This window comes from Eschscholzia californica, unplaced genomic scaffold (genome assembly GCF_041429995.1).
Source record: "Eschscholzia californica isolate CP2 unplaced genomic scaffold, dmEscCali1.0.p SCAF_5, whole genome shotgun sequence".
NCBI classification, from domain to species: domain Eukaryota; kingdom Viridiplantae; phylum Streptophyta; class Magnoliopsida; order Ranunculales; family Papaveraceae; genus Eschscholzia; species Eschscholzia californica.
This window is the reverse complement of record NW_028238472.1, coordinates 794,383-855,242: the sequence shown is the minus strand read 5'-3', so window position 1 is coordinate 855,242 and position 60,860 is coordinate 794,383. Positions and strand designations below refer to the sequence as shown.

The following is a 60,860-nucleotide window of genomic DNA, read 5'->3' as shown; positions in this document are numbered from 1 at the left end:
TTGATTGACCCCAACTTGATTGACTCTTCTCCATGCATTAATCGTATTATTATTATTATTATTGACTCTCCCACCGTCTACGAAGACGGTTAAAACCTCACAAACACGTATAGTATTACCAGAATCATCTTGACCCCACCAGATCCAGACCAATTTGTATTCACTGGTAACAGGATCAAATCCAAATTGAGAGGCTGAGTATTTGAAGCTACCACTTCTTTTGATCTCTTGCTTTAAGAATGGTGATATGAAGAATGGTGTTTCTTCCCCTGTATTAATGTTATATAAACAGGGATTATGGTTTAACTTTCTGTCAATAAAACAAATCAAACCATTAATGCAGTTTGTTATTCTATAAGGACTGAATGATAGTTTGGTCTTTATGGTACTATCAATAATGGAAGCTACTGCCACTTCTTCTTCTTCTACTTCTTCTTCTTCTTCTTCTTCTTCTGTTGTTGTTGTTGTTCTTCTTCTTCTTTTTCTTCCTCCTGGTCTGAAACTTTCGATCTTACCTGTCAATATGAAATAATCTGCCGGTTCGATGTCCCACCGCTGACCCCGTGATCGAAATATTATCAAGAGATTAGGGTTACGTTGCGGAATAACAGAATTCCATTGTTTACAGACGGATTTGAAACGAATAAGTGACTTTACCGGTAATCTGATTAATATCTCATGTACTAATATATCTTCATCAAGAATAATACAACATCCATTACTACTACTACTACTACTCGTCTTCGTCTTCTTTAATTTGTTATGATTTTTATTTTTGACAGTAGTTAACTTGACAGAATCATCAGGTACTATCTCCATCTTCTTGCTAATTAAGAGGAGTAGGTAAGACAAGATCAAGAGCAACCAAAGGATACCAGCTAGCTAGGGTTTGTGTTGACGACAATCTTAGTATATATATAATACCCGGTTAGGGCCTTTTTATAAAGCTAGGGAAACCAAAAATAGATGGGGTTTTATTTTATACTTTAGACCCTCCAATTATGAGTATTTAAGGGTATTTTTTTTTTTTAATAATTAGTTACCAAGTTTACCCCTCTCACCACGATTTCCACTGCTATACTGCTATTCTATTTGGACGGAATTCTTGTGACTAAAATACCCCTTCTTACCCAATATAACTTGAGGGTTGGCGAATTCACCTCTTGTCTCTATCTTTTTGTGCCTCAAAATTTTACTTGCTCATTTTAAGTTTAGTTTATTGTTGTTCGATATTTTGCTGATCAGTTTTTATTAATCGTTATACATCGACACTGTGTTTACAAACGTGATAAAAAGAAAAAGAAAATATGATAAGGGAATCAGTGACTTAACCAAACATGAAAAGAACCATTAAAACGAGAATCGGGAATGCTACCACCTTAGATTTTCCGTCTGCTACCACCTCTCTCTCTCTCTCTCTCTCGAACGTGGGATGAAAGATAATGAAAGGATGACTTGATGTTCTTCTTTAACAAAAATTGAATCTGGGCCCTTCATTTTTAACGGCCAAGATCTAGTCAATTTTTCAAACGTACTATGCCACGTCATTCCGTGAACGAAATTCGTCAAAAAAATTCGGAAACATAGCATTTCCGAACAAGAATATATATATATATGGCACAAATGTAGGGGCCAAATAACATGTTGGTCACAAAATTAGTAGGCCATTTGAGGACTAGTTCTAGAGGGTGCCTTGAGAATTGCCACAAACACAACCTCAGTTGTTTAAGGGGACGTATCCTCACTACGGTTTACTTACCCGCATTGACAAATCTAGGATTTCAATATAGGGGTGCGAAATTAAACCCAAATAATTTTTTTTAAAAATGGAACAGTACAATTTCTGAATATGTTATGACCCATTAACTTGAATGACAAGCAATAATATAACACTTCGCCCGAGTTTTTAAGGATGAGAATGCGGACGAGGGTTGCATCGGAGATGTTCTTAGAACTGACGAATATAACTTCAATTTGATAAATCTCTCACTTTCGAGAAAAATAAAAATCATAAAAATACTACAGAACTTTAGAATAACTGACTTGATTGAAAAACAATTGATTGAATAAAAATGGGAGAGAAACCTCTTGATTGAATAAAAATGGTGGAGATGTTCTTAGAACATTTAGAAGTTTCCTAAACCTAAATGGTTTCTAAATAAAACCATTCTAAAATAATTGAATATAAATCCCACAAAATTTCTTAAGAATATTAAACTATTATAGTATATTATTTAGGTTTAGTTTAGTGGTGTTTGATATTTTGTTGATCAGTTTGGATTTTATTAATTGTTATTGTTTTTTTTTTTTTTTTTTTTTTTGGAAGTCGACTACGATCTACGTATGTCGTTACATTTGGCACTTGATACATCATAGATGTGATAAGCTCGATAACCGCCTACTCAAACACTAACAGAACCGGGCCTATAGCCCAACAAGACATGGCCTAAAGCCCAACAACATTATTTACACCCTTATAATCCCAATTCAAATAACCAAAGATTCCACCTTCTCTGGTGATTCGAACCTGGGACCTCCAGGGATTTCTGGAGTTTATGTCAACACCTTGGAACCACTTGGGCTACCAACTGTTGACAAACATGATATTTATGCAATTTTGGGACTAGGGTCATCCTGAAAGGAAAAAAAAGGTGAAGGGGAGAGAAGAGAAAAAACAGAAGAGCGGGGAAGGAAGATGGAGTGGATGAGGGAGGGAGGGAAGAGAAAGAGAATAAGAGAGATAGAAGGAGAGGAAATGAGAAGGTAGTGGTGTGGTCGGTGGTGGCAGTGAGAATAAGAGAGAGAGAGAGAGAGAGAGAGAGAGAGAGAGAGAGAGAGTGGGAGACACGTAGTAGAAGATGAGTCAAACACATGGAAGGGATGTTTCTGGGGATCTTGTCAATGGCGCAAGCAAATTGCAGTCATACGGAGAAAGAAGGACATTCAGTGTGGTTACCCTCATGCCTCAAATGGTCCGTGACAAGCTGCTGACAGAAGCTTCCTGGACGCGTCTGGGAGACGCGCCCAGAGCACTCGACCACACGCGTTTGGGAGTCCTAAGGGTGTCTCGATATATTCCGAGACACCCCATCTTGGTCCGGTCTTGCACCAGACGCGTCTGGAGCAAGGACCACCATCCTGGCTCGCGTCCAGAACGCGACCTAGCCGAGTGGAGCTTAGACCTGGACATGCCGACCCTATGGGCCATGCCATGTCTGGACTTTGTCCGAGTCCTTAATGGGCTTGGGCTGGGACATGTCTTGGACTTTGTGAAGACTTGTCCCGTGTTTTTTTTAGGTTTTTTCGGACCATAAAAGGGACCATGATTCGAGTGAGAGTTTTTCTCCAAATTTTCTTCCGATTCCACCCAAATTTTGCCAAAATTGTAACGGGCTATCCGAAAGGCCAAAACGGATTTTTCTTAAAATTCATTTGTGAAATCATTAAGAATCAAACCAATTTTTTTCGAAATTGACCCGGGCATTCAATAACCCAAAACGGAGTTTTTCTTAAAGTTGATTTTAGAAATCATAAAAGATAAAACCGGAACGCACCATTAGTCGAGTTCTTCGAATTTAGACTTAAGGTCCGTAATGTGACATGTGATGTCGACAAAAGTATATCCCGGATTATCATGCATATATAATTCTTAGCCTTGATATATTATATGAATGCATGTGATGTGAATGCGGGAAACTAGTATAACCATAGATTTGTTTCTTTATTCTTGTTTTAAGCACGGATGGGTGCATAATTTGTAATTAATTTTAATTTCAAGTATATACGATCTATGAATCGTTAGAGTCTTGTAATTAGATTTTAGGGTCTATGAGTCCATTGAAGAAGCTTGATGATGGAATCCAAAGGCAAGTGGGAGAAATCAATGGAGGTTCAAATATGACGATCTAAGACGAACCAAAAGGCGAAACAAGAAGAAAACCAAAGGAGATTAGATCTTCTAGGTTAGGGACCATACTAGGATCTATGTCTGCTTGATTTACTTTCTCGCGCGCATTTACTTACTTATTTACGCTTTATGTCGTGGATGTTAGTTAGGCTAAATAGTTCACTATAACAAACGTCAGACTAGCGTAAAAATCCCGAAAAGTAATTTTGAGTAAATGCCTACCCAAATTAAGACACTCCTTGCGTCCTTGTTCGAGGAAGGTGGATCGGCCTTCGCAGAGTACCTCCTCTACCTTGGGACATTGCAGGTAGACCTATAGAAGAGGCCTACATGTCTAAATAGTTCCACTCAACGAGATCAGCAAAAGAGTTTTGGATACTCGAGGCAAAAGGGTATATTAGTCATTCATCAATGAAATCTATCAACCAAAAGTCATAAGGGTATGATCAGTGAAGTAATTCACTCACCCAGAACGACGGAGTCAAAAAGTAGGGTCATAATCCGCTTTACTCCGAAGAACTGGGGTCTTGGAATCACTTATTCAATCAGGGACGATTTTATATTGAATAATGTGGGAAAACTAAGGGCGACTCCAATGTGGGGGGGGGGGGGGGGGGTCTGGGGCTCCCAATTTGAATTTGGGAGCCCCAGCCCCACACGTCCAACCCGGGAGCCCCATGCTCCAGGGCTCCCAAATGGGAGCCCGGGCTAGGGGGCTCCCAGCCCCTAATGTGACCGTTGGGGTGTTCCCAACGGTCACATTGGGGTGGATTCCCTAAAATAGGGATCCACCCACTTTATTTTATTACTTTTTTTTTTAAATTGATTTTTTTTTTTAATCTTGTTATTATTTTAAATACTTTTTTTTAGTATTTTTCTCTAATTTTTTTTTTTAATTTTTATGTTTATCTTTTTGAAATTATCTCTCTCGAATAATATTACATTTTAATTCATAATCGAAATCTAATAATTTATAGTCGAAATTTAAAATCAAAATTTTGCACACGTGCTTCGCACACGTATATTATTTTGATTTGGGAGCCCGACGTTGGAATCGAGAAAAGCCTCGGGGCTCCCAAAATTCAAGGGCTCCCAAAATTGGGTGCCTGAGCCCCACATTGGAGTTGCCCTAATGTTTTTCAAAAACGATAACGAGTTTAAAATTTTATAATTCCTTATGTAGTTTTAAAGATGACACAAGAAAACGAGTTCAACTTTAAATCACAGTTAAGGGAGGTGCTGATCAACTTCCTAAAATGGAAGAATGAATCCGAAACTAGTTCTCAGATTCAAAAAGAAAGCGTACTAGAATACACAATCCCAATGTTGACTCATACAAGAGAAGGTCAAAAGCCTTTTTGCAAGCAATCATATAACATTCTCTTGGAAAGAGTATTGGATGCTAGCACGACCATTAAGACAAACTAAGGAAGAGGTTCCTACAGAAGTCATAGATGGAGAGGTATGAGACCTCCAAGGCAATCTGAACGTCATCCTAATGGAAGACAACATAATTCATTTATCGCCAGTTCAATGTCGATTGAACAAAGATAGATAAGACCTTGGATGAGTCACTCAGATTGTTATGAACAACTGAGCAGAACACACGGGAACATCGAATCTAAGAAACAGTTCTTGAGATTCGATGAAAGGAATCTAAGAAAGAGTTCTTGAGATTCAAAAGGGCAAAGGGTCAGTCAAGTGAGAAAGCATTTGATCAAAGAAAAGGCAAGCAATTGCCGAGTACATGATCAAGAGTATTCCTCGTCACTGTGAATGTTTCCAAACAATGGTTGGACCATTTAAGAGGAAACTACCCTTAGCACCCGGAGGACAAAAGGAATGGAATTATGAATTCTGGTTCTAATATCCTTGTTAACAAAGTTAAAAACAAGTATCGTAAAATTCCTTCATCAGGTATTTTAAGACCGGATGTGTGGCTCGATAAAGCTCAAGGGAATCACATACTTGACTAAAAGGAGTAAAGATCCAAGAGGGAGCAGAAGCAGTAATGCTAGGGATGCTGAAAGGGATTGAAGTCTTTTTTTAGACACTGATCTAGCTTAGAACTTAATAATAGTTATTTTGTTCCTCTAGAAACCAGTGGTAAAATTAAGTGAAGGTTAACATTGATAATGGTTGATATCAAGAGATTCAAACTCATTAACTTCAGTATTGTCAATTGGGTCTTAAGGACTAATTGACAAAGTCACCCTTTTCAAAAGGCATAAAGACTAGTAATCCATTAGGACTCATACGGTGTTATGCAGACCTATAAGTTTACTTGCAGAAGCTAATGAGAGAAACTTCAAGACGTACTCTGACAACTTCATGAAGTATGGAAACATACAAATCATAAAGTGTAAGTCGGAATGTTTGAAAGGTTCAAACAAAGTACAAACCGAAGTAAATAATCACTTTGACAAGAGAGTTTAAGCCATCCGATTAGATTGGAGTGGTGAAAACTTGAGTCAAACACTTGATAACCATCAAAGGATTTGAGAAAGCGTTTCACAACTCGCTCCGTGAAACACATCTGAGGGATGGTGGATTCAGTGGGAGTAATCGAACACCGCTATGCATGATTCGATCAATGATGGGTTTAAGCCAAGTCTTCCGAATATTTTGGGATATATTCTAGAAACGATTGTTTTCACACTTAACCTACACAGTCTAAAGCTAAGCTTGTGTAAAAGCGTTTTACGAGGATACAAAAATCAGCTGAAGTCTGACGAAATTTCTTTAGAAGAAATTTGTGTTTTTTTCACAACTGATCAAGAGAACTAAGTGTATGTTGCTCATGATAGTATTCTTATAGTAATTAACATACTTAGTATTCTGGGAGAAAAATACTAATTATTACAAGAATAAGTAGGAGAAAAGTACAAGTCGAATTAATTCGACCATGAGAAAAATCATGAAGAGTCGTGAAGAACAATCATGGAAATTGTAAAGGCCGATTAAATTCGACCAAGAGCAACAAAGCTGTTGAAAGACAGTAAATCACAGTTTTTCAGAAAAGGAAAAGGTAAAAATGTGATCTTAAAAACCTACCGCACAATAGCGAATGTTAATTCACAGGAGAACTCTCAAGCGACTGAGAGTATTCCAAATTGTTGTTCAAAGGCCCTTAAGGTCAAAAGTAATCTCAAAGATTCAGAAGATAAAGGTTATTTCTGAAGAGATAAAAGACCTGCGCAGAGACGGAAACTGACTCTAGATTTTGGCTAGAAGCCAAAATCATCATGGGATCCATATCTCGTCAAGACATGTAGTTTGATAATTTAAGTCAACGGAAGACCTAAATTAGTTTTCCAGAGTAGAAAACTGAGAAGGATGGAAACATTCGAGTTTCCCGAAACTAGACAAGAGGAATGAAATTCTTCCAGTCCAGTTATGTCCATACGCATGCTTTAGGAATCCATCGACGGATTATAGCACGCAAGAGTCGGAATCTTCGAGTCACAGAGGTAATCAAAGTAGTTTTGATTCTTGAGGAATAAAGAAATTCTTGAATCACTAAATTTCAAGAAGGTAAGTGGGAGTAACAAACCTTCCGGGTCCGTATGCAGAGTACATACAAAAGATTGAGTACAACATAAGATGTTGTATAACAGTAACGAACTGACTCAATAAATAAGACCACGCACAAGGATAAAATGTCAGTTTGGGCATCTAAGATCTATAAGCATAGATCAAAAAGATGATAGAATTAGAAAGACTCAGTACGCTGAGACGCTTGAGATCAAAAACCGAAAATCTAAGACTCAGAAAAGTCTAAAAGAATTTCGACCCACAAACTCATGACAGAGAGCGTTGGAAGACTCAGAGTCTAAAAAGACACCGATGAGCAAGCACGCAGGAGAGAGACATTTATGTTCAAAACATAAAGTCAATCATGTTGGACATGATTAGCATTTAAACATCCAAATTCGGTTTGAAAACCGAAACACTACTTAGAAACATCCGAGAAGGCTAAAGGATGAAGTAGTACAAAAGTTGAACATGTCATCGTAGCAAACTTCCAGACATGGAAGGAAAGTAGGCTGAAAGTGTTTCAAGCCGGGAACTGTTGCAAACTCTACATAAGAATTAAAAGCCTTAACTCTAGTAAAGGTTGCAAACTCTACATAAGAATTAAAAGCCGGGAACTGTTCAAATTAATTGATAATTAGCAAAGTTTGAAATGGACTACATCGGTAGTCAAACTAAACTGTCACCTAAGACAAAGTATGAGACTCATACACAAGTTTAAAGGCATGAGGCATATTTTGAATAAACCTCGACAAGTAATAATAAGCGGGTAAAAGGAGTTTTACGGAAGAGACTCAGATTTACAAACTCTCGTATTGGAAATAAGTTAATTATTTCACAGCCGTCTAAATTTGGTTTAGAATTTAAACGACAGTCCACAGATAATAAAACATTCCGAATAGGTAGAAATTGGGAAGTTTGACGCCATGTCACCACAACTCACGTGCTTGATAAGTAAGTGGGAGATCTCCAACGTTAATAGCAAGCTTAAAGTAAGAGAGAGAATATCAAAAAAAAAAAATCAAAAGATTTATTTGAAACCAATCAAAAGGTGCCCATAGAATACTATTACGGGCAGTAAAGAAGTTAACCCTACTTTTTTTTTTGTGGCCCCCATTAGTTGGGGGAGCCAATGCGGGCGCCCAACCTGCACTGGATCAAACACGGGCCTGTGGAAGGGTAATAATGTCATTCTATTTTCTCCAAGATTAGTTATTGTAATTAGTTTCCCACTTTTATCTCATTCTACTTTCGTCACGTTATATCTTTGACCTCTCTCCCTCCTCTCCAACTCTCTCTCTTTTTTATTAATTTTGAAATGTAATTTATCTAGATTACTAGATTATTCAAATGTGGTTGATTTTTAATTATTAAGTGAAGTTAATTATATAGAGTTTAATTTACGTTGAATTATTATTAATTTACACGGAACGATTTGAGAATGTTAGAGGTTAATACTTTATTTTAAATTTATTTTTCACTTTTTTAAAGGCGTTAGCCAAGAGGGGTATGTCGCGTCCGTAGGACGCGGAGGAAACCTAGTATCATAATAAGAGGTAGCCATCAATTAGATGCAAAGATTGGGTCACAAACATCCTTATATTAAGAATCTAGATCTCATCCCACATACAATACCCAGAGAAATCAGATAATATTAAGGCCTTGATTGGCTCAAGAGAATGAAACCTGGTTACCAAGAATCAAATTCCATAATGTGTTTGGTGCATGTGAATGCTTAAGGGATTGTATTCCCATGACGAACACTAGTCCTCTCTGAAGGGAGAATCCCGTCCCAGGGAGTAGGGTGGGTTTGCGACTCCCTTCCCATTGGAATTGTCAATTAATTAATCAACGTGCTAAATCAATCTCTACTAATTTTATTCCTGCTCAAACCAGACAATATAGTGAAATATCACAATTACCAGGATTCAAATTAAGGTATTATGATTCTGGGTAATGACTTCCCTTTTACGCACGCGGTACGCTTATATCAACATCAAACGAAAGATTTTCGCAATTCAACTTCACGTAGTTAATGTTAAATCAACAAATCAATCTAATAGGAGGGATTATGGCTTCTTCATTAGATATTTCTCGCCAACCATTCAACATGACAACAACATCAAAAAGAATTTTGAAACCCACCCAATGCAATAAAGTAACCTAGGGTAATCCGACTTCGAATCTATAGATCTTAATCAAAGATCAAACTTTAAGACTGAAATCCAACTCATAAACAGCGAAAATAAAAAACACAATCAAAATGTTTGTGCTCACCGAGATGAAATTCATGGCCACAGCCCACATTGAAGTATAACTCTAAATCGAGCACCAAAGTTTTGCGAAACCTCTTCTAAGCAGATTGAACACACAACTGGTGAAGTAGTATCCACCACAGGCATACTGCTAACTTCTCCCCTTGGTTCACTGGCCATTATCAGAAAATTATTAAAAGTTTCGCCTGAAATCTAGTATCAAATTTCACTCAGTTCCACTTCTAAAAGGGTAATCAATAGCTATTCAACCCTACATATGTTGGTGTCCCTCCTTATTGAAAAGGATTCCTTGTTAGAATAGGATTTCCCTTATTCCTTATTTAGGGAGAAATAGAAGTTTCTATTTCAAGCCTAAAAAGGAATCCTATTTCTAGTAGAATACCTCTTTATTTATCATTATAAATATGGAATGAAAGGGAAGAAATTATTCATACTTTCAGGTTAGAGAGTATCATACTTTCAGTCAGAGAATATCCTCCCAGTTGGGAGAGTTACAAGAGAATCCTCTCAGATATATCTTCTCGGGTTAGAGTGAGAGATAAGAGAGATGAGACAACAACTTCCAGAACAAAGAGAAGTCAGAGAAAGGGAGATTTCTGAAGTGGTTCTTTCAAGAGAGATTGAAAGAGCAGAATATTGGTTTGAAGAAAATAAGATTATTAATCTTGTGAAGCAATTTAGTTTGTGGTTATCTTCTTCAACCTTTTGGTAATATAGGATTTGTTCAAATCCTAAGGAGTAAGAGATTTCTATTTCTTTGTTTATTTGTTCAGCTTATCCACCATAGTTTTGGTGAAGAGTTGTGTAACCCATTATTATCATTATAGTGGAAGATTTCTGGACTAGGTCCCGTGATTTTTTTACCTTCTATCTTGGAGGGATTTTTGCCACGTTAAATTATCTTGGTGTCTCTACTTTTACTTTCACATCGTTTATCTTCATATTCCTGAACAAGTTAATTAGGTTATTTTTCCTAACAACATACTCCAAAAACAAGAATTCAGATGAGCATCAGAGTGACTAGTCCTACTATATATACATACGTATAAATAGAAGGAAATCACCAAAATATGAGTCCCCAAAAAGGATACCATATATAATTGCCAGATAGGATTCATTAATGTCAGAAATTCAGTTACTTGTTTTGACAGATTCAGTAGTCACATTTATAGAAATGGGTCATTGTCATGTGATCTAAGGGTACATCATAAGTTCTTTCTACTTTTAACAAGTAAAAGTTCAACTCCCTCACAAAGATGGATTCTCTTTATAACTCATTACACCTTCATGATAAATTCATCTCTCGTCAAGTGATACATGTAAAGAATGAATACCTCAGTTGCATCTCAACGCACAGAGCCAACATTCCAGCCTCAACAGAAGCAGCTTTTCGACCAATGAAATAATCAGTTGAACGAGCGAGTTAGGCGGACATTCATTTTTCTGAGTTCATTTCCAAAATCTAACATCGCAAAACGTCAACGTTCATAGATCAACCAACTGAGACAAAGTAATACAAGAAACTAATGAACCATATTACGCGTTAGTGCGTCAACGCTCATAGATCATACAAGGAATGTCAATGTTCATGATTGTTAACTTTGAGAAATACAATTCTGAGAATCAATAACAAAAGAAGTTAATGACAATGATATCAGCATCACCTGAAAAATTAAAGAACTAGTCTCTCCTACACGAAATGGTCTCGCTCACAATATGTATGCGTATATAACTATAGGGACCTTATGAATCCAGTGTTGGGTTGTCTTGGGCCTCTCTCACCCCAAAAGCTAGCTCAAGAGGTAAGGCTTCTGCCACACTTATTAACACACATCTTGCCCCTTCCACAACCAATGTGGGATTAACCTAACAATCTACCCCTCACACATTGGCTCTTAACTTCAATAGTTATTGGAGCTTGAGACTTGTTATTACCCGGGCTCTGATCCCAGTGTTGGGGTGGTCTTGGGCCTCTCTCGCCCAAAAGCTAGCTCAAGAGGTAAGGGTTCTCCCACTTATTAACACACATCCTGCCCCTTCCTCAATCAATGTGGGATAAACCTAACATCCAGCTAGAAGTGTGGTAGGTTTCATCTGGCTTTGGTGATTTAATTATATGTCCTGCTGTGGTGATTGAACTACATGTCGTCGAGATAATACAAAAACATGGTCCATCCAGTCTGATTGATTCCCACAGGTTAAACCCTAGATTCACTATTCTAGATCCAAAAAGAAGTACAAGCAGCAAACTACCCCTTGTTCTACTCAAACACAGTCTCTATCATGAGAACCTTCCCCTCTCCCAGGCTAATTCGTGTCACAGGAAAAGTCTTTTTATTGGCGCCATCAATATGGCTACAGAGACCACTTCGATCAAAGGCGTTGGACTGCAAGTGCCTAGAAACACCACCTATATCTGGACTCAGAAAGCCGTCACTCCAGACAGAGCAATGGCTCCCTCGAAGTGAAGATGGGGTGCAGTCCTTATAGACACCCAAATGTCCGAAGACTTTTGACTTCAGTCTAGTGACACTCACAACCATGTCATATGACCTTTGCTTGACACTAACTGACATAGGTCATTTAACCATTCCTTTCAATGTCTTCAAGATCTGAATTTGGATCGACTATCAGATGATCCTGTGTCAAACAACGTTCGAGAAACTCATCTCTACCTACCAATGGCCAAAACATATATAACAGATGATCCAAATTCTCATACTAATCATGTGAGAAACTCGCCAAGAGCTTTTGCCAAAAACTGCAGCCCTCCCTAGTAATAAATTATAATATCCTATATATAGTTAAGTCACTTAGAGGAGATATAAATCGCAATCAATGATTTCAAAGAAATAAAATTTTAAACAAGAAAGACATCCACGCAGGATTTAAAAGAGTTCACTGAGTTCATTGCATACAATTTGGCCGAGAAAAATCTTGTGTAATTTACAGATCATCACATTTTAGTAGTTCGTACGCGCAAGTCATATCTTAGATTTTTTTTTCAAAGAAGATAATATATTAACCGAGTGCTTAGGAAGCACGAAAAATAAACTATAAAATCATCGAGATTGGGAGACTTTACATATTAGAAAATGGTGGCCTTGATCGACATTATAACTCTATCAGATGAGTTAGCAACATCATGACATAATAACTTAGAAACTATCAGCTAAGAAGGTATCAATTAAACTAGGGTCAAAGAGCAAACTAACTCGAATAGTGGAGACACAGGATGCAGTAGATCAGATGGAGACCACTGGGTTAAAGAGCAAATATTTCCTCAATCTGTGAGGGCATTTATTTCGAACAGAGAGGGCCTCCGTGCGACCTTCTGTAAGCCAAGTTTGGAATCATATGTTTTCGCTCATGATTAGGCATTCATTAAAAGTAAAACAAATGTATGACTAGTGATTCATAGTGTCGTGCATATGGAAGGATAGGAATAATAAGATCTTCAAGGAATCAAATATGGAATGTGCAGTTCAAGTAGAAGATGTCAAGGGATTACTATATCATTGGAGTATGAATATTCAATAACTACATGTTTGCATGTCCTGATGAATCGAGGTAGACGAGTCGGTCTGACGAAAACTAGAATTATTCCTAGTAAAATTGATTTTTAGTCACAGTGTAGATTTTATCATTTGTGTACTAAGAAACAGTAGAAAATGAAAAACAATGTCGTACAAGAACCAGAACAAAATAACAAACATTAAAGATGGATCGAACTTATTGCACTGATAAACCTGGATTTTTACCATCTCAGTGTACGCGTTAGAATATGCTAGCCCTCGTCTAGCTCTACATCATGAACAGGTGGCTGAGAGTGATTGGAAAAACGCCACTCTCCACACTCGGCTTGCGACAATTTGAGCACTCCATGATGCCATTTGTTGTAGTTAAACACCATGACTATTACAGTCTGTAAGAAATCATGATACAAATAATTGTAGTATCCAAAGTTCCACACAATTGTTATCGACATACAAGATTCCTATCTTTTGAAATGGACACAACCACATCTTAATGTGAAAAACTATCGATGAAAATCAAAGTTTAAGACAGAAATCCAACATATAACCTATAAACACAAATCAAACGTTAAGACTGAAATCCAACTAATTGCCTAAAAACACAAATCATACTTCAAGACTGAAATGCAACTCATAACCTATAAATACATCAAAATATATGAAGACTGAAATCCAACTCATATACTAAAAACTCAAATCAAACTTCAAGACTTAAATCCAACTCATAACCTATAAACACATATCAAAATTTTAAGACTGAAATCCAACTCATATCCTGAAAACACAAATCAAACTTCAAGACTGAAAATCTGAAATCCAACTCATAACCTATAAACACATCAAAATTTTGAAGACTGAAATCCAGCTCAGCTTATTAACTCATATCAGAAATCAAGACTAAATCCAACTCATACCCTATAAACACATCAAAATTTGAAGACTGAAATCCCAACCTATAAACACAATTGCGAACAGGAAAAGGATAACCGAAATGATAAACACAAACGAGATAGAATTCAAGACTGCATTGAAGAATTTCTCTTGACCGATCACCGTTTTGAAGAACCTCATCTAGAATTCTAGACACATTGAAAAAATAACTGGTAAAGTAATATCCACAATCCAAGTACTTCCTTCTTCTTTCCTTGGTTCATTAGCCACTATCAGAATAGAAATGAGAGTTTCGCCTCTGCAAATATAATAACAAACTTCACTCAGTTCCAATTCTAACAGAGTAATCGAAAGGAAGTAATCTGTAATCCCTAACAGAACCTAAAAATCGAATGGAATGCTATGAAAAACACAGAGGAAAACAAGTATTCAAATGAGAGTATCAAAGCTTGGTCTACATAGAGGAAAACACCGAAATATGGGTACCCAAAATAAGAAATACCAAATATAATTGACCGTTAGGATTCATTAATGTCAGAAATTCAGTTAGTTGCTTCGAACAAAAACAAGTACTCAAATGAGACTAGAACTGACTAAAGTGTTGCACGATCTACCCAACCCCGCTAAGCTAATATCTTTCTTTCCGGAACGGATTAGGTAGATGCCTCCCAGCCAGGGGGCGGATCGAATCGGAGTTAATTCACCAAAGAAGACTTCCTCAGTTTTGCACTATTTGCTGATGCCACACGTAATACCAGTCCTTTACAATTCATTGGAACCGGATGGAGCTACAGGTGGATCTCCCGCTTCCTCTCTGTCAAAGGTACATCGGGCATAACTGGCTGATGACTCCCGATAGCTTTTATCGACGGAGTCGTTTGGCACCTCGATGTCGACTCAACACATCCTGGAATTCTCAGTATGATCTCTATCATCATCGCTATTCATCATCTCAGTATATTCTCCTATCCCACCTAGTTCTATGAATTTTTAGTACATTTTTTTGTTGAAATGGATTTTTAGTACTTGTTTCTAACATAACCACAGTCCACATATGCAACAATCTGCATGTCCTGATGAATCGTGATAGACGAGTCGGTCTTATGAAATCTAGAATTCCACCAGTAATCAACTGAAATAACTTGTTTTCAATAATTCTAAAAAAGTTAAGTATCATTTCTAGTCATAGGGTAGATCGAATCATTCGTGTACTAAGAAACACTAGAAATGAAAACATTTCGAATACGAACCAGAACAAAATCATCAATATTAAAGACGGACCAAACTTACTTCACAAATAAAACCTATTGTTCTTACCATCTCGCTTGGAGCTAAGAGAGTCTCTGGCCCCTCGGCTATCTCAAAAACAGGTGGCTGAGCGCGATTGGCGAACCGCCACTCCCCTCTTTCGGTTCGTCGGCAATTCGGGCAAGTCATAACCCCATCACGGGAACTCTCCATTGTAAGCCAACCTGAAGAACCATATTAATTATTTGAGAAGTTTGAAGAACAACGTAACATGTCAATTATAGGAAAAAGTAAGTATATAAATTCAAACCACTGACACAATTAACCCAAAAAGAAGACCATTACGGAAAGATGCTGAGATGAATGAGTACAGACACTCGGTACAAAACACTGATAAAAACATTTATTAGTCCTAACTTGTTCGAGAAGATAGATGTGGACAATTAGAGCATTAATAATGATTCATTCGTAATCGAAATATCCTCAACAGCACATCCCTCGGACACATTAGGAAAAGGCTTAAATTAAATAATAACTGAACCATTTGCTTTAGCATCCAAAATTAAGCTAAGTTAATAATAAACCTTCATGACCAATTGGGGAATTAAAAATCATTCGGAAAAAAAAATTGCTTAACTGGCGTGTGGAAGGTTTAACACCATCTTCCTCAAGACCACTGCTTCATTTTCTGGATCCATTTCCAAAATCTAACAAGGCAAATGTGTTTTGTATCCATCAGGTAATTATCTAAATCAAAATAACCAACTGAGATCAAATAATATCATGAACCACAAAAGAAGAACCATATTTGCATTAGTATGTCGACGCTCAATGCTCACATAAGGAATGTGCATGAATATTAAGGTAAGAAATAAAATTCATGACAACTGTTCACCCAAACAATCGAGATCTTGTTTATTCTACACTAAATGGTCTCTCACAATATATATATATTTATATATATATATATATTGTGAGAGACCATTTTTGTGTAGAATAAACTGACGCGGACCACATGATTTATGCTACTTTCGGTGCCCAAACTCGGACTGAGGAAGAGCGGGAGGACATGGGCAGAGCCAACTGTAGTCAGGGGTCAATTTGTATAGTTATTAGAATTTAGAACAATATGACATCAGAAAGCCAGCTTAGGCAAGATGGCGACTTAGCTTTTGCCGGAACAACCAAGGTTCAAATCCCGCCTGTGAGTCCGTGATATCTCTCATGTCTCGTTTTCTTTTACTGTTAATTCTTCCTTGACCATCTATTTTCTATCCAGTCCACGTTTGGCCGTCCTCTCTGCCCCATTTTCATAAATCGCCCTTTAACTTTGCCCCTTATTTTCTGTCTAATTCTTATTTGGCCCTTTACTTCTAGACTAGCGCACCCTAACTTAAAATCCTGGCTCTGCCCATGTCCGAGGAACTATATTCACATGATACATCTCTACCAATTGTGTGTTTACAGAAACAGATATGATGGAGTGCTCGATAAATATGGGCAAAATCTGCCCGAAAAAATTCAATGCATAAAGCCAACATTTCGCCCAAAATGTTAGTAAGAGATATACTGATTTAAATCCACCCAAAATCTGCCTGATAAACAAGCTGCTTGCGTCCTATTTTTCTTACTGGAATTACATTTTTTTCAAGTTACAAAGAGAGAGATGAACACTGGATCTGACACAAAGGTAAAAAAGGGCAAAACTTACTTTTCTTCTCAAGATGAGTCAAATGATTCCACTGAGAGATTCTTCCGTGGCTGTAAAATATAAGCTAGTGATTCAGGTATTAACATTTCTTGTTCTCATTAACCAAAACATTTCAGGTTACTGGAGTGGTAACATAACAAAGCCCAGACTAATGGCAAGCAGGAGTGTCAGTACTTAGTTACTTACTATAAGTTATTTTGATGCACATAAGTATGTCGTATGCACATTTCGATAAAAAAAAATCCTTGTACAAAATACCTATAATCTAACTAAAAGAGAAAAATACAAGAAACAATAGGCCAACTCACATTGTTCGATAATCTAACTAAAAGAGACGTATGGTTCGATAACCCATAGGTTTTAGATTCAATAAATCAGGGTGACAATAATTTATATTTATGAATAGGAGGGGAAATGACATTGAGTCATATCTTCTTCCAATACCATTCAAAAAATCATGTTATAAACTGGTCTAATGAAACTTACGTTAAAGATTTGGTCATAATCCTCGAACAGAATTGTAATGATGGCTTGAGCATTATTAGCAGCATTTGCTGCAGCAAGAAGCTGAGCTGAAATATCACACGTATCAAAGTCATCCTCCAACTCACATTCACCAGCCAATAGTGGGTGTCGTAACAAGGAACCATGCAAGCAGCAAGAGCAGATGGAGTCATCCGATTCTCAGAAGCATGAGCAGCAACAATATGCATCATTTTCCGAATTCTGGGCAAAATAAACAGAAGTCAGATTTTTCATTTTTAATTAATGCTAGTCAGATAGGATTCAAAATCAGGACTTTAGAAGAGGTAAGATTGTAATTTCTACTTCCATGATGATTAGGGTGTGTAGCATCATGCCCTTGTGTCTTAGAGCATAGTAAACCATATCTCAATAATAAGTTTCATCAGTATGTTCATGACTTCTGTAACAATCGCTGATTTGGTTGCGGAAATGTCTCAAATATTGCAAGAAGCCCTAAGTTGAGATTCCTTTTGTTCGATTCCTTATCAAGTGCAACAAAAAAGCAACTACATGAATATATCATACGTAAGTAATAGAGATGAATTAATAGAAAGAATAAGTAGAATGAAGAATATCAGTAGTGAATAAAATCGCCCCTTGCGAATGTGATACCCCCAGAGGGTAGCTTATTTTCATGGTTTGCAGCTTCAAGTTTCTTGAGTTTGCAGTTGCAGAAAAATGAAGTTCTTACTCAATAGCCTTTACAAGACATAGCTTTGGTTGTACTCCCGACCTAGCTAGGTATCAACACTGAGACATGAAGAACACGTCCACCAAATAGTATGTCCAAATATACAAATATAGACATGTTCCTAAAATTACTTGAGAATAAAAAGTTACCCTTCAATCAATTTAGAATGATTGTTGGCATTAAAAACTGTCATTTAACTAGAAGTAGACAAGAACATCTATAAGACGAACTTACTGGATGCCTCCAGTAAGGAAATACAGCAAGATGCAGGAACTGGAGACGAGGGTAGCTCTCTAAGCTCATACTGCACATAAACATAATATGGGTAAGCATGCAACTGCACAACATAAGGAACAAGCATTGTGTAGTCATTGCAAATTAAGCATGAGTCACAAGGAAGAGATACCTAAACACAGTCACCGACAACATGTGCATCCTCGTTAGAACTGAATTGATTCCTCCCTAGCAATAACACGAATTATTATAACAAATCATCTGAAAGGAAGAAGAGTTGAGGCTCTGTGGCACCAAAAAATGAACTTTCTTGTTTCTTTGGCAGTCAAATGGGAATTGACGGTTTCAGAAGAATGGGTATTGACAGTAACTGAAGACAAGTTTTATGGATGTACGAACCCATACTCTACTACTGTAATAACCATATTTTTAAAAAAACAGTAAATCATGTAAGAAACCATTCCGCATATCAGCCAGCAGCACAAGTTGCGTTTGTATGAATGTTCACTATTGTCATAGACTCGTACTAAGAATTCTTCAAGTCTATACCACCAAGAGTCAGATTCACTTGGCCGCCTATCTGAGACTGAAACTAGGGCATCAAAATGGGAGAATTAGAGTATACTGGAAGAAGAAGAAGAAGAAGAACCAATTTGAATATACCAAACATTTATAGTAGAGTAATTTTAAAACTCGTATATTTCAAATGTCTAATCAATTTCAACTCATCTACAATAGTACTAGGAAAATTACAAGAAAGAGGAGAAAAAGACTTACCAAACCAAGACAACCAGTTATCGCTCTAGTTTCTCTCTCTCTCTCTCTAACCCCAATTGTTCATTCTGAGTTAGGGTATTTGGAATAGCTTGCTCTGAAAGTTTTCTTAGTCAAAATGAGTTGACTTTTTCCTTTGCCTTTCTTTTTAAGTAATTATATTTTCTCAGTTTCTTTTATCAGGATCGAAGAGTAGGGTCAAATTTATAACTAACTCTAATTTCCCGCTCCTTTCTCTATTGAATCATCATACTCTATAAATAGAGATTTTAATCCTATTTCAAGGCCAGGTCTTTCTTCTCTGTTGTCTAAAATCTTCAGTTTCTCTCTCTAGAATTTCTCTCTCCTCTCTCGTCTCTCTAGAATCAGAACATGGAAGAAGATCATCCGCCTCAGGTTTCTTACAAAAATGACGAAGAATCGAATAAGAATGAAGATACTAATAGTAAGAAGAAAAAATTTACAGCTCCCGGTCAACTAAGAACAGAAGCAGAAAAGATCAGGAAATTAATGAATGAGAAAAGCTCTCTAAAAAGTGAGAATGAAAAGTTGAAAGAGCAATTGATAAATTTGGAGAAAGAATTTCATGAGAAAGAGAAGCTGAAGAAAGAAATTCATGAGAATAGATCAAAGCTTCAAGAGAAGGATGAACAATTGCTCAGGTTAAAGGCTGATACTGTAAAACACAATGGCATACTGAAAGAAAGATTGAAGTCGTTGGAGCAACAACTGAAAACATCTGAAGAAGTTAGAACAAAGATGGAGGAACAATCGCCTCTGAACCAGAAGCTAAAAGAACAACTAATCGAGCTGGATGAGAAACTGCATCTCAAAGTAGCTGAATATGAACAAAATAGAACCGATCTTGAAGCTAAGAATCAACTACTGATTGAAGTGGAAAATCAATTGCGTTTGAAATTAGGAGAGTATGAAAAAATCAGAACCGAGCTTGGAGCTAAGAATCAAGTAGTGAGTGATCTGAAAAATCAATTGAATCTCAACCTGGTTGAATATGAGCAAAATAGAACTGATCTTGAAGCTAAGAATGAACTACTGATTGATCAAAAAAATCAATTGAATCTGAAATTAGCAGAGTATGAAGAAATCAGAACCGAGTTTGAAGCTAAGAATCAACTATTGATTGATATGGAAAATCAATTGAATCTGAAGGTAATTGAATATGAACAACTTAAAGTAGATCTTCAAGCCACTAATAATGAATTAGACCATCTCAAGAGTGAAATGAAAATTAAAGATAAAAGATCAGAGAAATGGAATATGAGATTCTCTAATATTCTGAAATTTAAGGAGAAAATCCATGAAGATCTGGTACAAGTAACGAAGAAATTAGAAATGAGTGATTTGACTAATTCAAATTTACTTAAAAAGATCGCTCATTTAGAAAAGACTGCTAACCCTCATGAAAACAATGTTGAAACTACTATGGATTATATGATTATCGATTCTTCTGATTCATCTGATTCTTCTGATTCTGATCCATCAAGAAAGAGATCAAGAAAGAGATCGAAGAAAAACTAGTGAGAAATTCACTATGTTGATTGAGGAATTCAGGAAGAAGAAGAAGTTAACAATGTCGATTGATCCAAAAATAAAATGAAGAGTTTGACCTAATTAGGATTTTCTTTAAATAAAAGTTGAAGTACCCATCAATATGAAGACAACTACTGTTACTGTTCGTGTTCGTGAAGAGATGAAGAAGAAGAAGAAGTCAACAATGTTGATCGATCCATAAATAAATGAAGAAAACTACTGTTCGTGAAGAGATGAAGAAGAAGAAGTCAACAATGTTGATCGATCCATAAATAAATGAAGAAAACTACTGTTCGTGAAGAGATGAAGAAGTCTCAAGTCTCTGTTTACTTTTAGTTTAGCTAGAATAAGAAGAAGAATAAGAAGTGTTGAATTGTCTGTAAATAAAAGTTGAAGAACTAATCGATCATGGAAGAACAACTGATCAGAAGAAGAAGACGAAGAAGAGGTGTCTGTACCTAGGATTGTAAATAAGTAACAATTGGAGGTCTAATGAATAATACTACTATAATAAAAAAGTTACTTTTTAGCCTTTTTTTTCTCTCTCTCTAAACTCAATTTCTCTATCGTTTCTCTATTATCTTTAGGGTTAGATACGAACTAGCATCGTTTTCATTTCGGTTTATTAAGGAAGAGCTTGATTTACGACTGCTTACTTCCATTTATAGTTCCATTGATTAAGGAAGAGCTTCGAATCATTCAGGTAATCTCATCTGCACTATCTCTCTTATCTTTAGGGTTTAGATATGGATGAATATATGAACAGGATCGTTTTTATTTCGGTTTATTAGATCGAGTAAGTTTGTTAATCAATTGATAGATCTATTGATTCGAGTAAGTTTGTTTTAGATTCGAATATATGAACAGGATCGTTTTTATTTCGGTTTATTTTTCCTGTTAGTATATATGCCTTAGAGACAATGGAGATGATAAATAACTTCTCCATGACATTCAGGCCGATGAGGACATTATTGCTCATTGCTGGCGTGAAAACTAAGGTGTCAAGTATTTCCAATAGCAGAGTATTATATAGTATATACATTAGTACATGCAGCGCCATCGTACACTAGTACGGGGTGTTGGGCGCGGTGCGTGAAATAACGATAAAACGGGGCCATGACTCTATACGGATTACATTGTAGCCTTATGTACTAGGCCCTTCGTTTTCTTACTTCCAACATTTAGTTTTGATCGAGTGTTGTTACACTACATAGAAAAGTGTCAAAGACATTAACCTAGCTAGATTGACCTAACAAGATTGTAGCAGCTAGCAGTACACAAAGATGTAAATATAAACTACAACCCTGTTCAAGTTTTAACTTTTACTTTAAGTATTGGTCAACTATAGTGAAAAGCACTTGGTTTATGATCTCAGAAGTTGGTTTTAGAGGAATTAGGTTAAAGCACAAAATATGTTATTGCAGGGAAACCTACTGAAGTGATTGTCCTATGAGTACCTGATGAGATCCAAAAGTCCAACACAACAAAAATTAGAATTAAAGGAGTATCCATGTTACCTAGAAAACGAAATCTTATAGGGGCGTAAGAAGTTACTTACTAAAGTAACATAAAACTTTTCTTACTTTGATTCTAACCCATTTGGTACGCCTTTTCTTTGTAAATAGTGCAGCACGAGTTATCTGTAAATGCAATTCGACTGCTTGAGAAGGAACACACTATATGGCTAGCAATGCCTAGAGATGATAAGGTATTTGTTGTAATTCACCTTATGCTACTCTTGGTTTGTAGAAAATTATTAAGCGTGTGATGTTTACTCTGATGGAGTACTTCTCAGGGCTGTATACACTCTTCTCGAAAATACCTTGCCTGGAACCTATATCTAATTTATTTAAGCAGGTCAGAATTTCTTTTTCCTTTTCAGTTTAAAATTTTAGAGGCTCTTTTCGATGGGTCACTTCTATATAATTTTGAGTTTTCTGCATTCTCTGGTGTTCCTCTAATGCAGTATGTTGTTGCGAAAGGCACTGCTTTTCTCAAACAATCAAAAGATGTAGCCATGAACAAGAAGGTTTGTTATTAACACAACCTTTTCTCGTTAGTCTGGAAACTCGTTCATCGAGTCTATATTATGCAACTTCAAGAGATAAAATTAACATTTATATTCTTCGCAGGCAGATAGAAGAGACGCAGTTGGTTCACAACCTGTGAGTTGCGAGTTTTCAGTTAGTAGCCTAAGAATTTAGAATAACTATCGGTAATGGACTCTGAATTGGTTATAACTCCACAGGTTTTTATAAGAGAATTAATAAAGTTGCATGAGAAGTACCTGGCATGTGTGAAAGATTGCTTCAAGAATCATTAATTTTTTCACAAGGTTTTCTCTTATCCTCATGGTTGACTGGTTCTTTTGGTTTACCTTTTTTTTCTTCTGACAAGTTCCTTTTGTGGTACATTACGTATTTCAAAAGGCTTTTGAGGAGTTTTGCAGTAAGGGTCTAGCTGGGAGCTCAACTGCAGAATTTCTGGCTACTTTCTTCGATAATGTTCTTAATAAGGGCGGAAGAGAGCACTTGAACGACGGTGACTATGTGGAAGAAACAATGGAAAGCGGGCTTTTTTTAACTCATTGATTATGATTATTGTTTCCATTCACCGCTGCTGAGTCCACTTTATTTCGGTTCTTGAATTCTGAAATTATCTACAGACAATAGAGCTGCTCGCTTATATTAGTGATAAAGATCTTGTCGTCAAATTCTATGGGTAAAAGTTCTCTTTCAGAACATTAGTACTTATTTCGATCAATTGGTGGAGATACCGTTATACATAGTGAGTTTTGGTTCCATTTACTCTTGTTTATTACAGCAAAAAACTTGCCCATCGGCTTCTCTTGGACAAGAATGCAAATAATGACCTTGAAAGGAGCATTTTGTCAAAAATGAAGCAGCAATTTGGTGGACGATTCACATGCAAGATGGAGGGGATGGTAAGTTGCTGAGATTTTGTAATTTCTCTGGTACTAAATGAATCGAAGTCTTTTTTTTCCTCAATTGCAGGTAATGTGTAAGTGTTAACAACTTATTTTCCATTAGATCAAGCAAGAGTACGAGGGAGAGCAGATTGACCGAGATTTGGTAAGTAATGTTTTTGATATTTATGTTAAAATTGGAAAGAGGAATATGGATTGTTATGCAAATGAGTTGATTATTTCAAGGCAGCTATTCTTAAAGACATTATGGCTTTCTATTCTTCTAAAGCTTATTGTTGGAGTCTAGATGATTCATGTTCAAACTACATGTTTGGTATACCTTTGGAATTTGTAGTGTTCAAATATTCGAGCGTAAGAGTGAATAAGTTGATTTTGGCAAATTTTCGTTGAAGATGAAATATCACTTGTGATACTGCAGGTTTCTCTCCCTCCTGTCGATGATAAGAAGAAAGTAATTGCGGATGTCGATAAAGAGAGACGATATGCTGTAGATGCCTCAATTATTCGGATAATGAAAAGTCGGAAGGTTTTGGATTACCAACAGTTAGTGATGGAATGCGCTGACCAGCTAAGCCGTATGTTCAAGGTACTCCTTTCACGTTCCTATCTAATTGAGTTGGATCACAAAACACGCCTTACATCTCGAACAGACAAGTTTTTACGTATAACTTATGTTTGAATATGAGAGATGAAAGACTTGTTTTAAGATCTGATTTATCAAAGAGATAAATGTATATCTCATTTGCTCGATCTATATTAAAGTGTAAAATTGGCTCCTCAACGCTGGTCGCAGCGCCAGATGGGCGGCCATTTGCAAGAGAGCAATGCCACCGCTTCTGCGGCTGCTCTTTATGGCCATCCTGGTGGTGCTGGCACATCTAGTGATGCAGGTGATGCTGTCTTGGCAAGCTGGCTCCAGTCTGCTGGGTTACAGAATCTGGCATCTCCCTTGACTTCTACTGGTGTCGATCATTGGCTCGTACCAAACCTACTGATGCAGGTACTGGAAAGCTGAAACGGCCTATACTCATCCCCTTCTACTATTTTAGTTAGATATCTGTTCAATTGGCTATTTACAGAACCAACATTGATGTTTAGGGTCACCCTTCGACACGCTGCGGCCCATGGTTGAATTTGCACTGATATTGCGAGTAATAAGTCCCATATCTTGCTAATTGCCCCCACGATACACAGTTATGTGCTGTTTGCATCTGCGGCTGATGGGTCCTATTACACATGCAGCATTAGGTTTCAGGGCAATGAGTTCTTATATATATTTTCATTTTTTGGTTTTTATTCTTTGTGCTTACCTTTATGCAAGTTGAACACTTCTTTTTTATTTCAAAATTCAAAATATGCAATCTTGTAATTCGGTTGATGTACTTCCTTGCTTAATCTTTTATCATCCAAGGTAGCCCTTCAATATCACTTGGATTTTAGACTATGCATGGAGAGTACATTTGTGAATAGAGTGGGCATAAATGGATTAGCATCTTTGTTTTTAAAAAGATATACATTTTATTTATTTTTGTACATTAGGCGTCTTGTATTGTTGTGGTTCTTACGTTGTAATGCTGGAGCTTTGGTATTATTGAAGGGTTATGGAGCGCAGACTGCTGAAGAAAAACAAAAACTATTGGGGAACCTTAATTTTAATGGAGACTCTGGTTCAGAACCATACATGCCGACTGCTAAAGCTCAGGAGCGGTGCCTACAACAGAAGGCTTCTTCTCCCCTGAACTCAGAGGTGAATTTGGTGCTGGGCTTTTGGATCTTCATGCTGTGGATGACACCGAGCTACTTGCAGAGGTAGTTACCACATCTCAGGTTAAGCAAATTTTCTATTGTTAAATGAGTTGAAATTTCTAAGTGAAAGAAATTTGACTTTGACCTATCTCTTTTGTTTACAGGCGGCTGCGTTGATGCTATTCAATGATTCAGATAGGTTAAGGTATTCAGAAATCGTGACTCAATTGAACTTAACCGACGATGACACCGTTAGATTGCTTCATTCTCTCTCCTGGGCGAAATACAAGATTCTCAAGAAGGAACCGAGTACCAAAACCATCTCTCCAACAGACTATTTTGAGTTCAATTCAACATTTACGAACAAGATGAGGAGGATCAAGGTTAGGGTTATTCTGAATTCTGGTTTGTCTATTTCCTTTTCTTTATCATTTCTTGTCGATATGAAGTTCAAAGATATTTATCAATTTGCACTCACACTCTTCCGAATTAGTATAGGTCGAGTCTAAAATATAATTCTCTATTTTGGCATACCTTTGGAATTTGTAGTGTTTAAATATTCGAGCATAAGAGTGAATAAGTTGATTGTGGCAAATTTTCGTTGAAGATGAAATATCACTTGTGATACTGCAGGTTTCTCTCCCTCCTGTCGATGATAAGAAGAAAGTAATTGCGGATGTCGATAAAGAGAGACGATATGCAGTAGATGCCTCAATTATTCGGATAATGAAAAGTCGGAAGGTTTTGGATTACCAACAGTTAGTGATGGAATGCGCTGACCAGCTAAGCCGTATGTTCAAGGTACTCCTTCACGTTCCTATCTAATTGAGTTGGATCACAAAACACGCCTTACATCTCGAACAGACAAGTTTTTACGTATAACTTATGTTTGAATATGAGAGATGAAAGACTTGTTTTAAGATCTGATTTGTCAAAGAGATAAATGTATATCTCATTTGCTTGCTCTATATTAACCCATATTCTTGATGAACATCCTGATTCTAAGGTCATTAAGAAGCGAATTGAAGATCTTATTGCTCGGGATTATTTGGAGAGAGATCAAGAAAATGTCAACTTGTTCAGGTACCTTGCTTGATATCGCTAGTATCCCAATCGGAAATTGTTCTCTTCGACTAGTCTAAAGTAGAAGATCGACAGAGATTTTTGCAGGGCCATGGTTGCTATTAAAGCTTACATATTAGAACAAGATATACACATGTCGGTTGGGTGTCCACCCACTTATAGAGAAATAAACTTCACTTTTAATAAAGCTTTGAAAACTCAAAACGGGGTGGACCTATTGTTTTTAGCCCATAAATGAAAGAAATTATATGTCAAATTTACTCTTTTTTTGCTTATCTATGTTTGGTTTCTTGGGTGTCTTTCATCTATATTTTAGCCCATAAATGAAAGAAATTATATGTCAAATTTACTCTTTTTCTTCTTTAATTAGTTATTGCCATCTTTAAGAGAGAAGCATGATGATAAACTTTTGTTAAGAGATACATTAGATAACTGGAGGAACCATAAAGTCATGATCAAATTGCTTTCTTCGTGTTTTCAATACCTTAATCGTTTCTACATTTATCGGTCGGGGTTAGAAGACTTGAAAAAGTTGGATTCGGTTGTTTCCATGATCTTGTACTTTTTGATTATATTCCCTGGTTTAGATAGGATCGAGTACGAAAACACCAATTAAGAGTTTTTATGTTAGATCTGAAATCTGACTCGAGGTCTGAATTGACATGAGTCAGATTTTAGAATGTTTGTTTTCCGTATAAAGATCTTTGGTTCTTCAATTCTGAAATTATCTACAGACAATAGAGCTGCTTGCTTGTATTAGTGATAAAGATCTTTTCGTCAAATTCTATAGGTAAAAGTTCTCTTTCAGAACATTAGTACTTGTTTCGATCAATTGGTGGAGATACCGTTATACAAAGTATTTTTTGGTTCCATTTGCTCTTGTTTATTACAGCAAAAAACTTGCCCAACGGCTTCTCTTGGACAAGAATGCAAATAATGACCGTGAAAGGAGCATTTTGTCAAAAATGAAGCAGCAATTTGGTGGACAATTCACATGCATGAGTAAGGGGATGGTAAGTTGCTGAGATAAATCCCAATGAACTCTAACATTCAGCGTAAGGATATAATTAACGTTGAAGAAGTGTACAATTGTACATATAAAACATAATTGGAATTAATATTTGAATTGAAGTACCTATTAGAAAGATAGGCAATAAGAAGTTACGAGAAGAAGTATAAACCTTGATGTAGACTCATTTATTGTAACATATTTTCTAATCATTCGATTGCCTGTTTGATTTGTGCACCTACCGCATTATTTTTTGTTCGTCTAAAGAAAGCTATATTACCTAAGAATTTGGTATCTAGTGTTCAAGGTTCTTTTATTCTTATGGTACCTATTTACTTGAGACAGTTCAAAGTGTTAGATTGCTTCGGTTATCTTCGGTTATACTTATGAATAGCTGGAAGATTAAGGTTGTATTTTTTTTCAAGTAGGTCTGAAATCTGCTTCAAGGGTTTGAGTTGTGTTATGTCAGATTTAAGAATGTTTGTTTTTGTGTGACTCGTTTGAGTAGTGATTCGGGTTCGTTTTTGGTCCATTTGATTCAGACATAATGCAAACAAAGACCAACACCATATGCCACGTAAAACTATTGCATTGTATTGATACGTTAGGGTCGATGCGGACCCTATTGACACTACTTCAATCATAGATCGAGGTTGATGTTTTCATACTTTTCCTCTTTCAGATGTCTGATTTGACGTTAGCAAGGGAGAGTCAGACCAGCTTTGAGGAATATCTAAAAAGCAGTTAGTACTCAAATCTTGGGATTGACTTGTCAGTAACTGTCCTGACTAATGGGTTTTGGGCGAGCTATAAATCGTTTGGTCTAAACCTACCCAAAGAGATGGTAAACATTCATTACCTTTTCTCCTTTCATTTTTCTTTTTTCCATTCAAATTGGCGACTTATTGTAAGTCGTTTACAGGTCCAGTGTGTGGAAGTCTTTCGAGAGTTTTACCAAAGAAAAACGAAACACAGAAAACTCACATGGATATACTCAGTCGGTACTTGTAAGTTGTAACGTCATTGGAAACTTTGAGCCAAAATCTATGGAGCTTATAGTTACCACCAAGGAATGAAACTTCCCGAAATTTCACCGAAATTTCGCGAAACGTTTCCTAAAATGAGATTAGGTGCACGAAATAACACTTGCAACTATTTCCTGCATAGTTTCCACCGACATGATCGAAATTTCCACCGACATGATGGAAATTTCGACCGACATAGTAGAAATCTAGCAAAAAGACCGGAGAAACTAATACTAGAAACATATCCCCTTCCTTCGTCTTTTTCATCTTTATTTATCTTAGATCTCTCTTGATTTTTACATTACGTGTTTAATTATTTTTCAATCTATTTGAATGATACGCTTTGATTAACTGCCTAAATTGATTTTATCTTAGTAACACCCCTGATATAACTGTGTAATTGACGATACCTTCTCAAACTAACATTGTTTGTTAACTATTAACTATTATCAGTAACAATGTTATCTTTTGGGTGTTATAGCCAATAAATTATTGGATTTACCCCCGGAAGTGCAATTGTTAATACTCCCTCTAACTATTAGATAATGTTAAAAATCATTTTTATGCTTCATTATGGTTTAATAATCTTGTTATACATAATTGCATCATATTTCTATCATTTCTGTAGATTTGTAACATTTCCACACTGACCGATACATTTCTACGAAACGTTTCCACTTTTGGACCGACCGAAATTTCCACCGAAACTGAAATTTCATTCCTTGGTTACCACATCCCAGGTTAAGCAAATTTCCAATTATTAAATGAGTTGAAATTTCCGAGTGAAGAAATTTGACCTATCTCTTTTGTTTACAGGCGGCTGTGTTGATGCTATTCAATGATTCAGATAGGTTAAGTTATTCAGAAATCGTGACTCAGTTGAACTTAACCGACAATGACACCGTTAGATTGCTTCATTCTCTCTCCTGTGCGAAATACAAGATTCTCAAGAAGGAACCGAGTATTTTGAGTTCAGTTCAACATTTACGGACAAGATGGGGAGGATCAAAGTTAGAGTATATTCTGAAATCTGGTCTGTCTATTTCCTTTTCTTTGTCATTTCTTGTCGATACGAAGTTCGAAGATATTTATCAATTTTCACTCACACTCTTCCGAATTGGTATAGGTCGTGTCTAAAATATAATTCTCTATTTTGGTACACCTTTGGAATTTGTAGTGTTTAAATATTGGAGCGTAAGAGTGAATAAGTTGATTTACGTTGAAGATGAAATATCACTTTTGATACTGCCGATTTCTCTCCCTCCTGTCGATGATAAGAAGAAAGTAATTGCGGATGTCGATAAGGATAGACGATATGCAGTTGATGCCTCAATTATATGGATAATGAGTCGGAAGGTTTTGGATTATCAACAGTTAGTGATGGAATGCGCTGACCAGTTAAGCCGAATGTTCAAGGTACTCCTTTCACGTTCCTATCTAATTGAGTTGGATCACAAAACAAGCCTTACATCTCGAACAAACAAGTTTTTACGTATAAAATATGTTTTCCCATGTTTACATAGCATTAGTTGTTTGCGAATTCTCATCATGAATGCTTTTTCATATATTATCTAGTAAGTGTGGAGTCAAGAGTTGGTACTAACAAAGGATTCTAGAGTGGCAGAATTACGCGGCGTTATCTTTTTCTCATGGTGCTTGCTTTTTGAATTTAGTCCGTATACAAAATTTTCTATGAACTAAGATGTTCGTAGATAAATTATTCACGATTTACTTTGTTGATTTCATTTTTATGCGGTCTACATCATCTAAGTTTCTTTTTGCTCTTTCTTAATTTTTACCTTTTCGGATGATAGTTTTAGTAATGAGAGTTTGTTGATTAACATTTAACAGCAGATTCATCTCCTCTGCAGGATGTTATGTCAGGACCCTTCGAAGCATCACTATTCATGCCAGCTGAGCTGATGGGGTATGAGAATGACTTTGATGCTTTGGTAAGTAGACAACAAAGAGAGCAAGCAGCAGAGGCTTCTATCAGACAACTACAGAATGAGAGGGTGGCACAAGGGAGAGCAATTTGGCCAAAATTAAAGTTGTTGTAAGTTGGTTTAGTGATTTATTTCGGAATAGCTTTCTGAATTTAATGTGGGGACATGGTGAATGACTAAGTTCTAAAAAAAGAGGGTGAATGAATTGTCAATATTTCTTTTTAGTTTATCTTAAAAATTCAGTTTTGATGCATATACATGTATGCAGTTAGATTCCCAACTAGTAAGATTCTTGATTTTTGTATATGATACGAAATGCATTATTATGTTGAGCACGGGATCATATTTGTTGATATTGCAGAACAACACCATATTCTTCATCGTAGGTAAACTTATCGTGTGAAGTTTTTTTTGGAATGTTCAACGTGCCTCGAACCCTTGACATCTAAGGTGGAAGATTATACCTCTTACTACTCCAACCAAGGGTTGTTGGCTTATCGTGTGAAGTTGAAGCTGATTTTTCATGTTATTATCAATCTTAGGTACGTAAAAGACCTTTAAACAAGAAGGAGCTGTCGCGGAAGAAGGTATTGTATCCGTAGTTGATGATGCACACTTAACTGTCCATGAGCCCAAGCTAAAGGTTGGTTGTACCTATCACCTACGTTCCTCTGTAGTTAGTACAAAAATCTTATTACTTGCTTGAAATAGATAGGTTTCTAAATGTGTAAGTTAATTAATTTTATGTTTTGACATGAAGGTGGATTTAACTGCGTATGTGGAGAAGCACGAATTTTGTTTCGATGCTATTTTAGATGAGAATGTATCAAATGACGAGGTATTATATACATTTGGAATCACTATTTCTTATTTTCAGATTGTTGTGGTATACTGTTATTTGCCTAGGAGACCACATTGTATCCCTTTTGGCTTTGTCATTACATCTTCATAGTTTGCGTGGATTGTTATGTTTTCTTCTTAAACTTTTTCCATTTGAGTTGTTATGTTTATATTATAAATTAAATGTTCGGTTACTTTTTGCATTTGTTTACCAGGTTTAGCGTAAGTCCTAACATTGTAGAGCAAATTATTCCTACCATTTTACAGCGAACAAAAGCAACATGCTTTGCATATGGTCAAACTGGTGCGTAAAGATCTTGATTTGCTTTTCTTTCTCATTCTATCTACAGTATCTACCTACCAAAAATTCTTTGACAATGGTATACGAAATGCTAGGTTTTCTCTTGATGCATCACTAATTATGTTGATTGAGAATTTGAGGTTATATTTCATTTTGTTGTCGCCGATGGAAACGACCACCTAGTTCATCTTTTCTTACCTTGGTCTTTCATCTCTGAATTTTTGTTGACACTTTTTTTTTGAAATTATATATTTACAGGATTGTGGGAATGGCTTAAGGAATCTTTCACGATATCCAAGCCTCCCATTGATTTACTACATCTACGAAAAATACATGTTTATACTTCTCCAACTTCCTAATCCACAAGTAGATTGTCCCTTTGACGTCTTCAATATCCACATTCAAAGTTTTTATTCTCACTTGGTTCTAATGGCAAAACATTCACATTGCAACCTCTGCCTCCCAGAGCTGCAGAAGACATTGTTAGGTTATTGCATCACCTGATGTACCGCAGTCAGAAATTTAAATTGTGGCTTAGCTATTTTGAGATATATGGAGGAAAGCTTTATGATCTTCTCAGCGACAGAAGTTCCATCTCTTTCAGTTTCTCTGTTAGCTTTCTTTGTGTTGTGTACTTGACGTACTCTTTATTGCCACACTGATATAAAAGTTCCAGAGGAGCCCTGTTTTCTCTCGCCATGCCTTCTTTCCTTTTTCCATGTTGAGTCTTTTGAGTTTGTAATAATTTATTGTTTTGTATTATAATCTGCATAGGTTTATAGATATGGTTGTAAATAGAATGAATATTTGCAAAAGAAACATAAAAGACATCGAGGTTTGAAGGCATCTGGGCCAGGTGCCACTCCCGTGATCTGAGGCTTATCTCTAAGCGTCTCAGCCTCATCCCTCAAACAACTTAGCTTTAGAGTGATTTTTAACAGTCGAATACTGTAGTTCGGACTTCAAATTCTATAGTGAACCCTGTAAGTCAGAAGTTATAGTTTCCAGCAACATGGATTGCTTGATTCATATTAAGCGTCCTTTCTGAGCAGATACAGAGTAAGTTTTGAGCTATCCGATGGATAGGGTTTCTGGGTAATTCTGGTGGAGAGAACCTTTGGTTTAAACATTTGGGTATGCTAGTTCGAATGTTGTGGATTACTCCTTTGTTACCTTGTTGCAGAAACTTGTTTTGTGATTGATCTATTCTTATTCGTTGCGGTCACTAGATATAGTATATAAGCATATAGGGATAAAAGTGCTTATGTATATTTTCGCTGAAGAAGTGCTGATAAAGTGATAAATACATATTAATATATTATGTTTTGATGTTGTTGGCCAGAAAACTCCTCATGAGAGAAGATGGTCGCCAACAAGTTTGCATAGTTGGACTGCAGGAATTTGAAGTCTTAGATGTTCAGATTGTTAAAGAATATATATAGTGAGAGAGGATATGCATCAAGAAGTACTGGATCTACAGGTGCGAATGAGGAATCATCAAGATCTCATGCTATTTTACAACTTGTCATTAAGAAACAAGCTGAAGTAAAAGAATCTAGAAGGCAGAATGAAACTATTGAACCCAAGCCTGGGAAGGTTGTGGGTAAAATATCTTTCATTGATCTTGCAGGTAGTGAACGTGGTGCTGACACTACCGACAATGATAGGCAAACACGGTAAGTACTGCGTTATTTCTTCATTCTCATAGATTGCATACTTGGAATCCCAATATTGTGTGGAGGAGACAAAGATAAGTTGTAGAGCAACCCTGAGGAGGAACGTCTGATTTAGACCTGATAAGAACTAAAGAGGAACTCTCTTGAATGGCTTGCACACACTGCTTATTGTCACAACTCGGCCAGAAGATCCAATCTTCTGTATGTCTAGGTTAAAAGGAGAAGTCAGTATTATTTTAGGCTCCGACTCCTTGTATAAACCAGTGCTAACTACGTCCAAACCTCACATACTATGTCCTTACTTGTGAAAGCTTTTCTCCGTGCAACCTTGTGTAGGGAAAATATAGATTGTTTTTGACAAAAGAAAATGTGGTGTAGAGAGTTTTGGTAATATTCCCCTATTCTACAGGATTGAAGGAGCAGAAATCAACAAGAGCCTTTTGGCCCTAAAGGAGTGTATCCGAGCTCTTGAGAATGACCAGATTCATATCCCATTTCGTGGAAGCAAACTGACAGAGGTGCTCCGTGATTCCTTTGTTGGCAACTCACGAACCGTTATGATCTCTTGTATTTCTCCAAATGCCGGGTCTTGTGAACATACACTTAATACACTGAGATACGCCGACAGGTAAAAATCTCTAGTTAGACCACCTCAATACTTGGGGGTTTGATGAAAAAGCTAACTAAAATGTAATTTCTGAATGAACAGGGTTAAAAGTCTGTCCAAAAGCGGGAATCCTCGAAAAGACCAGCCTTCAGGCTCCTCTATACCTAAGGAACCATCATTTCTGTCTTTGCCGCTTCCTGACGAGTACGACTATACTGCCGAAGCATCTCAAGAAGTGAAAGTGGCGGAGACAGTTAGACGAGTACAATTAGAAGCAGCAGAAATCGTCTGATTCTTCAAACAACGTTGGGGGCTTGACAAAAGGATTCCGAAACCCCTCATGACGGAGAAATCAATGCTATTCTTGAGGTCAGGAATTCAGTATACTACATTTACTCCAACCTTCACTTTTCTCCCTTTCATTTTCGATTTATATATAATCTTCACATTTATCGTAATTCGTTAGTTCACACTTGTTTGAAGTTTTACATATACTCGTATGCCATTGGTACTGCAGGAAGAAGACGCATTAGTTGCAGCTCATAGAAAAGAAATCGAAGATACAATGGAAATCGTTCGTGAAGTGAGTACCATATCACTCTCTCTCTCTCTCTCTCTCTCTCTCTCTCTCTCTCTCTCTCTGTCTCTAAGTTATTACTTGAAAAGTTTGGGTTGCGAATATTTACCGTTCTCTGTTTCTATTTTCGAATAAATCAGGAGATGATGTTATTGGCGGAAGTGGATCAACCCGGAAGCCACATAGACAACTAAGTCAATCAACTGAGTTTTGTTCTTTCACGAAAATCAGCAAGTCTAGTAAGCCTACAAGCTCGTCTCGCTAGATTCCAACATCGCTTGAAGGAACAGGAAATTCTTAGCCGAAAAAGAGTCCCTCGTTGATCTGGTTAATCTATCAATCATATCCGGGACACTCTATCATGAACAAGCCATAATCATGGACATCAATATCATCTCGTAATCACCTCTCTTCTTTCCTGCACATTACCTCACCATGCTCTTATTTCTCGAATAGGGCCTCACTGTTCTCTTTACGCGCAGTTGCATCAATATCATCTGGCGGACATGAAAGCTGATCTTGAACGTAATCGAGAATTCTATGCTCCATCCAGGTCATCGGAGTGGTTTGTTCCCTCGCTCCTATCACCAAAACTTGTAAGGTTCTGCTGCTCCCAAAGGCTCCATCCTGTCATGGCGAAGATTTTAAGTCTTCCGATCACCAAAAGTCAAGGTCTTTTGCTTCTTAAGGCGCCATCCAGCTCACACCAAAGATAGTCGATCACTGAAAAACTCAAACTTTTGCTGCTTCCAATGACTAACGGCTTAGTCAGATAGTCCCCACGACTGCCTATTTGTGACGTATATGCTGCTTCCTGTGACTGGTGATGTTGAATACAGGATTAGTGAGGATATTATGTGGTGCATTTACTCTTTTGATTCTATTATATATATATGAACTTATGTTGTCCATTACCGAGTTCTTTTTATATGAATGAATAAATTTCGGTTCCATGGTTGTATGTGATTTCTCCTAATGGTTTTTGATGAACGGACGACTTGCAGGAACAACTGCTAAAAAGTGTAGTACAAAAAGCTGCAAATTACAGCTGGATATTTCAGTTTCTGCCTATTTTAGAAAAAAAAAGACAAACAATTTGTGACGACCAGATACCAACTAAGCCGTCGCAATTAATTTGGGGCCAAATAACTGTGACGACCTAATACCAAACAAGCCGTCACAACCAATTTGACACCAAAGTAAGACCTATCCTCGCGCCACGATATTTTCTTTATGACGGCCTTGGAGCCGTCATTAACATATGTTAGCGACGACAGTTATTGTGACGGATTTATTCTTTGTGACGGACTTAAGCCCTCACAATTAGGTATTTGTGACGGTTACCTTTTTAGTTTTGACGGCTTCCTAGTAACTCCGTATTTTTGTAGTGAGTGTAGATGGTAACTAAATTTTTGGTGTGTCTTCTCTGTTGATTCCACCAGAATATCTATATAATAAAATAGGTGGATGTGTGCTGACTGGGACAAACCCCTGGATAAATCTAGCCGTCAGTTTTGTTTGATCTCAAATTATGACCATTGGATTACCTACCACAAAAGACCATAATTTGTTTACCCACTCATTTAGGTTTTAGTTACCAACCCTTTAAGTGAAAACCCGTTTCTCTTTCTCGGTCAATATTCAATGGCCATCCTTCTCTAGAATCGACATAACTTCTGCGCCTCTCTCGAATTGATATTACTTCAGCAATCGTTACAATCTTTATCAGATTTCTATCTTTACCCGCTTATCGGGGTATATCATCTTCCAATTTTTCCTGTCATCTCTCTAATAGAAATAGGGATTTCTCTCTCCAGAGGCTGCAAAATGGTTACAGGGAAGAAAACGGTAGACAACAGACTTTCTTAATTTTGGGTTTTATGCTTCTTCGCCTTCCTCTGAACTTTAAGCAGGATTTTTGAAGGTAAGTTACCCACTTACTATTTAATTTTTAGGGTTTCAGAATTATCTTCATTCTCCAACTTATTGGTCATTTCTCTTTTAGGGTTACAGAATTCAGTTTTAATGAATCACTCTTCTAAAGGAATTCTCACCACAACTGGAATCAGATTAAGTTTGCAAATGGACGAGGAAAAGTTAACAGAGCAGGTAAATCATATATCTAACTCCTCTTTATGTTTTTGTTCTAGGGGTTTCTTCCATTTCAATAACCTTTCCATGCTTATGGATTTGAAATCAGCAATTGGGAATGGATTAAGATTTATTCATCTATTTTTGTTCTTTCTTGCATTATATTTACATGAAATTATAGGGGTGGTTCTCCTCCTATTGCATCTTATTCATGGAGACGCCTCTTTTCGGTTTCGTTAGCGGAATTTAAATACCCTTTTCAACAGTTAAACCCATCTAAATACATCATTTGTATTTTTATATGCCTATTTTCGTTTGATTCAGATTTAGAGTTTCACCTTTTAGTTAAATTTCTTAAGCTGATATCTTTTCTGCATTATTTTTTTGTTTCATTATATTGATTTGAGATTTTTGATTTTTTGTTGCTCTAATCAAATTTCATTTGGTTCTGGTACAGGAACACAATTGAACCTGGCACTGAACCTTCTTACTTGGAGAGTTGTTAAGGAGGTAAGTTTCTCAATCTGATTGTACACTAAGTGTTTGATGAAATGTATGACTAAGCTTGGGTACATGTTAATACTTATTGTGTTATTGTGTTATAGAGAGTGGAACATCTATTGGGAGTTGAAAGTCTCAATCTTATTTGCTTAAGGTTATTGCATATATAGTCACCAGTTTGTCTTTATTTGCTGCTAATTCTATGTATACTCTCCCCTTTAATCATCGCAGCACATTCATGTTCCTGTGTTTGCTCACGTGAAGAGACATGATTTTGAATGCCCTTTGATTAGGAATAGAGTTTTGTGATTAAAAAACATATTACATACGGTCTCTCCGGATAGAAAGGAATAATCGATCATTCCGTGAAGCAGATTTCTTAATCAAAAGGGTTATTATGTCGGTTAAATCATTGATTTATCTTTGGGGAATGTCAACTTGATAGTTTGAGGATATTCCTTAAAATGTTTTGTTGAATGCTTAGGATAACATAGTTCTTGTAATGTAAGTTTTTTTTTATGCTTTTCGGTGTAGTTTTTGTGCCTTCTTAGCAGCTAAATAATATTTCAATTACTAAAGCATCTAGCTCTAATTAACTTTTGAACATTCATTAAATTTGCCTATTTGCACAAGGAGTTGCCAGAAGTGATGAAGAAGTAGCTCTTGCTATTTTTTTTTTTTTTTTTCCTGTTCTTTATTTGAGTAAAGCCCCATTTTTTTTTTATCTACTGCTGGGACATCCATGCAGTTGAAATACAAATATTGTGTGAATATTAGAAAATAGCAATTACGTTAAATATCTTCAACATGATATTTGTACGTCATTACAATATTTGTAAAGGAGTTTCTCCTCCTGATAGGCTGCAGCGGATGCCAAGGTCTATGGGAACTCAGAAATTTATAATATATTGAGTGCTCGAGGAGCCAAAGTTCCGGTAATGCTTCAAACTTCTCTTATATTTTTTTTTCTGCCCTCCCGAAATGGAAAACAAATTCCACTTAGCTTTGGTTCTTAAATGTTTCTCATGATACCTTGTAGAAGTTCAGGAAAACACCAATGACTGTAGCAAATCCTGGAGAAGTTCTTGAGTACGAGCTTAATCCATCAGACCTACAACTACGGAAGGGTAATGGTATTTCAAAGGCATGATCTCATTTCTTTCAATACATAAAATCATTTAGTGAATTACTTTATTTGCTGTTTTTATCATAATTGAATACACGTACTAATTATAATTCAAGCATCACCCTAAGCTACTTTTGAAGATGGATTGAAGGCGTCTGTTTTGTTGCAGAATTCATATCAAACAGCTAAATGGAATGGGACAAAGGTTGTTGTCAAGATACTTGATAAGGACGGCTACACTGATCCAGATGTAATTTACGTACTTAATATTTCCCTTCTTTCTTATATTGGTTGTTCTGTAGTTGTGCATCACACCTACAATAGGCTCCCTCTGGAGCGCTAATGTTGTTTTCATAAGTTTTCGACGCATAATACTTATGGAGTTAGCGGTGGTTTTTGTTAATAGCTTTCCGTTACCCCTCTAGCGAGCATATTTGCATTTGCTATTTGAAAGGGAGAAGATGGAACCTTACGCTTTCCATCCAATTAGGACTACCCATATCACTTTTATGTTTCAACATTTTGAATATGTGTTCTGTGCTTTTCAACATAGATATGGATGGTTTCTCTTAAAGTTGTTCCACTGATTGTGTTACCAAATTTGCCTGTTATAGACAACTGTTTATAATATTTTCTTATCTTGGGCAGAAATGCTTTCAAACTTGAGTTGACATTGGTAGAGAAGGTGCGACATCCAAATGTGGTGTAGTTTGTCGGAGTCGTTGCTCAAAAGTAGTTTGCATACATTTGTAGTTAGTTTGATGTAATCTATATTCATGTAGTTTGCGTACATTAGAAATATATTGCATAGTAGTTTGTTATTTGTTTCTACTGCCGTCATAGGAGGGGCTTCAAAATAATGGAAACATCTTCAAGGAGAATAAGTTCTTGACTGGTGGCCTGTTTGGCTCATTGTTGTTGCTGCCGAAGCCATTTAATGATGATTCCCTCTCAAAGCTGGTTCTTTCCAAAAATTGGAGAAGGTAAAACCCAATTTTGAAACTCACCCAAGTTTAATAACTATGGATTCGACTTCCTGTGAGAATCAAACCTATGACCTATTATTCAAGCAGGGTTGGTCAAATTGAATGTTTTTATATTTTTTTGTTTCCTTTCTATCAATTGTAAGGAAGAAAAATTTAGAGCAGGTCGTTGTTCATAAAATATGAGAAATTTAAAGTATCATATATATTTCTATCACAAGTCAGTGACAATAACCCTTCTATAGCACTTCCGAACAAAAAAGAAATCTATATGACCTATAGAGGAAAAAATCTATAGTACAATGCCTGTTTTAGTTTTTTACTGTTGTGATAGTTGTATCACCCAGTTTAGAAATGTAAACTATTGCAATCTCAATTTGCTCGATGAAGAAATCTTATCAACCAATATGTGAATTACTGTTTTGTCCGTCCACCAAATTATATGCCTACCAAGTTTCAACAGAATTTATATTCTTTCTTGTATGCTTACTGGTACTCTCATATGCTAGCTCTAGGTTTCAGATATTGATGATATTATATAATCTGTATTGAAATCTAACTTGTTATTTCTAATTTGCAGTTTCAAGGGAAACTTCTTCTGATGTGGTTGGTAGTCATTATGTTGCCCTCAGTAGTGTTACGTGGGTATTGTGGTTTAGCATGTGATGCTTGAGTGATGGGTGTTTTTTTACTTTCAGTGTGCCTCGAACCAACCACATAGAAGGTGGAAAACTTAACCTCCTGCCACTCCAACCAAGAGCTGTTGGCTGAGTGATGGGGGTTATCACATACATATTGCTAAGTGGGGTTCCTCGGGATGGTGAGATGTGATTCTTCAGTCCATCTGCTTGAATATGCTCGACACAAATCTGACTACAAGTATGTCCAATTATTCGGGTATCAGAAAGTATTTGAACAAATTTCAGGACGAGAAGACTATCAGTGATTTTATATTTTACTAACTTATAGTTTTTAGTGTAACTTTCGTTTGACAAAATAGATGTTGTTTGTATCTTTAATGGGTTCTGTAAATATTGATTTCAATATAACCTACCTCTTCATGGAATTGATAGGTGCTTTTGTTTGAGGAACTGACTAATATAAAATTCACTATATATGAAATTGATCATAATGTTTAAATGGAGAGAAGAGAAGGTATCAAGGATTCTTTAATCAAGGTGAGGCAACTAAAGCAAAATGTGCTTCGTACTTACTATCAAATTTGCATCATGTAGTGCTTAATAAATTTGTCCGTGCCGGAGGCACGGGCTATACCCTAGTATAGCAATAAAGGAAGACTAAACCGACTAGGAAACGTGATAGAGAGCTTGAGATAAACTCAAAAAAGTTAACCCCAAGAGATCAGTTAGAGATAAACTCAAAACTGATTTGGTCAAAGCCATCAACTTTGAGCGCCCGGAGGCACGGGCTCATTGCCTAAAGCTTGCCTGTCGCGCGTGTGTGGATCTTTTCTATTGGACTTGGTTGTTTACTGAATTATGGAAAGAAATGGCTTTGATTGCCATCTTTCAAAAAGAGGTGGAGCCCACCCAAGTGTTAGCTAGAAGACAAAGAGTCTTGACCAGCTACAAGTGGGCGAGCTTCACCCTCAAATAATTTCACACAAACAAAAGGTGAAATAAATCCAACAATAATGGCTATCAAATACTCTTGAATACTGAGCGAAAGTGGGACATGTCCTTAAGTGTTCAATATCTTTCGATTTGAATTGACACATAGTGGAGTGGGGCAAGAACCAAAAATAAAACACCTAAGTGAAATTACTCTTGAACTTGGTGATTCTTGGCTGAGACCCCCATAATAAGATACGATACCCGTTGAATTCTACGTTCTCTTCGATTCGTTTATGTTCATTAAGTAGGCCTTGAAAATACCTTGGGTCTAGTTCTAAGAAGATTGTTGCTTGTCTTCCACTAAAGGCGACCTTCCACCCTCGCACTCACGTAGGTGATTTCTTCCAGTCTATCTCAGTGTAGACATAAACCCAACATACAGGTATCGAAATCATTAAGAACTTACAAAGTTCGTCCTCACATCATCAGCAACCATGTGTCCATCGAGTCCGTCTCAATAGGACCACCATAATGCTTATGGACACATTCATCTGTCGGTGCATTCATCAAGTCCGTTTCAATAGGACCACCACAAAGGGCTATAAATGCATTAAGAGCCTCATGCTCAACCTCAGGTCAATCAAGTCCGTCTAAGTAGTACCACCAGAATAGTTATGGACACATTCACCTCTCGGTGCACCCATCGAGTCAGTCTCAATAGGACCACCAGGGGTCTAAACTCTAAAGTAGTATAAAATAAAACCATCTATTTCTTGTTTCCCTGGCTTTATAAAAACCCTAACCGGGTAGTATATATATCAAGTTTGTCGTCAACACAAACCCTAGCTAGCTAGCTCTAGTATCATTTGGTTGCTCTTGATCTTGTCTTACCTACTCCTCCTAGCAAGAAGATGGAGATAGTACTTGATGATTCTATCAAGTTCACTACCATCAACAATGAAAACAAATTAAAGAAGAGGAAGAGGAAGTCTAGTAATAGTAGTAGTAACGGTTGTTGTATTATTCTTGACGAAGATATATTAGTACACGAGATATTAACCAGATTACCAGTAAAGTCACTTGTTCGTTTAAAATCCGTCTGTAAACAATGGAATTCCGTTATTCCGCAACGTAACTCTAATCTCTTGATAATATTTCGATCACGGGATCAGCCGCGGAAAGTTGAACCGGTAGATTATTTCATATTGACCGGTAAGATTGAAAGTTCCGTACGAGGAGGAAGAACGACAACAACTAATTCCATTATTGATAGTACTATAAAGACCAAACTATCATTCAAACCTGATGAAATAACAAATTGCATTAATGGTTTGTTTTGTTTTATTGATTCATGGTCGTTAGAGCATGACCCTTGTTTATATAACATGAATACAGGAGAAGAAACAACATTGTTCATATCACCATTATTAAAACAAGAGATCAAAATAAGTGGTGGTGCAGTCTTCTGCTCAGCCTCCCAATTAGGGTTTGATCCTGTTACTAATGAATACAAATTTGTGTGGATCTGGTGGGCTGCACATGATTCTGGTACTTATCTTATACAACATTTTTGTGAGGTCTTAACGGTATTCGCAGACGGCCGGAGAGTCAACAGTAATGCATGGAGAAGGGTCAATATCAGTGACGATGATGTTGCTACAATTTCTGGTCGTTCTGTTTACGTGAATCGTACTATATATTGGAGCTCTATTAGCCTTAAACATTGTTTTTGGACGCATTTTAAAAAGGTATACATGGTTGCATTTGATGTTCACACTGAGTCACTGAGAAGTTTAGATATATTTCGATCCCTGATTTTATACTTGATAAGCTGCCTAGAGAAGACTACGACGATGAAAATTGTGTTTACCCGGAGATTAATTTATTGGAATTAGATGGACGTGTAGCTATTCAAATTAAACTTGATTGTTATACTATCAAGCTCTGGATATTTAATGATGACAAGAAGGGAATCACAACAATAGATAGTGGCGAAAAAATTTGGTCAGAAGTCACTATTAAATTACCTTTCTGTTGGGAAAATACTCGGCGTGTTTATCTTCATGTGATATTTGATCAAATAATCTTAAGAACTTGGGAACTTACAAATTTATATAGTTCCGATAAAAATAATAATACGAAGAATACACATAATGTCTCAATTTATTCTTTCGATCGGAGGAAGAATTCATTGACCAAGTTCGATATTAGAGGAATTCCCTCTTGGATTCCTCCTGTGTATGTTCATTTTCGTGATTTGTTCACAACATTCTTAAAAAGTGTTTAGTATGTTATGAATTTGACCAATATTGAAAGAATATTGCTTACTTTTTTAAGTTTATTTCAATTTATGAATGAGGATTTTAAGCTTAACAAGGAAATTCTTGCAAGATTTTATAAGGATAATAATTTTAGTTTGAAATTCTTGCGAAGAGGTTTCTCTACCGTTTTTATTCAATCAATCATTTTTCAATCATGTCAATTATTTTACAGCTGTGTAGTACTTTTATGCTATTGTTTTCTCGAAACTCGGTTGAAATGTTATACATTGTTGTTTGTCATTCAGGTTATAAATGTTGGAAATAATTAAGAAGATCAGTAGAATAACATAAAAGATAAAACTTGTTCGTTGTGTCACGGTATGGAGGTCGTTGTCTTGAAAGTGATTGGGGAACAACCTCAGTGCAAATTGTTTTCTTCGGTCATTTCCCAAGGATTTACCACAACTTACTGTCTTCGACTGAACTGAAAAAAAAACAATAATGGAAATTGCAGAACATTATCTACAGACAATAGAGTTGCTTGCTTGTATTAGTGATAAAGATCTTTTCGTCAAATTCTATAAGTAAAAGTTCTCTTTCAGAACATTAGTACTTGTTTCGATCAATTGGTGGAGATACCGTTATACAAAGTGTTTTTTTGATGTAGACTCATTTATTGTAACATATTTTCTAATCATTCGATTGCCTGTTTGATTTGTGCACCTACCGCATTATTTTTTGTTCGTCTAAAGAAAGCTATATTACCTAAGAATTTGGTATCTAGTGTTCAAGGTTCTTTTATTCTTATGGTACCTATTTACTTGAGACAGTTCAAAGTGTTAGATTGCTTCGGTTATCTTCGGTTATACTTAATGAATAGCTGGAAGATTAAGGTAGTATTTTTTTTCAAGTAGGTCTGAAATCTGCTTCAAGGGTTGGAGTTGTGTTATGTCAGATTGGGAGGCCGAGCAGAAGACTACACCACCACTTCTTTTGATCTCTTGTTTTAATAATGGTGATATGAACAATGTTGTTTCTTCTCCTGTATTCATGTTATATAAACAAGGGTCATGCTCTAACGACCATGAATCAATAAAACAAAACAAACCATTAATGCAGTTTGTTATTTTATCAGGATGGAATGATAATGTGGTCGTTATGGTACTATCAATAATGGAAATTTGTTATGCGTCAGTTTTTAAATTTATGACGATATCTAGATTCTCTATACGCTAATAAACAAATATATAGCAACCTCTTCATGCTTAAGGTATGTCAATATTTTTATTGATGTTACATAAGGACAGAATTGCATGGGATGTAGAAATGCTCGCGAGCTGAGCAGTGAAGACCTAGGCGATTTCGGACTCCCCTGCAACCCATTCATCATGATCATTCTTAATAGACAAAATTCTATTAGTTTTGTTGCAAGAGATAGCCGTGCTATGGAGGTACTTGGTATTTTTATCTCCCACGGTTATGAAGGAGTTTCTTAATTTTTTCCATCCAAATACTCTCTTGCTTGCGATATAATTCCTCAAGCTGGTTGACTAAGGAGACATAAATGGTCTTATCCATTGGGGTCTGGAGCAGAGTGAAAATATTTTTTATCGGGCTTTTAATATCTCCAAACACATGATTGAAAAATAATTGATTGAATAAAAACGGTAGAGAAACCTCTTGATTGATTAAAAATGGTGGAGATGTTCTTAGAACCCTTAGAAGTTTCCTAAACCTAAATAACTTCTAAAAAAAAATAATAATTGAATATAAAACCCATAAAACTTTTTAAGAATATTAAACTAATATATATATATATATATATATATATATATATATATATATATATATTATTTATCTAGTATCCTAGAATATTAAACTACTAAAATTAATATTCTTGTTTTAACTTGCAAGAATTTAATTGTGAAGGCTAAAGTCCTCATTTTGTCTTTATGTAACTGATTGTTACAGAATGGATAAGTTAAATTACTAATTAAAAAAATGACAAATCAAATTAAACATTATCTCCTACCCGTGGAGTAAATTCAAGCAAACTCAAAAAAAATAAGCAATATTCTTTCAATACTGTTCAAATTCATAACATACTAAACACTTTTTAAAAATGTTGTGAACAAATCAGCACAATGAATATAACTAGGAGGAATCCAAGAGGGAATTCCTCTAATATCGAACTTGGTCAATGAATTCTTCCTCCAATCGAAAGAATAAATTGAGACATTATGCTTATTCTTCGTGTTATTATGTTTACCGGAACTATATAAACTTGTAAGTTCACAAGTTCTTATGATTATTTGATCAAATACCACATGAAGATAAACATACCGAAATTTTGCCCAACAGAAAGGTAAGTTAATAGTCACTTCAGACCAATTTTTTTGGTCACTAGCTATTGTTGTGATTCCCTTCTTGTCATCATTAAATATCCAGAGCTTGATAGTATAACAATCTAATTTAATTTGAATAGCTACATGCCCATCTAATTCTAATAAATTAATCTCGGGGTAAGAACAACTTTCATCGTCCCGGTGTTTTCTAGGCAGCTTATCAAGTATGAAATCAGGGATTGAAATATATCTAAACTTCTCGCTGTGAACATCAAATGCAACCATGTATACTTCAGCAAAAGACGTCCAAAAACAATGTTCAAGGCTAATAGAGCTCCAATAAATAGTACGATTCACGTAAACAGAACGACCACAGATTGTAGCAACATCATCGTCAACTAGATTGACCCTTCTCCATGCATTATTATTATTATTATTGTTGACGCTCTGGCCGCCTGCGAAGACCGTTAAGACCTCACAAAAATGTATAGGATAAGTACCAGAATCATCTGCAGCCCACCAGATCCACACAAATTTGTATTCATTAGTAACAGGATCAAACCCTAATTGGGAGGCTGAGCAGAAGACTACACCACCACTTCTTTTGATCTCTTGCTTTAATAATGGTGATATGAACAATGTTGTTTCTTCTCCTGTATTCATGTTATATAAACAAGGGTCACGCTTTAACCATTTATCAATAAAACAAAACAAACCATTAATGCAGTTTGTTATTTTATCAGGATGGAATGATAATTTGGTCGTTATGGTACTATCAATAATGGAATTAGCTACTGCCACTTCTTCTTCATCTTCTGTTCTTGTTGTCGTTTTTCTTCCTCGTCTGAAACTTTCGATCTTACCGGTCAGTATGACATAATCTGTCGGATATACGTCCTGCGACTTACCCGGTGAAGGAAACATTATCAAGAGATTAGGGTTACGTTGTGGAATAACGGAATTCCATTGTTTACAGACGGATTTGAAACGAGCAAGTGACTTTACTGGTAATCTGGTTAATATCTCATGTACTAATATATCTTCATCAAGAATAATACAACAGCCATCACTACTGCTCGTCTTTGTCTTTGTCTTCTTTAATTTGACAGAATCATCAAGTACTATCTCCATCTTCTTGCTAGGAGGAGTAGGTAAGACAAGACCAAGAGCAACCAAAGGATACCAGCTAGCTAGGGTTTGTGTTGACGACTATCTTGATATATATGTATACCCGGTTAGGGCCTTTTTATAAAGCTAGGGAAACAAAAAATTGATGGTTTTATTTTGAATTATTTCCTTTTGGCCCCGTAGTTTGTGACCAGCTTCCTTTTCAGCCCCCTATTTTTCATAAATTCAAATTTGGCCTCCTATTTTTAACATTGTTATTTAACTTTGATAATTAAAATTTTTGTTTCCACAACTAACCTTACTATAAATATGATTTGAAATTAGAATCAATTCAAAAACATTAAGCCACCTCATCTCCTCCACATTTCACTTCCACCTCACGTCCTCACCCCTCTCTCTCTACCTCACACTTTCTTCTCCGGCGGAAGGTTTACTTTGTACTATTTGGACAGAATTCTTGTGACCAAAATACCCCTTCTTACCCAAGCTAACTTCAGCCACGGCTCGACCCACATCATCTTCTATCTTCCTCCTTCCACGGTCGTCGAATTCACCTCTTGTCCCTAGTTTTGTGTGCCTCAAAATTTTACTTACTCATTTTAGGTTCAGTTTAATGTTGTTCGATATTTTGCTGATCAGTTTGGTTTTTATTAATTGTTATATATAAGTATTGTGTTTTACGAACGTAATATTTATGTAATATTGGGATTATGGTCATCACAGAAGAAAAAAATATAAAGGGGATAGAATAGAAAAAACAGAAGAACTGAGAGGAACAATGGCGTGCATGGGGGAAGGATGGATGAGGAGAAAGAAAAGAAGATTGATAGAAGGTGAAGAAATGAGAAGGTAGTGGTGTGGTCGGTGGTGGCGGTGAAATAATGGGGGAACTGAATAGACCCAAAGTATTCCTCTCTCAACAATTTTGAGTGCTAGTACATGTTTGAGAGCATCTTCTTCATGACACTCAATCTCCAAAAAAATATACGATCTTGATGAGTTCAGTTCATAAAGGAAAAAAAAGAAAAACAAGTGCAAAGAAATTTAAGCATATTAGTTACAGAAACTAAATGGGAGAGAGAGGGAGAGACGTAGTCGAAGATGAGTCAAACACGTGGAAGTGGACAAACAGTAGAGATGAGTCGAAGATGAGTCAAACACGTCGAAGATGAGTCAAACACGTAGTCGAAGATGAGTCAAACACGTGGAGAAAAACGGGGTCCGGTGTGAAGGTTTATTCGAGGCCCTTCGATAATATAAGACGGAAATAATTTCTTATACGGATGCTTCAAAGTATCATAGTTAACAAAAAAAATAACTTTGGTTACTAATTCTATTTTTGATATATTTTAGAGGAACGTGAATGAATATAATAATTGACTAGGTTTGATGCTTCAAAGTATTTAGGACAATTCAAAAAAATATATTTAGGACAAAATAACTTGCCAACAATTTTTTTTTCAAGAGAAAAAACATTTATTTTAATTCTATATATATTTTCAAGAATCATTTCTGAAAAAAAAAAAGATCAAAACAATACTTATTAAATTTCCTTCAAATCATTAGCTTAGAATCATACATTTGTAATTAATATTTATAAAATAAAATAAAAATGAAAGGAGTGAGATTTGATCCCTTGACCGCTTATTGGTGAATTAAGGATGTTACCAAATGAGCTACAACTAAATTATAACAATGGTTTAGTCATTCAAATAGTTATATCAAGACAAGTTATTTGAGGGGCGCCAATTTTTCGACTTTTTTTTGTCGTGTGAGGGGGGTCCGTGTCGTCGCACCTATGGCACCTTCCACGCCCCTGGGGACAAAGATTATCGCAAGTTAAAACAAGAAAATTTGGGTAGGCTTAGTTTCAACTTTATCCTTTTAATTTGTCTAGTTATTCACACACTATGTACAGTTAGATCTGATAAATCAAACTTCGCAATAAAAAAAATCAGTGACCAGACTTATCTTTTGAATAAGCCACTGAATAGTTTAATATATATAAATGTTTCTAGTGATCTCGTCAATGACGCAAATAAATTGCAGTCATACGGAAAAAGAAGGACATTCAACGCAGTTGCCTTCATGTAGTTGCAGACGCGAGAAAGGCAAATTGCTTTAACAAATTGTTTAACAGTGTCTACATTATCCAAATTATTATTCTCTTTTATTGGTATAACTACACTCATTTCTGTCTCATTTCATATCAAAGCATATACCCATAGTAGTTGGAATTTAGTGAAAGTTGTACTTGTGGATCCTACTCTCACCTTTGAGGAGGGAGGACGTTAACTTATGGAGACCTATGGGGATTATTATGATGAAAAATGTTAAGAAACAAGAAAAACCAGTTATATTCTGAGTAGAAATCTTGTGTGAATTGTCATGACTCAAAATTTCCATATTCCAACCCATTGAAACGCGAATCACAACAGGTCACTTTTTTTTTGTTGAAACATTGTATTAAATTAACACTTCAAAACGTTATTACAATGCATATTAACTAAAAGATAAGGAACATTATTCCATGTCTTAGTTCTATTCTTCTTCCGCGCTCATTTCGTTAACTTATCCGCTGGAGAATTCAATTCTCTTTTTGTATGCTTGAATTTGACACTGACAAATTTGTTTGTAATTTCTCGGATTCTTCGGATATGTATCACAACAAGCCACTTACTGCTTCTACTAGAGTGCGCATTTATTTTTCTTGTTTCATAACATTATTGTGATTCTGATTCACTGACCCGTGAATCTCAGTTACATGAGAAGACTACCCACTGCATTTTAAGTTGGTCGAGGTATAATTTTTCCAAGCCTTCTATTGATACTCTTCCTGACAGAATCCAACGGTTCACAAAAACCCCAACTCAAAACCCCTCTCTTTCGTAGTTCCCTCTCATCTCTCTCTTCCTTCTCATCACCATAGTCATTGAATCGGAAATCAGGTACACCCGAATCTCTCTCTATCTTTCTCTCACTAGTTCTATAAGTTGATTAGGTTTTCTATTGCTTCTATTCTTTATGGTGGTGTTCTATAAGTTAATTAGGGTTTCTAGAAATTATTTATCTTGTTTGGGGATTTTCCAAATTGCTGATTTAGATACCCATTGTTGGTTAATTCTTCGTTTTTATTTCCTGAGTATCCAAATTTGAAACGATTTAAGGGCTAAGTTCATTTGTTTTTAGGGCATTTAAGAACAAGATTTTGTTTTTCTAATTCCCCAATCAATTTTTGGTTGTTCATAATATGGGTGTTTGTTAAGAATATTGATTCATTTGGTAGGATGATTGATCATGAAGTTCTTCCATTAACACTACAACCAAGTTTATCCACTTCTTCTTCATGTAGTAATGTTCAAGTTTCTGTCTTATGTTCAAGTTAATGATTACAAACCTGGGTTTATGTTCAACTTATTGAGTGAAAAACAATATCATGATCTTACCGGCCGAAAAATATTTACGTTCACGATCTTACCGGCCGAGCTCCGTCTATGCCTTCAGCTACTGCGCTTCTCATGCTAGGCTGTCCCGCCCCATGTGTTTGCTCGACCACCCCAAACTAGTGCCCGAACGTCCCGTATGTTTGGTCAGCCATCCCATGCCTCGGCTCGGCCGTCCCTTGCCTCGGTCCGGCCATACTGGCAGACAACCCAGGCAGCCTTCATTGCCTGGCTTGTGACCCACCCGGTCCTAGCAAGGGCAGAGGACCCTGCCTGACCTGATAAAGAGTTCAAGTTGTTCCCTGCCACCCGAAAAGGGCAGGTCTGTTATGCCCGAACCTTCTCAAAAAATATTTACGGGAAGAAGCATCTATACAAAATCCCAACTCTAGACCGTTACATTACAATGTCATATATTACTTGTTTATATTCGATATTCATGGATGTAAAAGATTGTTTCTTGATGTTTTAGAACCATTTATTTCAACATATTTTACGAGCAAGATTTTGTATTATCCGTGTGAGCTCAATCATCTTTTTATGGTCCATCCGCATTGCAGAAACTTTCATCAAACTGTAATCAGCGCCTCCACACTGATCATATTTGTACATTACCTATAATTGTGTTCTTTTCCCCTTGAGAATTTTGATGGAGAGGTTTATCCGGGCTTCCCGAAGGACGTGTATGGCTTGTTTATCTTTTCCATCGGATGTCCTGGTAGCTTCACGACTGCAGCAACCACGATACACCCGTATACAGAAACCCTTTATCAACTCTATCTTCCAAACCCGAAGTTACATTTCAGAGATGCGTAAATCAGCCTTTGAAGGAAACATTTTAAGACTTCTCCGGAACGAGATTCAATATGAGTCTGAATATGCTCCTCCAAGCCAGGTAAAAGTATCTTTTTGTTTGTAATTTACGATTTTAAATTCCCGTTTCTTGATATTGAAGTCTTTTATTTCTTTCGTTTAAGCCTGTTACAAAATTCAATGCTTTCACGGTGGAAGACCGGCCTGGAGAGCAGTGGATTAGGTTAAGAAGAAAGTACGGCGAAGAGGATATTAAAGTTGAGGTAACGATGTTTGATGGCTCTGTACCTGCATCAAAGTCTGGTGATCCCGACAAGGCAGATGATGTGCAATTACACATAAGTTTGATAGTTGATATCTCAAAGGGAGAAAACTGCGATGTTTTGGAATTTGTATGCTCGGCTTGGCCAGATTCCTTTGAAATTCAGAAGGTGTTCATGCTTAAGCGTACTGGAACATCTGCAGCTCCGTACACTGGACCAGATTTCAAGTAAGAATTTAAGTTTGTTGTTAGTGGTGTTTGTTTTTTGTCGAATTTAGCTATGAATTTAAGTTATATTTTGTATTCGACGATCTGATTGTGGATCTGGCTCAAGCTGAATTGGGGCCATTTTAGTCAGACACGGAATAAGTTTGTAGTAAGAGACTTTAGCCCGAAATGACCTAAAATGACTATCGTGCCTTTCTTTAAAACGAGACCGGTTCAGGCGAGTCAGATTCACGCAGAAAAACACTGTCGAAGTCTATTTCTTTCGTTATATTGTTACCGAGCTAGTTGTGATTCTCATTTTCTTGTTCTTTTTTTTTTTCTGGCAGGGACTTGGATGAAGAGCTTCAAACTTCATTACAGGAATTTTTGGAGGAACGGGGGATAACCGATGAAGTTGCAGAGTTCTTGCATGAATATATGATGAACAAAGATAAAACAGAGTTTATTCAATGGATGGGAAAAGTCAAGACATTCATTGAGAAATAGAATTTCTACTTTAGATCCAAAACAAAGAAAACGGAAAAGCTTGCTTTGATCATTCTTTTTTAGCTTCTTATTTTGCTGTTTCAATTTCGGGTTTATATTATTCTTGTTCTATCTTTTGAGAGATAAGGTGAACTGCTGCATTTGCTGATGTAAATGCTCCATGAAAGCTCTCCTGGTAAGAAATAGATTCCAAGTCTTTTGCCATCTTCAACAATATCTTGCCCAAGTCTGTCTCTTTCTTTACTATTAAAGATTCATAGTATGATTTTGCTGCAACATCGCTGATTTCGATGTTCGTATCCTCGACACAGTATTCATCGTCGAGCCATTTGTGTAGTGTTGCTTTAAGCCACTCTGACTCCTGCCATTACACAAGTTATATATGAGCTCCTAGGGGATATTATGAGTCAGCACTCTATTTACTGATGGGAAGACGAGGCCTTTGACTTTGAGCTGAGTCATAGGCACCCATGGGCCTTCAGAGTTCGAGCTGAAGGCATTCATGGGCCTTTGAGTCTGAGCAATGGCACCAATGGGCCTTCGAGTCCGAGTTGAAGGCACGGGCCTTTGACTTGGGTCTATGGGATGTCGGAAAGGTGGGTCTTTTGGACCAAGCCCGGATTCGGTCCAAACTAACAAATTAATGAGTGGTGTTTTTCTTATTGTCTGAATAACTCGTCTGATTCAAATGAACTCAAATTTAGCTCAAATGGGGCCATTCAGACACATCAAACAAGAACAAGGATTTCATAATTTCAGTTTGTGTGAATTCAGATATCGAGTTAGATATGAGATCTGATTCAAGTCAATTCAAATTTCGAGTTAGAAATTAAATCTGACTCTCAAATCAAATGAACCTAAATCTAGCCTATATTCCTAGAATGTGGATTAAAATGTTGATGTTACCTGAAGGGCATTTGAAGGGATTAACCAGTGCTTTGGAACCCTAAGATCTTGGACTAGGTCTTGTTCTTCCTGTTCTTCATTTCCATTGCTTATGCTCTGATTTGTAGAGAGGGAAAGAGTTGTAAAGAACGGGAAACGTAGTGAATGTTTGAATGCCCTAGTTGAAGAACCAAGAGAAGTAAAGAGGGTAGGTGTTCTTCTTCTAGTTAGGGCACCAATCTTTGAGCAAGAGAGAGGTTTTACTGTAGGAAACAACAAGGATGCCATTAATTTGGGTTTGTACTTGAAGAAGATAACACAGTCAGTTACAACCACTACTTGTATGGGTAACTAGAACCAGTCCAATACAGAACTGGTTCACATAAAACCGGTTCAATTTTGTCTTTCTTCAAGTCAGGTCTGAATTCTGACTCGAGATTTGATTAGACACATCCGAAGGTTTGTTTTTGTCAGACTCGTGATATCTGAATTGATTGGAGTTGATTATGGGTCTATTTAGCTTGGGATGAGTCAAACAAGTCAGATTCAAACAATGCAAAAGAACAATTAGTGTATTCCAAATTATTTCGAATTATCTTGGTTGTCTCGGAACATCCAGCCGTGTGGTTATCCCATAGGTCAGATGGGTTAAAAGTCCTTCCAAAATGGGGAAATATTTACCTAGTGAAATATTAAATCTGGCTCAAAGTTTGAAATTAACTGAAGTCAAAGTTTTTGTTTGACTCGCGATGTCTGATTCGTCTGAATGACTTATTCAAGTTGATTTTGGGTCAACTTGATTCAAACGATTCTTATTCAGATGAGTCAGATTCAGTCAACTACAAAAACAAACACCACTAATAAGACAACTTGTCTTTTTTTACTTTCATTTTGGTAGATGATGATGTCATTAACTTACATTTTATTAATCTGAACCTCTTCTTGTACAATTTCATAATGTAATTCTATACATAATTCAAGTTCTTCGAACTAATTAAGCTACTTGAATCATCTCTAGTTTCTTTCTGCTTTCTGAAACTTCATCTAACATGAGAGTTCCTTCATTACTAGGCATGTCATCTGAATGCAATTCAGATTCAGATCGATCGAGGTTCCTAACAAACTTGGTAAAACCAGGAAAATGCTCTGGAGAGAAAAAATAAGCTCCCATTCGATGGTACGTGAATGTTTCTACTCCCAAATTCTTTTTTATTTGATCAAATCCACTACCACCTAGAGTACCCGATACCGATGAATTCTCTCCTGAAACCTTTACTCCGTACTTGATACATGATTTCTTGATCTGTGAAAGTAGTAACTCTGGACTTGATAATGATTCTTGTGATCGTTCATCGGATACTAAGCCCATACCGGAGAGAAGAATGTTGCAGGAGTTTCTTTCTAACACTTCGGCAATGGAATCATAACCGTCCCTTTTATCGGTATTATAGAACCCTGCTGTTAACTCAGACGGGTGAGAGCGAGTTTTGTACCATGAGTGAGTAAGTGGGATTTTAGCAAGCAAATTGACATGAGAGCCACCGAAGGTGGCAGTCGAGAGAGAAAGGATGTGGTTGCAGTGTTTTACGAGGTTGTTCGAGTACCACGAAAGAAAGAAATCTCCATATTGAGTTTCCCATGATCCACCATTTTCTTTGAAGAAATTGTTTGAGTTTAGGGATTGTTCATAAGTAGGAGTATCATGAGGACCAGAAAGACCCCAATTTTCATTACCCATTGCCATTGAATGTTCTTTGAGATTGTTCATCATGTGTTTATCATAACACTGAAATTCTCCTACTCCCATGGTTTTGTTATTTTGAGAAGTTTGATTTCGATGAGATGGGTATCTTAGCTCACCATCTGGTCCAAGTCCGATTCTTATATCCTGAAATAATAATCTCCATTAAAATTGAAATCAAGGTCTAAATAAGTCTTCGAACAGGATGCTATAAGGCCACGTCGCTTGGGAGCACGTCTAGAGCCTGAACTTTAGGTCGTGCGCAAACTTAGTAAGTGCCACGACCTTTTGGGTGGTTTTGTTGGGTCTTGCTTAGGAACAAAACTCCGTACACATTGGGTTTGGGCTGGAGTGTCGAAAGAAGGGACAATAGTATTAACTGCAAAGGCTTGGGATGTTACAGAATGATCTGAACGTAATGCGTCCTTGTAAGTAGGCTCGTGGAGCCTTCATCATGAACAACACCCCACTAATCGTCGGACTTGGGACGCAGTGTCAATGAGATAATAATATCGTCAACAACTAAGGCTTGGGACGTAACGAAAGGCTCTAAACAGATTGAGGCCTTTTGGGTGGGCTCATGGAGCCTCCTTCCGGGACAACATTCCGTACCAGTTGGGCTTGGGTCTCTATGTCAAAAGAAGTACAATATTGATAACCGCTAAGACTTGGAACGTTACGGAAGACTCTGAACATAGAGTGACCCCAAAGACTTGAAGAACTAAGGAACTCAGGATTAAGTAAGATTACTTACAGTAATGGTGGTACCAATGAGGGAAGAGAATGAGGATTTGAAGCTTTCCATGAAACTCTGATAAACTTGAATTCCAGTCTTCTCATTCAACACAGGAAGTTCGTCGATCGCCAATGACAAACACTCTTTATAACGTCTTCCCGATCGATCCGTAAAATATATATCAGGTTGATCTTCACCAATCTTAGTTACCCATTGAGGAAGTTCAATCCGAACTTCTTTATTTCCATGAAAACAAAGAGAGATTTGGATCTTAAAACCCATGTCTCTAATCATCTCTGCAAGAGCAAGGTAGGTTGACCATTCATAATCACCCATTGTTTCTCTCTCTACAATTCCCCACCAAATTGGAAACTCAACTCCTTCAACTCCAAGAAGCTTCAATGCTTTTAATCCAGCAACAATGGCTTTTATATGGTTTAATGAGTTGCAGGATGAAACACAATCTAATGGTAACCCGACGAATAATCGAACCCTTTCCTGTAAATTAATTCAAGCATTTGTGTTAAAATCTTAACTCAAATTCAGTTGTTTTTTTTGTACTTCAAATTGAATAACATTACAAGGTGGTGTTTTGTTTTGTTTTCCTCCAGTCAGATCTGACTCGTCTGAATAGTCTGACTTAGACTAATTTTAGAATGTTTTTTTCCTTCATTTGTGTGAAACTCATCTAAGGACTGAGTCGAGCTGATTTTCTGTCTATTTGAGTCAGACATATAACAAGTATGACTAAAGATTCTTGAGAAATCCTATTAATCCCGCCATTTGGTCCCTCCCCCAACCCTAGCCCTCCATCTGATGTGGCGACATTTCACTGGAGTATATACTCTCACCATTTGCTCTAGTGTCAAGTTATATGTCGTCATATCAGACCGAGGGCTAGGGAAGGACCAAATGGAGGGATGAATAGAATTTTTGAAGATGAGAAATCTAAGCGAAAACAAGTCAGACACAGATGATTCAGATACGAAACAAAACAAACAACTCAGAACTTACTGATTGATTTAGTGGGGATATCTCTCCTTCATTTAAAGCTTGTAAAGAAGAGTTTTCAAATTGAATTGCTTTAACTATAAGTTGACTTCTTCTTCTTCCAACTGAAATTTTCTTATAAGTCTGACCAAAACAAATCTTGTTTTTCTTAAACAAGGTATGATTTTTACAAAAACCCACTTCTTGGATTACTACTATATTGTTTCTAATTATTTTTGATTGATGAGAACAACTTCTAACAATTGAAATCTCCATTTATAAAATCCCCAAATTTCGATGAGAGATAGAGAGAAGAACTAAGAATTCAAAGAAGAAGATGAAATAGTTGTTTTGATTTGTGGCTAGTTACAGAGTCATGATCATAAGCATTTATAGACAGAGAGAGAGAGAGAAGGAAAAAGTGCAAAAAGGGTTGCCACAAGATGGTGTTTGTGGTGGTTAAGATTTTAACCTTAAAATGTCTTCTTCTTTTTTCAAGTTTTTTTTTTTTTTTTGAGAAATCTACTACGATCTACATTAGCCGTTACAAGTCATTGATACATCATGAAGATGTGATGAACACGATAACCGCATAATTTAAACCATAATGAAAGAGGCCTAAAGCCCGACAATATCAAAGAAGCCTACGACTTAACAAATTTATTACAATATTTACTTTATATTGTCTAAATTACATGAGACAAATCTTGATGACAAACTGTTTCTAACGAGACTCAATCCCACGATGTCATGGGAGGGGTGTCCAGCCGTTGTACAAAAGAGTGATGGACTTATTTGAAGTTGTTCTTGGAGTGGACCATTGGATGGGTTTGGATTTTGTATGTGAATCTCAAGGACAACAATAGCTCTCCTTTTATATATGGACCAACTTGTTGGTAGTGAAATTTTTTAGACATTGTAAGGTATAATACCACTCTAAAGCCATAAGGTAGAGAGTGTCAGTCGAAAGCCAGACACTAGATAGTATGTATGTCGAAGCCAAACCAGAAGGTAGATAGTATTCGTTCATAGCCCAAAAGATAGATAGTACTAGTCTGAAACCCCAAAGGTAAATAATATCTATCAATCCAAATGGAGGTAGTATATTAGTATTTGTTCCAAGTGCCAAACTAGTTAGTATCTATCCGGCGCAGTAGAATTAGTGGGAATTATTGGAAAGAAAAATATTAGGGAACAAAAAACCCACGCAGACTGTAGGCAGTTGTCGTGATTCATGCTTTCGATCATTTCAATCCACTAAACAATGAATCAGAATAAGCCACATAAGATTTTTGCCCCGTCTGTCTAGTTTTTCTTATTCTTTGGCATTATCCATTGGAAAATGGTGTCCATTGCAGAACAAGTGAAGGAGAGTAATTTTGACACATGGCTTAAAGGTATTGGCTAGTAGACTCCTTAAAATTGCTTTTTTGGTGAGTCATTACTAATCCAACTTTTCACAAGGTCCTTTCACTATTGATTACTAGCCATAGAAATAATCAAGTATGCCCTTTTTGAATATTCCCTTTCTTTGGTTTTCAGGACTCAAAGTTTGCTTAATTCACAGCCATTTAACCTTAAAGACAAATAAATGAATGGATATCATCTTCCTTCTTACCTATCAAACTGTCATTTTCAAGACTTATAATTTCATGACAAACACATGATTCTATATGTGTCTAGAAGACGTTTATCCGCTCGAAACCCCAAGGAGTAGATAAAGCACAAAGTGGGGAATGGGACCTAACTGGCTCGGACATCTATCGGACGGACTGGGGTGGGAGTTAGGGTTTTAAGAGTGTCCGGCTACAAAGAGAATATAAACGTCTAATAAGTTTATGGAGGTTGATTTAGTCGAGGCTCCGAGCCCTGTCCAACTAATGTATTTCGACTAGTCTTCCCATTGCTTTATACTCTAAAAGCCGTCAGGGTAGAACTAAAAGTTTTGTAACGGTATCTTATCGTTATCTTTATTAAAAATCATGTTTTTTTGCTATCGGCTGGGTGGGAAAATATTTGGCCTGTCTAAGATCCAGTCTGCAGCCTCTGCATTGAATAGGGCCTAGCTCGCCTAGCCCGCACCTATAGACATACAGATAGCAGGCTCGGGCTTGAATCTTAGTTTAACTTATCTTCCATTCAAGTTCATGGAGTGGAAAGAAATCCAAGCCCAACAATGGCAATCACGCTCTAGCAAAAACGGGTCACAGACCATGGATTAGGCCTTCGGGTCCAAGCTCATTTACCTACTTGTTTCCCCTCTCTGAAACAATAGATCTTGTAGTACTAGATATGGAAATTGGGCCTGCAGGCTCAACCTTATTCTCAAGTTCCAAATGAGCATGATTTCATTGAAGACATTTGACATACTAAAGTTCCAAATCTTACCATGGCCCGAGTTAACGATTGCCCAATCTAAGGAGGATCAGTCGAATAAGTCTGAGTTTGATTTAAAACGGAGCTGAAGAGCATCTCCAATGCAACACTCAAACTCTAAATCTTAGAGTGCCGCATAAGATTTTTTAGAGTTTTTCTTTAAAATCTATCTCCAATGCAAAACTCAACATGAATCTCTAAAGTGATGTGTCAAGATTTATTTTAGAGATCCTTAAGAGGACACTCTAAATTTAGAGTGTCCTCTTGAGTTTCTCTAAGTGCCACATAAGCAAATCAATTAGTTTTTAAACCAAAATAAAGGTTTTTAGAGTTTCACTTGAGTGTTGCATTGGAGATGGTTTTGAAATAGAGTGTCTCTAAATGGCCAAATAGGAAAGAGACCATTTAGAGATCCATTTTTCGCACTTGACACGTAGGATTTTTAAAGTTTTTCTTGAGACTTGCATTGGAGATGCTCTAAGCCCGAGCTAGTTAAAGCTGTGATATACTTTTACGTGTTCTCACTGTATGCTTTCAATGATTTATTCTTCGAAAGTTGTCGTTCTTGCTAGTGGTTTGTTTGTTACACCATCCATGACGAACTCCCCAATTCATCTGTCATTGTTTCAAGTTTTAATGGAGAAAGAATCATGTCCTTCTCTCTCGCCATTCGCTTCTACTTGCCAATTTATATTCATTTCCCCTTTATTCTCTCTTAATGGAGGTAGAATCTTGTTATCCACCTTTGTTAGTTGGATACAAAGAGATAGAGAAGAGAAGAGAGTCTCTCCTATATAAAGAGAAGTTTATGCTCTCTTGTTTCTGTGGCAATAAGTTCGAGTTTTCTTTGACCAATTGACCCGAAGTAAACTAAGTAATGGCAGATTACGCGTACACAAATAGGCGATATGTACCCCAAGAGAACAGATATGGGGTTGAACCACACCGAGACGGATATTGGGCCAACCCCACGGGATTTTCCAATAACGGTGAGCCTATTCGTGATCATGTCTGTAAGCCTGTCATTGTTGATGCTCAAGGTAGAAGAAGGCCAGTTGTAGCTTATGGTAATCCTGATAGCCGATCGGACACTATTGTTACCAAAACTGAAACCATTATCGAACAGGTTCATGTACCTGAGGTAACTGGTCACAACAATGGATGGACCAGGCCGATAAGCCCTGACCAGCCATACAAAGTTACCGAATTTATCACCCAAGTCCAAACCGAAGCAAACCCATATAAGACTAGTCCCCTTAGTAACTTGAACTGGCGTAAGACACATAATCCCAATGTCCATGAAGGCGAATTAGGCCATGGGAGGAACGGGTTCAATTCTGTACACCAACCATATTATGATGGAAGAAATGAGATGATACTTGAAGAACCGATGGTCACGGGACAAGGTGGATGGACAAGGCCCACACAAGTGGGTTGGACAGCACCAACGACGCTTACTAAACCAACAAATGATCTTGGAGCTGCTGTCGAATACCTCAAAGAAGCAGCTATGTCTCAACCAACACAACGACGATTTACAATACCAACGCCAGTAGTTCCTAGACTCGGAAATTATTCCTCGCCAACTACTGAAAATCGAGATGGGTTTCGAAGATATGGTGGTTTAGGAGGATCTGAAGTTATCAACACTGCAGATACTTATTCGTCGGTTGGTGCCATTGACAGCAGAGAAGCCGCCCGAAGGTACCATGGACAGACCTACTAAGTCCTATGGATCGGGAACACGAGATTTGTTTCTCTATCTCTATTTCTTCATGTCATCTATGGTTTTTATGTCTCACAAGATCTTTCTTGTTGCTGCAACTGTATTTTAATTACTCATTTGTGATTTTGGTTTTTTTCCTTTACTTTCCTACTATAAGTAAATGTTAAGTGTGCTTGTGTTATGTGTTTATGTGATAATAAGAGTAAGAATAAGTTTCTAAAATCAGTAGTTTGTACTTGTGTTTCTTAAAGATAAGAGAAATTGGCGAAAACCGATTCTCACGAGTCTAATGGAGGATTCATCGATAGCTTTTTTATCGACATCTTATCTTCACCCTTCGCAATAGGACCATAAAATTTTCGATGAACTTGCTTTGGTATTGTCTTTGCTTGTGGTCTTGGGCCTCTCTCACTCCAAAACAAGCTCAAGAAGTGAGACTTTCCCTCACACAATTAAAGTGATAGTACACCTCCCATAATCAATGTCAAGCAACTCCACCAATATTTCCTTTTACATACTGGGACATGGAA

General features: G+C 36.7%; 4 protein-coding genes, 2 long non-coding RNA genes and 2 pseudogenes across 12 annotated transcripts; 4 read left to right on the top strand and 4 right to left on the bottom strand.

The window, feature by feature from the left end:
- Positions 1–13,873: 13,873 nt before the first annotated feature.
- On the bottom strand, positions 13,874–21,443 carry LOC147535965 (uncharacterized). 4 transcript variants are annotated; one of them, XR_015225306.1, is made up of 8 exons: positions 19,331–21,443; positions 18,726–19,139; positions 18,554–18,623; positions 17,590–18,109; positions 17,104–17,153; positions 16,030–16,099; positions 15,462–15,616; positions 13,874–14,442 (listed from the first exon to the last, which is right to left on the bottom strand). It is a non-coding gene; the product is annotated as an uncharacterized LOC147535965 (long non-coding RNA). The 4 variants fall into 4 exon arrangements; XR_015225304.1 differs by having other exon boundaries at positions 18,726–19,145; positions 19,331–21,359; XR_015225303.1 differs by having other exon boundaries at positions 18,726–18,781; positions 19,331–21,359.
- On the top strand, positions 21,423–32,474 carry LOC147535964 (uncharacterized; annotated as a pseudogene). The gene is made up of 23 exons (XR_015225302.1): positions 21,423–21,581; positions 22,504–22,586; positions 22,674–22,735; positions 22,845–22,907; positions 23,011–23,043; positions 23,127–23,213; positions 23,308–23,599; positions 23,702–23,822; positions 23,893–23,970; positions 24,244–24,411; positions 24,619–24,825; positions 25,423–25,652; positions 25,736–25,954; positions 26,205–26,372; positions 26,566–26,654; positions 27,547–27,667; positions 29,505–29,721; positions 29,866–30,104; positions 30,560–30,744; positions 31,177–31,277; positions 31,395–31,472; positions 31,690–31,778; positions 32,034–32,474. The product of XR_015225302.1 is annotated as an uncharacterized LOC147535964 (transcript).
- Positions 32,475–32,862: 388 nt separating this feature from the next.
- On the top strand, positions 32,863–35,586 carry LOC147535963 (kinesin-like protein KIN-13A; annotated as a pseudogene). The gene is made up of 7 exons (XR_015225139.1): positions 32,863–32,909; positions 33,118–33,451; positions 33,861–34,079; positions 34,161–34,344; positions 34,576–34,641; positions 34,776–35,033; positions 35,118–35,586. The product of XR_015225139.1 is annotated as a kinesin-like protein KIN-13A (transcript).
- Positions 35,587–36,379: 793 nt separating this feature from the next.
- LOC147535962 (uncharacterized) lies at positions 36,380–40,356 on the top strand. 2 transcript variants are annotated; one of them, XR_015225783.1, is made up of 8 exons: positions 36,380–36,559; positions 36,641–36,744; positions 37,184–37,236; positions 38,088–38,162; positions 38,267–38,354; positions 38,523–38,603; positions 39,002–39,336; positions 39,917–40,356. It is a non-coding gene; the product is annotated as an uncharacterized LOC147535962 (long non-coding RNA). The 2 variants fall into 2 exon arrangements; XR_015225784.1 differs by lacking the exon at positions 39,917–40,356 and having other exon boundaries at positions 39,002–39,538.
- Positions 40,357–45,276: 4,920 nt separating this feature from the next.
- LOC147535961 (F-box protein At4g19940-like) lies at positions 45,277–46,647 on the bottom strand. The gene has a single exon (XM_086640066.1). It carries the CDS (start codon positions 46,645–46,647, stop codon positions 45,277–45,279), a length of 1,371 nt encoding a protein of 456 aa, XP_086496192.1.
- Positions 46,648–48,938: 2,291 nt separating this feature from the next.
- LOC147535960 (uncharacterized protein At2g39795, mitochondrial-like) lies at positions 48,939–52,087 on the top strand. The gene is made up of 5 exons (XM_086642348.1): positions 48,939–49,082; positions 49,317–49,592; positions 50,648–50,982; positions 51,065–51,390; positions 51,717–52,087. Exons 3-5 carry the CDS (start codon positions 50,737–50,739, stop codon positions 51,874–51,876), a joined length of 732 nt encoding a protein of 243 aa, XP_086498474.1. The 5' UTR covers positions 48,939–49,082; positions 49,317–49,592; positions 50,648–50,736; the 3' UTR covers positions 51,877–52,087.
- Positions 51,809–53,110, bottom strand: LOC147535959 (plant/protein). Its single transcript, XM_086642349.1, has 2 exons — positions 52,783–53,110; positions 51,809–52,237 (listed from the first exon to the last, which is right to left on the bottom strand). Exons 1-2 carry the CDS (start codon positions 53,047–53,049, stop codon positions 51,974–51,976), a joined length of 531 nt encoding a protein of 176 aa, XP_086498475.1. The 5' UTR covers positions 53,050–53,110; the 3' UTR covers positions 51,809–51,973.
- A 512-nt stretch (positions 53,111–53,622) lies between these two features.
- Positions 53,623–56,678, bottom strand: BMY3 (beta-amylase 3). Its single transcript, XM_086642347.1, has 3 exons — positions 56,253–56,678; positions 55,257–55,736; positions 53,623–54,649 (listed from the first exon to the last, which is right to left on the bottom strand). Exons 1-3 carry the CDS (start codon positions 56,502–56,504, stop codon positions 53,756–53,758), a joined length of 1,626 nt encoding a protein of 541 aa, XP_086498473.1. The 5' UTR covers positions 56,505–56,678; the 3' UTR covers positions 53,623–53,755.
- Between the last annotated feature and the right edge of the window lie 4,182 nt (positions 56,679–60,860).

What these genes read in the sequence shown, in the direction of transcription:
- LOC147535959 (XM_086642349.1), bottom strand. Translation starts at nt 53,049, where the DNA reads ATGGCATCCTTGTTGTTTCCTACAGTAAAACCTCTCTCTTGCTCAAAG. An exon ending in TCCCTTCAAATGCCCTTCAG is followed by an intron (nt 52,238 to 52,782) that starts GTAACATCAACA and finishes GTGTAATGGCAG; the next exon opens with GAGTCAGAGTGGCTTAAAGC.
- BMY3 (XM_086642347.1), bottom strand. Translation starts at nt 56,504, where the DNA reads ATGGAGATTTCAATTGTTAGAAGTTGTTCTCATCAATCAAAAATAATT. An exon ending in TATCCCCACTAAATCAATCA is followed by an intron (nt 55,737 to 56,252) that starts GTAAGTTCTGAG and finishes ATTAATTTACAG; the next exon opens with GAAAGGGTTCGATTATTCGT. An exon ending in TCATTGGTACCACCATTACT is followed by an intron (nt 54,650 to 55,256) that starts GTAAGTAATCTT and finishes TTATTATTTCAG; the next exon opens with GATATAAGAATCGGACTTGG.
- LOC147535960 (XM_086642348.1), top strand. Translation starts at nt 50,737, where the DNA reads ATGGAGAGGTTTATCCGGGCTTCCCGAAGGACGTGTATGGCTTGTTTA. An exon ending in AATATGCTCCTCCAAGCCAG is followed by an intron (nt 50,983 to 51,064) that starts GTAAAAGTATCT and finishes CTTTCGTTTAAG; the next exon opens with CCTGTTACAAAATTCAATGC. An exon ending in TACACTGGACCAGATTTCAA is followed by an intron (nt 51,391 to 51,716) that starts GTAAGAATTTAA and finishes TTTTTCTGGCAG; the next exon opens with GGACTTGGATGAAGAGCTTC.
- LOC147535961 (XM_086640066.1), bottom strand. Translation starts at nt 46,647, where the DNA reads ATGGAGATAGTACTTGATGATTCTGTCAAATTAAAGAAGACAAAGACA.